Source organism: Protopterus annectens, chromosome 1.part2 (assembly GCF_019279795.1).
Source record: "Protopterus annectens isolate FY-2018-M chromosome 1.part2, PAN1.0, whole genome shotgun sequence".
NCBI classification, from domain to species: domain Eukaryota; kingdom Metazoa; phylum Chordata; order Ceratodontiformes; family Protopteridae; genus Protopterus; species Protopterus annectens.
Window position 1 is genome coordinate 1,027,204,000 of NC_056727.1, and position 72,089 is coordinate 1,027,276,088.

Sequence of the window (72,089 nt, forward strand, 5' to 3'; positions counted from 1 at the left end):
GTTCCAAGTCAGACTTTCCTGGTTAACAAATGTTAAATAAAAATGACAAGCATTTGAATTTTAGACTTCATATTCTTCAGAAAGTACATGGTAACACAAAACCTTTTATTCTAGCAATTTTCTAAGTTGATAAGATGGATATTTGAAATATGTCCCTATTTTTGGGATTGTATTCCTCCATTATTGGTTCCGTCCAGGTTTTTTGTGCTAAGGTTGAGTGCTATGGTGAGAACTGAATTCATTGAATATGTTTGGGGGCTGTATTCTCCCATTATTGGCTTTGTTCAGGTGTTTTGTGCTAAGAGGTTGACAGCTATGGTGAGAACTGAATTCACTAAATGGTAGCTATTTAAGTTTCAGTCCTCCTCTTTTTTCACAAAACAGATGATTTGGCATAGTGATATGTTGCTCTGACTGTTTTGCACAGGGTCCTGGGTTTAAGTCGTGGCAGTGAAATATATGGTGGTAACACAGCATTTTATTCTAGCAACTTTCCAACATTATACAAGCAATGCTTAAAATGTGCCCCCCCCCCAAAAAAATGTTGGCTTTTTCCAGATTCCTTGTGCTGCAAAGTTCAGAGATACAGCTGAGTGCTGAGTAGATATTACAAGGAGCTGAGAGCTGCGGGGGGGAGGGGCAAAAGTTTAGTGCTGCTTATGCTGTGGCTGCTTGCATTGTTAATAGCACAACAGGAAATGTACTTGCTTTTGATTCAGAAAGCTGTGGGTTCTACTCCCACAGTAGGTAGATGCATTGCTGATACTATACTGTGTTGCAAAGGGGGTGGATGCTGCACTCCTTTTTGGCAAAGATACCTAGCAACTATGAACCTATTATCAGTTTGCCATCCATTCCCTATTGCAAAATTACTAGTGTGTCTTTTTTTTTTAGTGAAGTATAGGCAATTTATTCCTCAAGGGCAACAGACACGTTATTTGTAGATGAAAAAATGAAATATAACGTTGTTTGTCAGCAACAACCTCTTCATTAGTTACAGATCTCTTTAATGTGGAATTATTTAAATGTCTTTTACTTCTTCAGAGATTGTGCATATTTACTGATACTGGAGCAATGTAGAAGTTTGAGTAGACTTTTATGATGACAATGTTCTGAATTGGGCAGTTTTGTCATTATTGGTGCATGCATTTTGTTTCATTGTTTACTGGAAAATTTTTCAAAACAATAAATTTAAAACGCCCTCTAAAACTGTACTGTATTGTACAAGGAATATAATTTAATACAATCAAGAAGGTGTATAAAAGAGTATGTGTATGTTTCGTGTGCAAGGGGCCTGTGATTTGAAAACAGCCCAAACCCAAAGTTAATCTTTATCTGCCACTGGCAAAATGTATTTTCTTTGAATGTGGGTTTCAATGCTGTTTCAATGAATGTGAGTTTCAAGGGCAGAGAAGTTTTAATGCTAAGTCTGTTTTCATTGTGAGACTGCATTGCTTTGTTTAGCAGATATCTATTAGTGTGTGCACTGTAAAATTCAAAATAAAACTTTCAAATGAAATCCAAATCATTGCAGAAGTAAAGCAGTATGCACATTAGTGTTTATGGCAAATGGGGTGGAATAGCCAAGTAATGGTTCATTGGAATGGCTGCAGGGGGGAGGCTCCATTCGACCATGATTTTGTGAGTGGGGGAAGGGCGGTAAACTCAAAGACAGCCTCGGCTGAACTATACCTCTCAACTGTCCAGATCTTTGCTTTTTATTTTTGGTTTGTTCCTCATAACATTTGTGGTTTTCTGGCAAATCTTTTAGGAATTAAGTCACTAAATAATGACAGACACTGAGTTTCAGACTTCATAGCCTTCAGAAAAATGCATGCTAAAGCAAGACCTGTTATTCTATCAACTGTCTCAGTTTACACAAGAGCAATTTTTAGTACTGCTTATATGTTCCCCCAATATATTTGGCGTTGTCCAGATTTCCTGCATTAACAGGTTGAGAGGTAAGTGCAAATAAATTGCTTTATAGAATTAGGCATATCCAAACCTCTCAACTGCCCCCAATTTTGGCTCAAAACGTTGCTCTTCCCCTAATAATCCCTCTGCAAAATGGCAATTTTGGAAGAAAACATGAATGGTTTACAATTAATGAATAACTGTAATAATCAGAGTTATAGATTACTTTTATTTCAGAAATGCATGTAGATTATTTTATTTTGTCAGCTGCTCAAGGTAGCAGTACTAATATTAAAAAAGTATCCCTTCTTTGACATGTTCCCAGCTGTATTGTGTGGCTATTTTATGTTTTTTGAATTTTAGACTTCATATTCTTCAGAAAGTACATGGTAACACAAAACCTTTTATTCTAGCAATTTTCTAAGTTGATAAGATGGATATTTGAAATATGTCCCTATTTTTGGGATTGTATTCCTCCATTATTGGTTCCGTCCAGGATTTTTGTGCTAAGGTTGAGTGCTATGGTGAGAACTGAATTCATTGAATATGTTTGGGGGCTGTATTCTCCCATTATTGGCTTTGTTCAGGTGTTTTGTGCTAAGAGGTTGACAGCTATGGTGAGAACTGAATTCACTAAATGGTAGCCATTTAAGTTTCAGTCCTCCTCTTTTTTCACAAAACAGATGATTTGGCATAGTGATATGTTGCTCTGACTGTTTTGCACAGGGTCCTGGGTTTAAGTCGTGGCAGTGAAATATATGGTGGTAACACAGCATTTTATTCTAGCAACTTTCCAACATTATACAAGCAATGCTTAAAATGTGCCCCCCCCCCAAGAAATGTTGGCTTTTTCCAGATTCCTTGTGCTGCAAAGTTCAGAGATACAGCTGAGTGTTGAGTAGATATTACAAGGAGCTGAGAGCTGCGGGGGGGAGGGGCAAAAGTTTAGTGCTGCTTATGCTGAGGCTGCTTGCATTTTTAATAGCACAACAGGAAATGTACTTGCTTTTGATTCAGAAAGCTGTGGGTTCTACTCCCACAGTAGGTAGATGCATTGCTGATACTATACTGTGTTGCAAAGGGGGTGGATGCTGCACTCCTTTTTGGCAAAGATACCTAGCAACTATGAACCTATTATCAGTTTGCCATCCATTCCCTATTGCAATATTACTAGTGTGTCTTTTTTTTTTAGTGAAGTATAGGCAATTTATTCCTCAAGGGCAACAGACACGTTATTTGTAGATGAAAAAATGAAATATAACGTTGTTTGTCAGCAACAACCTCTTCATTAGTTACAGATCTCTTTAATGTGGAATTATTTAAATGAATTTTACTTCTTCAGAGATTGTGCATATTTACTGATACTGGAGCAATGTAGAAGTTTGAGTAGACTTTTATGATGACAATGTTCTGAATTGGGCAGTTTTGTCATTATTGGTGCATGCATTTTGTTTCATTGTTTACTGGAAAATTTTTCAAAACAATAAATTTAAAACGCCCTCTAAAACTGTACTGTATTGTACAAGGAATATAATTTAATACAATCAAGAAGGTGTATAAAAGAGTATGTGTATGTTTCGTGTGCAAGGGGCCTGTGATTTGAAAACAGCCCAAACCCAAAGTTAATCTTTATCTGCCACTGGCAAAATGTATTTTCTTTGAATGTGGGTTTCAATGCTGTTTCAATGAATGTGAGTTTCAAGGGCAGAGAAGTTTTAATGCTAAGTCTGTTTTCATTGTGAGACTGCATTGCTTTGTTTAGCAGATATCTATTAGTGTGTGCGCTGTAAAATGCAAAATAAAACTTTCAAATGAAGTCCAAATCATTGCAGAAGTAAAGCAGTATGCACATTAATGTTTATGGCAAATGGGGTGGAATAGCCAAGTAATGGTTCATTGGAATGGCTGCAGGGGGGAGGCTCCATTCGACCATGATTTTGTGAGTGGGGGAAGGGCGGTAAACTCAAAGACAGCCTCGGCTGAACTATACCTCTCAACTGTCCAGATATTTGCTTTTTATTTTTGGTTTGTTCCTCATAACATTTGTGGTTTTCTGGCAAATCATTTAGGAATTAAGTCACTAAATAATGACAGACACTGAGTTTCAGACTTCATAGCCTTCAGAAAAATGCATGCTAAAGCAAGACCTGTTATTCTATCAACTGTCTCAGTTTACACAAGAGCAATTTTTAGTACTGCTTATATGTTCCCCCAATATATTTGGCGTTGTCCAGATTTCCTGCATTAACAGGTTGAGAGGTAAGTGCAAATAAATTACTTTATAGAATTAGGCATATCCAAACCTCTCAACTGCCCCCAATTTTGGCTCAAAACGTTGCTCTTCCCCTAATAATCCCTCTGCAAAATGGCAATTTTGGAAGAAAACATGAATGGTTTACAATTAATGAATAACTGTAATAATCAGAGTTATAGATTACTTTTATTTCAGAAATGCATGTAGATTATTTTATTTTGTCAGCTGCTCAAGGTAGCAGTACTAATATTAAAAAAGTATCCCTTCTTTGACATGTTCCCAGCTGTATTGTGTGGCTATTTTATATTTTTGCATCACATTTTTGGTCCGATTTTCATAAAATTGTGTTTTTTTTGGCAAATTAGTAGAAAATCATTAAAGACTGAAGTTCAAAAATAATGACAGACATTTGAGTTTCAGATTTCATACCCTTCAGAAAATTCATACTGATGCAAGACCTACTATTCTACTATCTTTCTAAGTTTATAAGAGCAGTATTTAAAATTGTCCTTATTTTTGGGCCTTTGTCCCACTTCTATGTATGGCTTTGTCCAAATTTCTTGCTCTGAGGTTGAGAGGTATGACAAATGTGTCAGGGCCATCACAGTCAGCCATAGGCATTTCAAATTGTGACATACTTGTTGTACCCCACTCCCCCATGTAGTGACTCTGGATGTGTCCAAGCAAGGCAAGGAGCAGTTATGCAGTGTAAATGTGCAGAGTATCCCCCCCATCCAAGGTAGACACAAGTACTACAGTGGCTTTTCATCTGTCCTTGATTTTGCAGAATGTTCTGGTTTCTGTCATATTTTTATACTGTTGATTTATGCTTATTATTCAGAAAGTGCCTGTTGCTCTGTGGTTAAGTAGCAATGCTTTAATGACCATGAGGTAAGCTTATCTGAGATTGTAAGATGCAAGTAGGCTTTAATAAACATACTGTTAAAGAACTGCCAACATTGAAAGCCTTTCTATTGTTGCCAGGCAGAAAATACTTAAATAACTAGATAACATATAAGCCTTGGGTATTGAAATGCATATGACAGTCTTTGTAATAAATGACAGGATTACAATATTTTAAGAAGCTCATTATCTTTGATGAAGACTTGCAGTCATCTTTGCAGGCTTTACCCGTAAACTGAACAGAATGCCAGTCTATCATGTGTGGTCCATAACCTGTGCAGTAATCCTTTAAGCAATTTTTCTTGAGCTTGTTTCTTGTTTGCTGTCCATTTTTTACTTTGATCATGTTTTCCCCATGAAACAAGTAGATCGTTTTTGTCAGGAAGCAGGTCTTTTTTGAATAAGAAACATTTTTACAAGTGGGGGTATCACAGAGATTTCTACTTTCAGCATGCTACTTGGTACTTTTATAAAGCTGAATATAAATTATAATTAGAACTGCAGTGCAAGGAGAAGTGGTTTGAGCTGAGTGCTGCTTGTTTTTCTTATACTTGATTTTGACTGACATTCCAGTAATGTATTTAAAAAGTAATTTATTTTTTCATGCCTCACAAACTTTTTGTTTCAATCTAGATATTAAGTAAGCTGTCATGCAGCAAATGCATTGAAATATTATTTTTTTCTTCTGCACTTCATTTTGCTTTGATTGGACTCTCATAATGACGGGTTGGAACCCAGGGCAGCATATTTAATTAAAGTTACAGTTTTTGTGGTTTTTAGCATAGCTCCTCCCCTTTCTAGTTGGCTGCACCCCTTCCCATTGACCCAACCCATTCAGCTGTCTGCTGCAGCCCCCCCTTTGATTTGAAGTCACCAGCCACCACTGGTTTTGTCACATATGGATGTCAATGCCAGACAAATCACGCACATTCTACTTAGGTACGTTTACAAGTAACAGTATGCTGGTATCTGCAATTCATTTATGTTCTTACACATTTTTTTCCTTTTATAGGTTCAACACTTACCTTGATAGTCCTGCAGCTACAACTGTTGTCATTCAGGGCTGACTCTGTCTGATGCTTGTAATACTTTATCATTACATAGACAGGAAAAGGTTGTGAGCATTCCCTGGCATTCATTTTACTGTATGTATATGCATAGGATGAAAGGCATACCCCACAGGTGGTGAGCATCTGCACTACTCATTGCTACTTGGCCAGGGCAAGGGCATATTGTAAATGCCTACATCTACCTACACCTATAGCAGTTGGGGGTTCCCCCTCTGACTCATCACCTGCATGTGGATGGGGTGACCTTGCCAGTGGTTGTGGAACATTTGCTGCTAGCACTTGATGTTCCTGTTGCATGTGTTTTCAGAAGATAATACTGTGCAGGATAGCACATACTGTGATAATTATAGCACAGGTACTGGAATCATACTGCAGAGACCCTCCTTGATGTATATATGCCCTGAAACCATGACTTAAACAGCCCAAACACATGCTCTATGATATTTATTGTTTGAGCATGTGCCTCATTATAGCATTTCTCTACGGGTGCATGCATTTCTGATGAGGGTCACAAGCCATGGTTCGAGTGCATACCCTGTATTCCCCATTAAATGCCCCAGTGGGACACCATCCCTGGAAAACCTGTGGTACAGCTGTGTGTTGTGCCAGATATGGGAATTGTGATAACTGGCAGGGTTGCCAGTACACACATTCAGGATGATTCTGTTAGCATTACATATGATCTGGCAGTTTATGGAGTGGAACCCTTTTATGTTGAAGTAGACCCTTCCCTGTTCCCCAGGTGGTGCTTTGATCTCAAGGTTCATGCAATTTATGGCACCCAAGAGTTCAGGAAAGTGTGCTATGTTGTATAAATCCTGCATACATCTAGCTGTCCTCCTGGGGGAGGACAGTGTATATAGTCACTGGTGTGCTGTAGCATAGCATTCAGGAACTGGCATAGGATCCTGGATGCTGATGCCTATGACACCCTCATCATGTCCAAAATGGGTCACTGAAAGGGTCCTATAGCGAAAATTCTAAGTGCTACACATACCTTGGTCTCCAAAGATAGTGGTTCCTCTCAGTTTCCCCTTGCTGTCAGGTGAGGACAACAGAGGTTGCAGAGTTCCTGGAGTGTGTCTCTATCCATTCTGTTGCACTCTACTCTTTCCACCTCATGCAGACCATGAAAAATTAAATGGGGACTAAATACCCTTCTCCTCCTTGCCTGAGGTCTATCAACAGCAGCAGCAGCTTAGAACTGAGCCTGTTGCACATACACATGCAGATGAACAGCAGCCACTAACATTCTTTCTTTGCTGTGTAGTCTCTGTGGCTGTATTCCAATAGGTTTTGGAGTAGAAGACAAAAGGTTACACTAAGTGTACATGATTGTTTTATAGCTTGTTCAATAGTTCTGCCATGTTGGATTGGTTAATTAGCATAAAGTTCAGTGACTTATGCAGCAATTAGCATGCCAAGATGTTTACTGTGTTTGTGCAGCTCTACTGATTCAAACTGGTACACTACTGTGTGCCCGTTGCACTACGACACTCAGTTGTAGTAAGCCATGTAGGGTTTACTGAATTCTGCCCATGTATCCACATGCACAGTCTTTACCTTTTCCTTTGTCTTAACCATTTGCGAGTTCTCTGAACAGAGCTGAGCCCTTATGCAAGGATGGTACCATAGCAAAAAACATTTAGTATCCTTACTGCTGACATAAAACACATGGCATGTAGCTAATTATACATATTCCTGCTTTTATTCCATGCGTGAGCTGAAAAACAGCTTTAAGTGAATGTAAACTTATACATTTTCTACTAGAGTTCTTAAGGAATAAAGAGTAGAGCTGTCAATATCACTTGCACTCTTTTATGATTGATGGGAATTTGATGCATTTGTGACTGTAAAATCACAAATGAAGGATTATAACTACTGACCTGTCAGACTGAAACCAGTTAAAATAGGGGAATCAATGCTGTAGAAAAAAAACTTTAGAAAACCAAGCAACCAACCGATATATACTGCATGGGGAGCAGTGAAGAATACATTCATAAGAGAACAGTTATATGAAATGAATCAAACACAGTAAAAAAAGAAAGAAAAAGAGATACAGAGAGAAAAAGAGAGAGATAGAGATTTAATGCAGTCAGTTGTTATCTGTTTTTTTTTCTAAATATCATCAGACATATTTTGGTACCTCAGCCATCTTGCCTTCAGAGCAGTTTAATACAAGAACTTTTCCTAATGTGTGTGCGCACATGCACGCGGGTGTGTGTGTGTGTGTGTGTGTGTGTGTGTGTGTGTGTGTGTGTGTGTGTGTGTGTGTGTGTGTGTGTGTGTGTGTATATATATATATATAGATATAGATTTTATATATATATATATATATATATATATATATATATATATATATATATATATAGTGATAACTAGGAGTACTGACTTTTGGGATTCTAGTATATATTTCATATTTTCTTCCCTTGCAGACGTCATGTATTGTGCAACCACAGCAAACCTGAAAATATTACAGGCACCAGTATTTCCAACATTAATATGTAGAAATAAAGCAACAATTTCACTTCCGGCCTGTATATTCATAAGATTTTCTTCAATTGTGAGTCTGACCTCTCTTTTTACATTTCCATTGTAACACTTTTCATATGTGCATTTTATGCCATAGATTCATAGGTTCATAGGTGTGTACTAGGCTAATGACCCTGGAGCCTTTACATGCCTAGCCCATAGAAGTGGCCTAGCATTGTGCTACCTGACGTTAGTTCCCAGTGCCTCTATCAAGTAGGGCCACTGGAGTGATCTCTGGGATGAACTTTCTATTTCCCATCCACTCATCCATATTTCTCTTGAAGAGGGCCAGTGAGGTGCTCTGCTTGACATGTATGGGAAATCTATTCCAGAGCATGAGCAGTCCCTGGGTTATGATCCTGTCCCTCCAGCATGCTCTGTTGATTGTGGTAATGAGGTTGAGATCTCTGGAACATGTGGTGCGGATGGACTGGGATTTCTTTAGATGTAGCATTTCTAACAGAGCTGGGCCACACATGGCTTTGTAAGTCAAGCAGATATCACCTCTTAGTAGACGATATGAGACAGAGAATAGCTGGAGTTTTTTGAGTCTGTCCATGTAGGACATGTGTTTAAGGCCCAGGATCCTCTTTGTGAGGTACTTTTGTGACCTTTCCAGCTGTTGCATATGTCCAGTGAGGTACATGCCAAATGGGGCATTATACTTGATGATTGGCCTAATGAGGGAAGAGTAAAGAGAGATGATGACCTCTTTGTTCCTGGATGCAAAACCCTTGGCAATGGGATATGCCACATAGCAGGATTTTTTGACCACAGTGGCAGTGTGGTGGTCGAATGAGAGGTTGCTGTCAACCTGTGTTCCCAGATTTCTTATAATGCCTTCAGTGTTCAGTGGGCTCCCATCAATGTGGTAATTAGTGGGAACTGAGTTTTTCCCAAAGAGGATGATGATGCATTTTTTGGCATTAAGCCTAAGGCCATGGTTTCAACACCAGTCATTAGTCTCAGTAAATCCTTTCTGTATGACACACTCATTAATCAAAGTAAATGATTTTTTCCATTAAATCATAACTGATGTTATTGTTAAGTATTCATCTTCCTACACATAAATAGCAATGTTTGCGATTGCCATTTGCTAGGCTGTCCAATCTTCTAAAGTTCACTAATGACAAATATTTTCTCTGAAATTAGAAATGCTTTAATGAATTAGAAATAATGAAACTTAATGCATAATAACAGGACAGGCATGCAATACTTCACAAAGTACCATTTAACAAAATCTTCAGTATTTGTTAATAATCTGAACCACCCTGTATATTACACGATAATAGTTATATGTAAAGTAAGCAACCTTATAAACATAAATATTCAAACATCTTTTTATCGTTTCTAAACATGACTCTGTCTACACATACTTATTGTAGTAGTTCTTGTTGATTTTTTGAAGGAGTTCTTCTGAAAGCTACTTCCAAAATCGGAAAGGTGTTATACCATCTCTGTAACCAGTCCGTAATATCAATACTTAAAGAAAAAAATATGTTCCTTATAGTTTTTGTCTGATTTTAGTTAAGAAACCACATTTATTACCTAGAAATGAGAGTACAGGTATGGTATCTAATGAAAAAACTAAGATTGCTTGTTTGAGAACCAAGAAAGAAAGGTAATTAATTATCTGACCATTTACCATAATTGAAATCTGCCTATATATAAAATAATGATAGTAATATAGTTGACTTTTAGATATACCTTAAGCAAAGTAATTTAATTCTACCCTTCTTTGTCATGCTATATATTTAATAAATATCTTAATAAATAGTTTCATAAACTGAAGTAAGATCAAAAACTTATAACCATAACAAATTCTGTAAATGAACATATAAATTGTCAAAAGATGAGTTGCAAGCTTAAGGGGACATAAAAAGTATTGAAAAGCAATTGGAAATTGGCTTTTTCCCAAATCAGTGTCCCCCCAATTCTTTTGACACCACTCATGTTTCTTAGAAAATATTATATATATCTCTCTAAAACATTAAATTAGCATTGCAACCAAAGTTTATAGAGCAATGGGCAATAGATATTATAAACCCTTTACCATATCTCCCGAATATCCCTTTGTGTTCATGCTCTGCTTTATCCATAGTCACTTTCCTATCTGGTAATCTGTTACTGTGCTTACCTACATTTCTCAGAGTGCTAGCAGAAATTCCAGTAATATACTACCTTTATTTGTACCTGACCTTCATTTTGGAGGTGTAGTGTATGTAGACAACTTTAGAAGAAGGTTGTAGCACAGATGATTGGTAACTCCGCTTTCTTCATCAGAATCAATATCTATCTTCTCATTTCAAGATCAGACATGGATGATCCTCCTTAAAAAGTCTTACCTATTTCTTTGAGAAGCTGAACAATCTATACATTTTGGGTTTCAGTAACTGTGCAATGCCTTGATTTGGACAAGAGTTTCAGCACTGATAGATGATAAAATATCGAGGTAATTTTGATTGATTGAGATATTTATTTTATCTCCTCCTGAATAATGTACTGTTTGACAAAGCCCCAAAAGAGTTTTACTACAGGTTCAGCAACCTTCCTTGAAGGTACATTTAGTGGCATTAAAACATGACTGGCAAATTTGTCAGATAGTTAGCATAGAGGATTAACAATATGAGCTTTCATCAAGTTGCTTCCTGTAGTCCAGGGATTGACTCCTTCAGAATCCATCTACCCAATGTGTGACTTTGTGCAAGTCATTTAACCAGACAGTGCTCTGGGGCTGGGTTTGAGAAAAGATCCATGTAGAACAGTGCTCTACCCTGGTTAACAAATACAAATATAAATAAAAAGTATGATAAATTAAGAATTATTGCATAGTTTAATCTTATTTGATTTTGTTAATCTCAATAATTCAGTCAGAGTTTTTGTGTCAGCTCTGATTTGCTGACAGTTGTAAGATGGCCATATTGCTGTCTACAAACAAATCATTTCTAGATATGCAGAGGTTTGTTATTCTATACAAATGTTTATCTAAAAAGATGTACAGAATAACATACAATGTAGAGTAGTTAATCTTCTTTCAAGCCCATAAATAATGTAAAGCAGAGTGTGTATCTCATGGTAATTAATGCTAGACCATAGGGTTGGGCCTAATACCATAGCCTATATGCAAAACTTCAGTTGGGGTAAAATGTTTTGTTCATAGGTGTTTACTAAGCTAACAACCACAAAAGCCTTTTTAAGCCTAGCCATGCATCCCAAATATCTGACAAGTTCTGGTACCCTTGATAAGTGTAAGCAGGGGCTTGGGAGATGAACCATTTACAAGCATGGGCATGGGAGATGACCCAAATTTCCTGTTCCCCATCCAATAGTCCAAGTTACACTTGAATTGGGTTAGAGAGGAACTCTGCTTCACATGGTTAGGGAGCCTGTTCCAGAGACATGATTGTCCCTGAGATACATGCCTGTCTCTCCAGCAGGTCCTATTTACATCATATGCATGATTTAAGTCTTTAGAATGGGTAATTCTGGTACTGTTTGTTTTGTGGATATGCAGGAGGTCCATCAGGGTGGGGTCTGACAATGCCCTGTGTCATACAAAACTGATACAGTATTTTACTTTTTTGGCTATACAGATGATATAGTACTTTTATAAATATTTTTGCTAACCGTTTATATAGAAAATATTACAACTGATTAGTACCAGTTAAAACATTACAATAATAATTACAGAATTTCCAGCCAATTTGGTTAATATCACCATTTAATATTTTGTGCTGTTGAAAGAATCCAAAATGCTGTATTTAATTACTCAAATTTATCTAAACTGCAAGTTCTCAGTAAGAATTAAAGTACTGATGTTATTTTCTGTAATATATATCAGAGATATACTTTTCCATATATATAAGTACTTGCATTGTAAACCACTGGCTGATAGATTCTAGGGCACATTATTAAATTCAGCATATAATAACACTATAGACATAAATATCCTCTTGATTCCATACCTGCCCTAAATAATTCCTCAATTTCCTGGAATCCGGGACACAAATAATACTTTTGTGCTGAGTCAGTTAACAAACTGTGAATCAACACCGCTTTCAATATGCTTAACCTGAATCAGCCTTTAGATGAATGCCACATGCACATACCTGCCTTCTGCTCTCTACCTTAGAGTGCACACTTTTGCAAATAGCTTTTCTATTCATTCTGGAATACTCTCAGACTGCACATTTATTCACTTTTTGATTGAAACATTAGTCCCAATCAATATTTTTAGCTTTAGCATTTTCTTGTTGTTGTTGTTGTTTATTGAGCGTCATCTTCTGCTAAACTGACCTTAAAGCCTATTCATTTACTCAGGCGACCTTGTTCCACCATGAAAAAGGAGCTTTATACAGACAAGTGTATCCTGACAAACGTGCAGTTGAACTGATTATGTTTTTTTTTACCTGACTCACAAGTCCATTGGTGGTTTTAAATGCAGTTGTGCATGCAGAGTACTGTAGCCAGGAATATGACTGCTACTCCATGCAAGGTGCATTCCTTGTTATTGCATAAATGTTGCATCATGAGCAAATGAAAATGACATCAGTCATTCTCCTATTACTACATATCCTAGTATCTACTGTGCAGTAATCACTCAGTGATTGAATCTGCCCCCATCTCTCCAAGAACATAAACTGATAAAAGGCTATTCATTCCCATCCTTTTCAGCCCAGTCTTTTATTACCCGCGAAGCTTGTGGAAAAAGAGTTGGATATAATGCCATTTGGGTTTTATATCTTTCTGCTAAGAAAATTAATAGCTTTTACCTAGCTTCCATAGTGTATCATGCGAGATGCTGTGGTCCAATCATTAATCATAACTCTATTCATGGTGCTGTCAGAGCACAAATTCCTCTCAACCCCTAATTCCATAACATAGTATAATGCTATAAAAAATGCATGAATAATATGCAGCAGTTCAAATACTGCATCCTATGACACGTCAGCTGTCACTGGATTCTTGTTTAACATAAAACCCACTAATATTAGAGGCTAAGGTATTTAATGTACTTTGGAATACTCTCTAGATGAAATCTAGACAAGAGCAGAGTATCATAATATTAATGAGTACAATTTAATGGACAGACAAGATCTGCTTATTTTCTGCTGTGTTTAAAAATGGCTCATCTAAAGTGACTAATTCCCTTCTCTAGTTACATAATTGCATGCCTTCTCTATAGAAATATTAGTGTGCCCTACCCTTCTTTATTATTATGTTAAACCTGTCCATAGTTCTTTGCAATTTATAACCCTGCAACCATTTATAAAAAGTTGTAGTAGTCAGCCATCATTGTTCTCTTGAGAATGTTCTACCTTATATTTCCAACAGAGTTAATTCTTTTGTTTTGAAAGTATATCTTATAGTTTTCAAACATCTTGTTTTCTCTAAAAAAAGTACAGTGAAGCTGGAATTGAATTGTGTATCAGTTATGTATAACTTTATAGTTTCTGAATAGGCAAATGTGGACAGATACATAGACAATCAGTGAATTTCAGGAAGCACTAACACTACATATATTGTTTATTCTCCTTCCAGCAGTGAAGGCCTCAGATCTTTGCTGAACAAGCTTATTGTTTTTTTGTAAGAATGGTGAGGCATATTTTGTGGATTTTATGGATATTTTTCACACTGCTGTAATTTCTGAACTATGATTTTTTTATATACAGCTGCACGAATCATCTGTGAGTCTTTTCCACAGAAAATACTCTAAGCGAGCTGCTTTGGACCTTACTGAAAAGTTATATCCCTCTATGGTAATTAACGCTTCCACATTATCCATACAACTCCTGTTTGCAAGAAGCTTAATACAAAATCTATACTTGTTATGCTAACTTCATGTCTTTTTATTTTAATTCATGTGGAGACATTAATGCCTTGCAAAGAAAACTGTAAACCTGTGCATAATGCAAGAAATGCAGTTACTTTTTCACACTGGTGATAATGTGCTTCTGTGCATACCAATACAGCAGCAGTCTTACTTATTTCTTGCACACATTGCTTTCTAACTTTACATCACACAATTTTGATATAGTTACTTCATTTCCTTTTAGTTTGCTTTAATAGTTATGTGCCTCTTCAGTATATATACTGGCTTACAGTTTTGTCTTTCCTTATCCTAAATATATCATTTAATTTTCAAAAGCACTTAAATTGTTAAACAGAAATATGTTCCAACTAATGTAATTAGGACATTTCAAATCAGTTGGCTTAGATGCTAATAACCATATTCAGGATATATGTTATTTCTCTGGCTTCCAGTTCCTTCTTTCCTCATCCCAAATGTATTCTTTAATTATGGAAAGCATTTACATTGTTAGGCAGAAATACATTGTAAATAATGGAATTAGGGAATTGCAGTTATATAACATATCAGTGTAAAAATGTTTGCAAATGTGTATATTAGTCTTGTATAATATCAGTATTACAGTATGTTGATACCATACCTGTAGTAAACTAAAGTTCTTAGAGAATTCAGTGCTATTTCAATAACAAGAGTTCAAAATTTGAAAAAAAATGTAAATACAAAAAAGGTCTGAAATTAGATTTAGCTTCCTCAAACCTACCTTACATTTCTGTATTGTACACTTTAATGGATTATATACAGTTATGGTTTTGAGCCTTAAAGTTTCACAGAATAGCTACTTGTTTAAGTATAATGGACATTCAATATAAGCAATAAGACTACATTAAGAAGTGGCAAAAAGTGTACAGAGACATTATATGACAAAGTATTGGGATGTAATGCTTTCCAGAGAGTGTCTGATTTATGGCGTAATCTACTTATGGAAGTCTAAAAATTCTATTCAGCCTGTATAATTTTAAGGCATAGAGACATACATTTATTGATTACAAGATAAGGCATAGAGACATACATTTATTGATTACATGATGTTAGATATGTAGTATAAGTTCAAAAAAATTTTGTATCTCCATCTCTTTGCCAATTTTAAGTACACAACAGAGTCAGAACTTCTATAAAAGTGAATCTTCTCCAGACATCATATACAGCCAAGCCAATTCCTTCACATCTTTTAAACTTTCTTATGAAAATCGCATTGTTTGTCTGAAAAAATGTATCTGTGATAAGAGGATTAGAACTGCTGTGATAAAATTAAATTAAAGAATCAAATGTATATCAATAATTGCTGTTGCCTAATGCTATAACCCTAACCTCTTGTTTAATTTCTACAAATATTCTGGGATTTTAAACTGATATAGGAATGGACCCCATTCCTGAGTAAAGGAACAATTAGGGATCATGAAATTTGTATTGCTTCATACTTTGTTGTTTTCCAAGACTGACTGTTTACTGCATAAACATATTCTTGTCAGCTCTGCAGTAATAACTGTTAAGTTTGCAGAAAATAATTGCTAGATCTAAGCACCCAAACATAACTATTCTATTGATAATGTCAAAATAATATCCCTTCCACTCAAGAGAACATTTCTTCAATATACACTTCTATATAAATACATTATATGTAATCAGAGAAGCTAACCTTAAAACATAGATATTATTACCAGGGTCTGTTGTTATAATAGAAGAGACCACCACCCCACTACCATATCAGATTTTGATCACCATTAATGATTTAGATGCATTCTACAGCTCTATAGACAAATGAATATTTTAAGGAACTATAGCACATTTTTACATTACAAAACAACATTGGAACATGGAAAATGGCCATCTGTTTATATACCGATAATATTATGACTTTCTTAGCAAGCTGATATGAGATCTGGACTACTATATTCCTATAAAGAAGAAGCAATCAACTATTGAGTGAATGATTAAATCCCTGCTTATAACCTTGTGAATCTTTTTTTGATCAGCATGAAAGAAATGGAAAAAAAAAATAAAACCAGTTTCAGGAAATGATACAAAGCTGTTTTATTATTTATTTATTTATTATTCGTTGTTCACGTTGCAGCAATTTTATCAATTAAAAATGTATGTATAACAATGTTTGTGGAGTTACACTATTTGTAGAACAATTAAAACACTTCTTGTTGTGAGCTTAGACTACTGGTGGTGTCATAAAATAAACAAGAGTCCCTGGAAATATATATTTTATTTATGCACTATTGCCTTCCTAGAGGAAATTAATCTGATTCTGTGGATTTTCCTTCTCTCTCTCTGTGAGAAATAAATGGACAGGCATTGAAGAAATCTAGCTACTTTATTCACTTCTGTTTCTTTCAGAAAAAGCAATTAATATGGAATGGAAAAAATAATTAATTATTGCTACAATTAATGATGTACACTCACTGTTTAAAGAACATAACTTACAGGAGAAATTTGTAGCCCAGATGGTACTAAAGGCTCTTGCTATTAGCAAATGGCTTCCTGACTTATAATAAAAATCTTCCCATTTCTTAATAACACTATATAGCTTAAGTTCTCCCTTGGAATTATTTCCAGAATCTTTTTACCTGCTTGTTGTTCATATAGTTCTATGTTCTACAGAATAAAAAGAACACTTTATTTACCCAGCATACTTATCATGATATGAAATTAGTTGTATCAACATTAGTATTCCATTCTGGATAGTATATATGTCATTGCATTTTTATAACACTGGCCATGATGCAATGCAGTTTACCTAAAACATTTTCATTTTTATCAAAACAATAGTATAGCAGTTATTTTTTTAATTGTAAGGCAAACATAATATATTTTACTGAAATACTGTATATTATATAGTCTGTATAAATGTAATGAAAAAAGCAATCTCATCCTTCTTTTCTCCTGTTTCAAGATTTAGTTTCCATCTTTTCAGAATCCTAGAACTGTTTTCAATAACATTTAAAAGATATTTTTTAAAAAAAGTTATCTGAAATGCTGGAAGGAATATCGGAGATAACTCAGTAGAATGATTTATAAAAATCATGTTAATGCCGTTCTGGCACTTGGTTACAAATTATACCACATTACACCATCTGGAGTTGATTAAATTGAGTATTATCATAATCCATAGGAATACCTTCTGTTTAAATGTCACTTCTGCTTCATTTTGTACTGAGGACTGCACCCAGCAGATCCTACTGCAGCACTATCAAACTGAATATTCCTGCTAACCTGAACAAAACAGGCAACTGCAGTGATTCATATTTGTCAGCTTTTAATTTGAATCATTAGGTATAATTAATGTGCCTACCTGCCTAATTGCCTCATTTTGTAATGTACCCACATACTGCCTTAGGTAAATAAAATATGTCATAAAAGAAAGAAAAAAAAAAACATAGATACTAGTCCTCATGTAATGAAGTACATAAGGTACATGGTTTGATTCTCACATGGGATAATTGGCTAGGCTTAAAATGCACCACAAGGGCAGCTAGCCTAGTACTATGAACCTATGAACCTACAGTTAGCCTTAAAGCTTACATATCTTTGACTTAATGTTGGTAAGGCCCATGAAGCCAGTGGAGATTTAGCTTTACAAATGTCATCGGTAATCCAAAGGTTGCCTGCTGTACTGTAATGTACATACCCACACACACACACACACACACACACACACACACACTCACACATAATATATATACATATATATATATATATATATATATATATATATATATATATATATATATATATATATATATATATATATATATATATGGCTTACTTTTCATTGAATGGACACTAGATTGATGACTGCTGTTTGGTCAGCTGAAACAGATAGTCAACATGTGTGTGAGACTTTCAGTCCTGAGGTAGAGGAATATTCCCTTTCCCCGGGGATTGTTTGATCTTTGAGTTAGTATGAGGGCATGGGATGTGTAGAGGAGCTTGTGCCACTACAAAAACATTTACTTTTGGTTTTGCCTTCTCTAGGGTCAATTTTCAGAGCATGTGCAGTACATATTGGCATTCTGTTTTTTGATGTTTTTACACAGTTATGGATGTCACTCTAGTCACCACAACGCAGATGGCCTGTGTAGCACTCAAAGTTGAGCAAATGAACCAGAAACTATGAGTTTTAATCTGGGAAGGAGTGCAATGAATCATGCTGTGGCAGTTTTTGCCAAGTGATAAGTAACAATGAAGTTAAGCTGACATAAAGAATTGAGTCGTGGTGAATGTATTATAGTAAGTTCTCAATGGAATGTTGGTTAATGAAGTGTTCTAAAAAAAGGAGGGATGAAGTCCGTTTACTGTTACTTCAGGGCAATTCTGTGCCTGAAGCAGTGGTTCTTGATGAACCAATACAGGATTAAGAGAGACCTGGAAGATGACACCTGATAGAACCTGAACATCATTCTTGCCAAAGAAAGTAGGATGAAAGAGAGTTCCTATGGGGCTCAGACAGTCCTTCTAAAATAGTCTGTTTCCCTTTTGTATGGGGCTCTACCTGAAGGCATGTTAAGCTATTTTTTATTCCATGTGATTTTGGCAAATGGAAAGAATCTGCTATTTTTATTTATTTATTTATTTATTTTGCATTCAATAATGCCACCTTATTTTACATGCTGGTGGCATTTGCCGTATGTTTTATTACATATGCATATGTGTATATATATATATATATATATATATATATATATATACATGCACACAAACACACATGCAAGAGCAGCATATTTGATACCACAGGCTGCTCTGTTTAATTTTATTTACCCAGTCTGGCATTGGTGCAGACTCAGTCCCAGATGGCAGTAGAGAGAACACTTGAGACAGTCATCTCATGGTAAGGCAAGGATGGGGGCATGTTAATGGTAGAAAAAAAAACATTGAGCTTCTTATGTAGACTACATCAAATATCACCACATAGGGTAACTGTTTCCTGTTATTTGGTCTATGTCTTACACTTACAGTGTTTGTTAATAAATAAATAGGTTTGAGAGAAAACAAAGATATAACAGATAAATAGATAGATAGACTGATTGATAGATTGATGTACATTGTATGGTTATTTAATAGGACACTCAACTTCTTGCTAGTGTGTAGCAATATCTGATACATACTGTGAACTGGTTATACATGGTCTGCATAACCATAAATGTCAGAAAAAGTTACCTCCATAAACTGATCACCATGCTTCTTTGTTGGACCTGGATTAATTTATAATGTAACCATACATACTTCCATGAAAAATTTAACAATATGTTTGAGCTAGTGTGTATTTTGTCTTTGGACCTGTTGCTACTGGCTGTGGCTTTTCACTATCTCACTGGCCACCATGGGCAGTGTCATTCTCGGATGAGTTTGATGATATGGCTGTAGGGCTCCATGCCTCATCTGTCCTGCTGGTTTTAGTGCCAGAATGTTAAACTGCATGGCAGATGCCACTGATACCATTCTGATCATTTTAGTATCTAATGCTGGGCATCACAAGTGGTGCCACTACTATGGGAATTTGTTTTGGTGTGGTCAAGTACATGGCACTTTTCTGGCAATGTGTGGCCTTATACTTTGTCATTCTTCTGTATCCATGAGACTCTGTAAATAAGATTTCATCAGCTCAATCATGTTAGAGTAAAATAAGTGGCCACCTGTTTTGTGGAGTTTCTCTCTTCCTTAACGTTATACATTCATGAAACTGGTACACATAAGTTCAGGGATATGGAGGACAGGGGCAGTAATGAATATAACACACAATTATAATCAGGCAGCATGTGCCCAAAGCATACCTCTCAAATTCTACATGCAAGAAATCTGCACAAAGTCAAAAATGATGAGTGGACAAAGACCCACAATCAGGGACACATTTCACATATTGCTATTATAAACATAGAAAGTTGATAGAATAACAAGTTTTCCATTGGCGTACATTTTCTGAAGGATATGAAGTCTGAATGTCAAATGTATGACATAATTTAGTGACTTCAAGACTCAGTGATTTACCCGAAAATCACAGATTTTATGAGTCATAAACCTAAACTTTGAAGCAGAAATCTGTACATCCTGCAAAAATCTGCTCTGTTGAATAGTATGGACCTAAGAACCATTATTTGCCATGCTAACTTCTATGGCATGGAATATTTGTGAATGGCGTCTTTTGAAATTGATTTACTGTAATGTGATATGCTCAAGTATGTCACATAATGACAAACAACAAAACAATATAACATGATTGCTGTCAGTATTTTGAGAAACAAATGGCAAGAATATGGTTGAGCTCTTAACCTGGAATTCAGAAACATGTTTCTCACAACTGTAGTGAGGTTTTGGTGGGTATGCCTTGTAGTGTGATACAGCCCAAAGCCAATCACCAACTAACTAGATGGAATTTCATGGCTCAAGCCAGCACTAATTTAAAAGCCTGCATGCAGAGATGCTGTGTGTGTGTGTGTGTGTGTGTGTGTGTGTGTGTGTGTGTGTGTGTGTGTGTGTGTGTGTGTGTGTGTATGTGTGTCTGTGTGTGTCTGTGTGTCTACTTTGAAACATCTAAAACCCATAACATCTAATTTCATAACATTGAGACCAGAACATCTAAAACACAAAACATTTAAAACCCATAACATTGAATTTCATAACAATTAAAACTACAAATCACAAGAAATTAACATCCCCTTCACATATAACAACACCAAACTACCAAACACACTTTTTACTACATTTCTGCAAGGGGGCAAGCCCCCTTGCACCCTCACGTGGGGGGCTCCCCCCCTCACACCCTCTGTAAATTAAATATACCAACTCCAAGATCGCACTACAGTGGGAAAAAGTTAATTTCCTAACCCCACTGTATCAAGCTCCCCTGCAGAAAAGTAGTAAAAAGTGCGTTTAGTAGTTTGGTGTCATTATATGTCGTTATATGTGGAGGGGATGTTATTTTCATGTGATTTGTACTATCAGATGTTATGAAATTCAATGTTATGGGTTTTAAATGTTTTGGGTTTTAGATGTTCTGGTCTTAATGTTATGAAATTAGATGTTATGAGTTTTAGATGTTTTGAAGGGGACTCGTGTGTGTGTGTGTGTGTGTGTGTGTGTGTGTGTGTGTGTGTGTGTGTGTGTGTGTGTGTGTGTGTGTGTGTGTGTGTGTGTGTGTGTGTGTGTGTGTGTGTGTGTGTGTGTGTGTGTGTGTGTGTGTGTGTGTGTGTGTGTTGTGGGGCAAATGAGCCACTGTATAAGATGGCTGCCTATCTCAGCAACTCCATGCCTAATGAATATTCAAAGCTTATTTTTAATCAAGTTTGGAAGCTTAAAAGACCCATACTTAGAGGACATTACATTTCAAGTAGATTACAAGGTAAAACAATTTGTCTGGAGTTTCTAAATCACCAAAATGGAAGGAAAAGTTGACAAGATCTTATAGCATCTTGGGATGACTCAAGATTTCATGGCCCTGCAACTGGTGGCAGAGGAAGTTAAGGAAAGTTATAAAATACAGCAGCAAATGCTTGAATATATGCAACAAATGGTTGATTGGGTGGAACGTACAGCAAAGTGGTCTGAAAATGAGAGTAAAACACAAATAGAAACTTCACTAGAGAAGCAGCAGGAATTAGAATGCAGGACACGGGCGCAAAACATCAAAGTCGTGGAACTTATGAAATAGCTAGAGGGAAAAAATGGGAAGAATATGCAGAACAATGCATACAGCAAGTAACTAAAGGAAATGACTGGTTAGATAAACAAATGGACAGAACAGAAAGGGTTGACAGATTTTCTAGAGATGCTGACAGACCAGAAATTTAAATGGAAAATTCTGTATTTGCAGTTCAAAGGAATGGATTGGTAAGACTGCAGCACTCAGGAAAAGAGTTCTGATGGGTGGCTATAGAATTAAAATAGTCAGTTTGTACCACGGATTTATTTGAAGTGAAAAGATCTGCTAACGGCAGCCTGGCATTTAAGACAAGCAGCAGCAGCATCGCCATTCTTAATATATCCTGCAATGTTCAGCGTTATTTAGAAAGGAAATGTGTTGTGGACTACGAATGAAGCAGTAGCAATTCACATATACAAAGATGTGGTAGCAGGGATACATCTTTGGTGGATGGGGAGAGGACAGGATCCCCTGCAAGTGTTGCAAATGCATGAAATGCTTTAACTAGTGCAGTGGATAAATTGCCTGTTGTTCTTAACAGACCATGAGAAAGAAGGAGGGGGACAAGGCATGATATCACTGAAAGAAAGGGACAAAAGACCAGAAAAGTCAAAGCAACAAAGGGTGCAGGTGGTTAACCAGAGCAAGTGTATGAATATGCCTAAAACCATGAGGCAGCAGTTTGGAGAGGAACATAGCTATACTGACAGCTCTCGCCCCAAACAGATGTTTAGGGGTGTTAAAGTAAATGAGTCTATTAGGGAGAGATCTTCTTTGAAGGATAGCTACTGGCAGAGAGAAGGCAGGGGAGTGACTGCTTTCAGAAGACTGTAAGAGGGGAGAAGAAAGAAAACAGAATGAGAACTAGAAGGAATCATCATAAATACATCATAAAGACCAGTGGGAAGAAGAGAAGTCAGGCATTCTTACAGAATGGCTGATGTCAGAGGTCCCATAGGTGTCTCGGTTAGGAGGACACTAGCTTGGGGTGGTAGAAATAAAATCAGAAAAGAGCAGCATGTGAGTGGCTGATGAGCCATTTTTCAAAGGAATGTTAAAAGGTGCAAAGAAATACTACACTTAATGTATTCTTTTTCTGCTTTTTTGTTTATATCTTTATGCTAACATGATTAGCATTTAAATGCTGCAGGATGAAAAAGGGATACCCAGACTTCATGGATGATTTTCATACAATTTAAAGTACAAAGAATGATAATGAGGTGGTGATTGCCAATTCATCTACAAATAATGAGTGAAAAAGAGAGTTGTATTTTGTCAGGTACTCAACACACATTTTAGTCATTTTAGGTAGCTACAAACATAACATATATAATCATAGTAATCACAATATATTCTGTTGAGAAGAGCTAAATGATAACCATTTGAAATGCCAGGACTAAGACTGCTGAGTCCTAAATGTGCAGACTAAAAGAGCAAAAATACAGACTTACATATATTAGGTCAGAGATTGCCATTTCTTGGAATATTCCCTTTTTTCTGAGGCATGGTAATCTCAAGAGTTGGTATATCTACATAACTACATACTAAGTTCCAGGATGTTGAGGGAATCTGCTCAAAACTTTGGTGGGGGGGTGCAGGGAGGCTTGTCCCTACCCTTCAGAAAGGTAGGTTTAAAGGAAAAGAGTGATGCTCGATATTCACACGTCTCCTGTACTTTCAATCTTTTGTGTGTGGTATTTCAGGACTTGGCAATCTATGTTCGGATATTTCAATAGGGAGTTGAGCCAATATGTGCAGGACTATTTCTAGGAATAAAGAATGTTACAGCCATATTTGTGCACCAGTGAGTTGGCTGTTCCATAGTTCTGTTTTCAAATCTATTATTAAGCATGTGTGCATAGCTTGCAAAACAGTGGACCAGTGATACCAAGCTAGTCTTTTGCGATACCAAGCATGTTTATTTGAAAAGGTGCAGAAGAATCTGCTATGTAAACAAAAAGTAGTAAATATAAGAAGACCTGATTGACTTTATAGGTATTTGTGGAAACATTATGGGATATTCACTTCTATATAAAATGTTTTGCTAAACCAACAAAATATTTGGTTCACCAATATTCAGTATAACTAATTGCTGGACTTGTACTGTGAGAGTAAGTTTGTAAGGAGCACGTGCAACACTTTATTATTTCATGCAGACTAATCTCAGAGAAATTAGTAGGGAACAGCATGGCATATATCATCCTGAATGGGGACATTAACATAAAGGTGTTTTTGGTTAAACACAATAAGTTCCTAAATCATAAGTTGAGGAGAGCTTTGAGCACTTCAGCCATAAAATCTGGTGGTATTTGTGGTGGGTACATTAACCTGTTGGGGGGGAGTCTTGGTCAGCATCTTAACAACCCTAATGTCCTTGGGACCCAGCTCTACAGGGGTGGAAGGTGAGAGCATCACGAGAGTGGGTCGAGAGGGGCAACTGTCCCGGGAACAAAGTGTTGGGGGTGGCATCAGCTGTCAGCTGATCCCAATCTCTCTTTAACTCTTTACATCCATTACAGTTGTTTTGACTGTGTACCTTTAAGTTCCAGTGGGTGTGGATTAAGCCTTAAAAAAAAAAAAAAAACTGAAGTTATCACCTTACAGTTCAAACAAATATTAATATCTTTGGAACCCTAATCTTTACCTGAAAACTGTATAAGGCAAACTATTCAGGATAGATTAATCTTTACATCGGTGGCATTCACTCAGTTCAATGCTTTAACCTGGATTTTATAAGTCAAAAAAGGCAGTGAATATTAATTTTGTAATGTATAAACAGCATATGATATCTCAGTAACTAGTAAAGCAGGACAGATACTGACAGCAGGATTTTATGCATACAGCTGAGAGCTTCCATATGAGGCTATGCAGCTTTGTCTGTGTTATCTGAACATTGAGATATTTAGAGACATATGAAAATTATTACAGTACAAATAAACAGTATGCAAATAATATTCAATATCTCTTTAGCAGCATTAGACAGAGGTCATATGTCAATGCAATTTTGTTTCCCATCACATATACTTTAAGATGAAATATTCTGGTACCTTGTATGTAGCATGGTTTTGGAATTATTAATGCAAATATGAACAAGCAGCATTTGATGCCTAGAGCATCAATAGAAGTTAACTGCAGAAACACCTGAGGTGTACTTGGTTGTAATCAGTTATTGAAATTCCAGTGTTTAAAAGCCAGTATTGCATTTATGGTCAAACTTGAGCACTGTTTGTCTGGTCTATAATAGAGAGCTGTAGCACTCCATATGTGGTCTAACACCTGAGGGCTATTGTGCTCTGTGTATGGTCTAAAACCTGAGCACTGTAGAACTCCGTGCAGGTAGGGTATACCAACTGTCTGCTACATTTGTAGTGAGCAATTTGCCATGGTTTAAAAATATATATATTTTTTAAGTAAACATGAATGCCATAGAGGTCTGTGCAGGCAGGGCATAAAGTGTGCAAATTCCTAGATATTGGAGATGTTAAGCAATTTTGTTAGTGTGTTAGGGTTTCATTGCCATCCCCAAAATACTCTGATGATCAGAATCAGAAATAAAATGAAGGAGATACCTTTTGCTTTACCTGAAAATATGGATGGAAAATTACTTGTGGTTTAATGTGCATACAGTAGCTAAGATTACATGCAAGAACCAAATGGAAATGAAAGAAAGGAAATGACACATTAAATGCATACACTCGGGGTAGAATAGAAAGTGTTCACGCAATGATTCTCTCAGATGCACTTTATTTCAAGTGGCTACCTACATCAGCCCTCTAAATAAGATTGCAGCAGTTATGAATTAGTTTTGTGACAGGTCTGTGTGGAAATCAAAAGAAGGATTTCAAAGGATATATTTAGATCTCACAGAAAGCCGGAGGATGTGGCATGACTGACTTCATGCAATATGTGACTACTATAAGTATTGTACAAAAGCTGAAAGGCATAAAAAAATGAAAATTTTACATGGGTTGCCAGGAAAAGGCAGGAAAAATTGAAGTGGAAAGAGAATGAACAAGGTAGAGGATGGTACACTTATGATAATTTATAGGCTGCCAGGGTAACAATTGAAGTTTGCACACAAAGATGACAGACATATCGGGGTCCTGTGTTGCAGCTGAATTAATGAGTTAAGGGAAAAGGCTTTTAATATGGCAAAAAAGCCATTAGAAAGGTGAAGAATCTATGGGATGATCAGTTAAATGAATGGCCATATTCCTCATTTCTCAAAGACGGATTTAATTTACAGAAAAGAGACTGGCTTTAGAGCTAGTAAACAGAGGACACAAAAGAATAAAAATAAGAGCATAAGCAAGTGAAAAGATGCAGGAGGAGAAACACTAAATTATGGGATAAGCTTAGTTATAGAAAATAATGGAGCCAGGCAAAAAAAGGGAAGAATTGGAATAATCTACAGGCAGCTAGGAAGCATGTACTTGAGCGCACATTTTGTAAGCTTAGGAAAGAGTGAAGGAAAGAAGATGAGATATGGTTAGAAGAATGGTTTTGGAAAGGAATATTAGCATCAATGGAAATTTTAAAAGCAGATGGCTTGTTTGGGAAAAGTATAATGCAGAGGTGGCAGAGAACTTCTGTAAGGATTCACTGCAGACTCTCTGTAAGGATTCTCCACAAAGGATAGCATCCATTCACATAGTATTGGATATATGGAAAGGAAAATGAGGATCAGATGCACATGGGCCAGACAGGGAGAGAGGTCATTATGGGTGGAGATAAGAAAACACTTGTGCAAACTATTGGGGAAGAAGATACAATTTCAGTGTGGCATGCTAGAATGGTCACCAGATAAGTGAAGCAATTATTGCTTTAGCTTGGAAAGGAAAAGGTGCGAAAGTTTATACAAATTGAGAAACAAGGATCTGGATGAGGAAATTATGGATGGTGTCATTCACAATTAATGACATGAAGGTGTTAGGAGCTTGCTATACTCCCTAGGTACATGTCTCTCAAGTGCAGCTCATTATGAGGAACATACCTCATTTGGGGGCTTGAAAAGTTCATGTTCCTCAAAGCTCCACATTGAAAGGGTCTGTAACATATTCAGTGTTAGGAATTTTTAAAGTGAAATCCATGGTAAATAGAAATAAATCATCTCAATTCATTAAAAGATCTTTATAAGTAAAACCAGCATGTTTTAACCATCCTATGACCTTTCAAGCTGAAGTTGCTAGTAAGCCATTAATACGTGTTTCACATTTTGTCCATTTGTTCCACATTAAGAGGGCTAGTGTTCCTCATTTTGGAGATGGAAGGTTGAGAACTATGCCTAGGTATCCATTGGCATTATCCTGGTATAAGTAGCTGATCAGTTGACAGTGCTTGTAGTTAATAAATGATGTGCCCAGTTTTGCTAATAGATAAGTGAAGTTTAAAGCAGGATGGTATGTCAATAGTCAGACATTGTAAAACTTAAAAAAATGGATGCAAATCAAAATAATTTTGTTTTATCTGACTTCATCAGAACTTTATTGGAATTATTTAAAGCAAATGACTTGAATAGGGAGAACTGTTCAAAAAATACAAATGAAGAAAAGTTAAAATTATTAATTCCAGTAAGTTACCAGGAAAATAAGTGAATAAGAATGTTGGGGAAAGGTAAGTGAGTCATGAGGGGAATGTGATTGTTTATTTATTGTCAAATCCAAACAAAATTGAATGATGTTGAAAGCAGAGTAAGAGACACAACATGCACGCATGCTCATCTGTGTGTTTGTGTGTATGTGAGAGTGAGTGAGTGAGTATGCGAGTGAGTGATTTCTCTGTCCAGATGCTTGCACCCATTCTTGTTCTGGGGATAAATAATACATGGCTGTGTCTTGTATGTGATATTAGTCAACAGGGATTAGCTATCTAAGATTTAGCTATAAATTAGTCTACCCTATTTCTGAGGAAGGCTTTTAGCCAAAAGTGCTTATCATATACAAATTAAAAAGGGCTTTGTTTTAATGTTTTATGTCTTATTTTAAGTCTTAATAATTGAAGTTTTTATTTTATTCTGAAGAGCACAATTTCTTGTAGCCTGTGGTGGTGTGTTTCAGTTTTCATATAGTTTCAAAATACAGTTAATAGAACACCTTTCATTCAACCATGGGAATTTTGTTGCATTGAGAAACAACTGTAACCACAATTCAGGACTCTCAATAAGTTCTTCAATAAACCCTGCCCTTGGATCTAGAATGCTTTGTTCCAGTATAAAAAATACAAATCTGTGGCCAGAGTTTATTTCAATATCTTTGTATAAGGAGTTAGCATTCTTCCTTTTCTTTATATCTTAATTATGCTCGTAGAGCCATTCTTCAATTTCCAATTGGTCTTACCAATATAAAATGCATGACATGCTTTACAGATAGCTTGGTATACCACCCATTTCAAATCACAGGAATAATGGTCCCTAGCATGTATGATTTTCCCAAAAACCAACACATATTTTGCTTTTAAAATGAAAGGGTACTGAGAACAGCATCCACATTTAGACATTCCAACCCCCTTGGTTGGAACTATCCCTCACAGGGAAAAATACATTCCCCCTCTCCAAATAATTTTTAAAACACTTATCTTACCTGTAGGTTATCAGGGTCCCGCCCCCAGTTTTTTACATCTTTCCAAATCTGCCATAAGCAAACTCAAATTTTATGTAAAATATCAGAAACAGGACCACTGTGTGAGGTGTAGGTGTTAATAAAGGACCTTCCCAACTCTTTATCTTGGGGGTTTGAGATCACCTCATCATCCCTTTTTGTCCCCAGGATTAATGGGTTGTAAAAAAAATTTCTCCTTTTAGTAACTACCTCTTCCATAATAGAGTTGACAAAACTGGGTGGGTTTCCTCTTTTGTGAAACATGCTAATAAGTATGCCATATTCCCATATGAATACATCAAAGTTTGACACCATCTGTGCCAAACGGACACGTTGGCCTGTCACCACTGCTTTTTTTCTGGTGTCTGGGATGCCAACTGTTGAACTGTAAAAAAGACCTGGAAAATGTTGGTTTCCTGTAAATATTAGTGCTAAAACAACATAGTTGTAAGTCATTTTTAATCTGCATAGCCAAGTAGGTTATAACATACTTATCAGTGCTAAATGTCATCCAAGAACCTAGTATACATTTGCATGGACTTTGAAAATTCACACTTAAACAAAAAACAGGATTCCCAGTGTGCCATAACAAAATTAGCAAAAATAGGGGCACAGGCTGACCCTTTGCTTCTTATTTGCCTAAACAATTGTCCCTCAAAGAAGATGAAACTATTTTCGAATACTGTCTCCATTAATGTCATTAGAGAGTTTAACCTCGAAGAAGAAAATTCAAAATATTACTAATTAACTCAAGCTCAAGAAACCCATGTAGACTAATAACTTGAGGAATTACTAAAGAAAGGTCCTTAACATCTATGGTTAAAAATAAAACTGCTCATAAAAGGGATCCCACTAATCTTGTTAAGAAAATCTGAAGAATCTTTACAAATCTGTGGTAAACAGCTCAACCTTTTCTTCAATGTCATATCTAAAGCTTTGGCTATAAAATGTGTTTTGATCTAGCTGTTATCAACTATGGGTCATAATGGTGGATTATTGATGGATTTGAGGATCTTGGGAATGGTGAAACTGCTACTGGTCTGTCATTAAACATAAATGTAAACTCTTCTTTGGTAGTAAGTCCCTGTAACAATAAAAGGCTATTTTACTGTACAAACTGTTGATATCATTTTGTGAAACTTCTTCATAGGTGTCCTCCATAAGTAAAGAATTCATACAGTTGGAATAATCTTTTTTTCCCATAACCACCAGAACACCCTCTTTATCTGGTTTTATGATTCTAACACAATCATTATTACAAATTTCATTAAAAAGTCTACATTTGTGGATGGTAATCTTATAGAATTTGAAAGCACTGGGTTTGTCTAACAGGTGCCTAATGTCCGATTCACAAACATTTTCAAAATTCTGAAAAATGTGATAAAAGGTCAGAATGCATTGAATGGCTATCTGAATTGAATCCTAATGCCAATTTCAATTTCCTTACATACAGTTTCCAATCAGTCAAAGTCAAAGTAAAAGTAAATGTTGCAGACTCCAAGTCGGACCTCAAAGCAGTGACAAGTGGAGTACCACAGGGTTCCATCCTGGGATCTCTCCTGTTTGGTATCTACTTCTCTGAAGTACAGGCTAACACAGAAGGCCTCTAGCTAACAAAGTTTGCAGATGACTGCAAACTAGGAGCCATAGGCAAGTCCCCAAATGATGTGGACATCCTACAGAAGGGCCTCACTGAGACAGATGACTGGTGTCAGAGCCATGGCCTCAAGCTCAATGCCAAAAACTGCAGTGTCATCCCCTTTGGTAAAAACTCTGTACCCGTGAACTACCACATAGGCAGCAATCTACTTAACACTGTACTTAACACCGAATGCGTGATAGGAGACCTTGGGACCCAGGTGGACAGTAGTCTCTCCTTTGATAGTCACATCGCCACAGTAGTCAGGAAGTCCTTCTATGTGGCACACCTCATCATAAAAAGGTTCTCATCCAGGAAAAAAATAGGCCATTGTTCCCCTCTACTCATCACTCATTAGACCCATTATAGAGTACAATGCCCCTTTTGGAATGTACCTCACAAGACATCTGCAGCAGCTGGAAAGGCCACAGAAGTACCTCACAAAGAGGATTACTAGCCTCACACAAATGCCCTACACTGATTGCCTCAAAAAACTCCAGCTTTAGTCCGTAGCATATCGCCTACTTCGAAGTGATCTCTGCCTAAAATATAAAGCTATGTCAGACCCAGAGCTGTTGGACATGCTATACCTAAAGAAATCCCAATCCCTCCGAGCTACATGCTCTAGGGACCTAAACCTTGTCACCACAATAAACAGGACACACTGGAGGGATAGATTCCTGTCCCAGAGACTTCCTATACTCTGGAACAAGCTACCCATCTATGTCAAGCAAAGTTCTTCATTAGCACTCTTCAAGAAAAATCTTGATGAGTGGATGGGAAATAGGAAATACACCCCTGGGATCACTTATGTGTCTCTGCTGGACAATGGCATAGGAAAATAACTTTCTTGGGTGGCATAAGCTATGGAACCTTGCTGGCTAGGCTTATGTAGGCCCTTGGGCCGATAGCCTAGTACCTACCTATGAAACTATGAACCTATTGGTAATATTAGATCTTTTAGCTGGAACAAAATTCATACCTTCTGCCAGAATATCAGCATGTAAATGATCTAGTCAATCTGGGGAATAATTGTAAATGTTAAAGTCTCTTGAACTGTTAAAAATAATGCCAACTAGATCAAAATCAGGAGTCTCAGATGTGGAGACCTCCATTAATTAATTTTCTTGCGGTTCCTTCTCTTTGGTTTTGCCCTTTGTTTCACATGCAGTTGGTCGTGTATCTGATTGTCCTGCCTTTCCTGTGGAACACTGGGGTTCTTCTTCATATTTCTCTCCAACCTCTTCAGCAGCGGATTCTCTAAAGGGGCTAATTCATTGAAGTCAGAGGCATCATGTTCAATACCTTGTAAATTGGCCTCCAAAAGCCTACCTCCAGGTAATCCATTGTTCCATCTATAGGGTCCAGTACCTAATGGTGTTGGGTAAGCCATCCCCTTGGAATAATCTTTAGCATCACTGCTAAGTTTACTGTTCTTTCATTTCAAAAAATAATTATATTTCAGCAATTTGTTCTCAAAAACAGCCAACTGTGAGAGCACAGTACTTTGTTTATCTCTAGTAAAACCAGATGTGAAAAGTAAACATTTCCATATTCAGTTATTTAAATGTAAGCCATTAGTTGTAATATCACTACTGTTTCTTCCAGGAGCTGCCATCAATAAATTAGGTGTACATCAGAGGCATACTAAGAGAATTGTTTATAGTTTCCACTCCACTGACAGCCAAACAGTCTATATTAGCATTTGAATAAAATTGGGAAGCTGTTAGTTGTTGACTAACCTGTTGTAGTACCAAAGTGAGCTCTCCCAAGGGTAAATTGGCATTCTGTGTGTCTGGGGCAATGTTAACTGGGCTTCCACAATTCTCTTAGTTTGCTTCTGACTCAGCATACACCTAATTTATTGACAGCAGCCACTGGAGGAAATAGTAGAGATATTACAACTAATGGCTTACATTTAAACAACTGGATATGGAAACATTTTGTTTTCTCATCTGTTTTTTCCAGAGATAAGCCAAGTAATGTACTTTCACAGTTGGTTGTTTTTTGAGGACAAATTGCTAAAATATAAAAAGTAACACCAGGAGAATGCATATTTATCTAAATGACTAGAGTTAAATCAAGTTCCAAATGGTTTGAGAATATGGAAGTATCCCAACAGACTTGTTAAGGGGTCTGAACTACATTTCGATCTTTCCAGATTATTCGATCAAACTGGTTTTGAACTGATGAGGTTATTAATTAAGCACAGCATTATACAAATGGACCAGTTACTGAGTGATAGCAAAACGTTGGACCATACTATTTGCAGTGACTTATTGTTTGAAAGTCACTTTTCAAAATATCATACAATTTTTAGGGACATCAACAACATTTGTGATTCTATTTTGAAACAAAAATACAGTAAACTTAGCAGAGATGCTGAATATTAATCCAAGGGGATGGCTTACCCAACACCTCTGGGTACTAGACCCAATAGATGGAGCAATGGATTACTTGGGGGTAGGCGTATGGATGCCAATTTACATCTTATCGAACATAATGCCCCCAATATTGATGAACTAACCAATTTAAACAATCAATTACCGAGAAGGTCAGAGAAAATTATGAAGAGGAACCCCAGTGTTCAGGAGGGAAGGCAGGACTGTCAGATACATGATCAACTGTATGTGAAACAGGGTGCAAAACTGAAGAGGAGAAACCACAAGAAATGGATTTAATGGAGGTCTCCACCTCTGACACTCCTGACTTTGACCTGGTCGACATTATTTTTAACAGTTTAAAGGACTTTAAAATTTAGAACCATTCCACAAAATGAGTAAATCATTCACATGCTGACATTCTTGCAAAATTCATGACTTTTGTAGTGGATAAAAGAGCCAATATTACCAATGTTTTCACTGATTTTAAGCTGTATATAGGGAAAATGAATTTGGCATTATGGTTCAGTTCAGATAGCCGGTCAATGCATTCTGACCTTCCACACAGGCCAAGTATTTTTAATCCCCCAGCTTATCACATTTTGCAGAATTTTGAAAATGTTTGTGAATTGGACGTTAGGCACTTGTTAGACAAACCTGGTGCTTTTAGATTCTATAACACTACCAGACATGAATGTAGGGTTTTTATTGAAATTTGTGATAATGATTATGTTAGAATTATGAAACCATATAAAGGGGATGGTCTGGTGGTTATGGGAAAAACAAATTATTCCAACCATATGAATTCTTTACTTATGGTGGACACCTATGAAGAAGTTTCACAAATGAGATCAACACTGTGTACAGTAAGATAGACTTTTCGCTGAATGACATGTTGTTACAAGGACTTATTACCAAAGAATAGTTTGCATTTATGTTTAATGACAGATCAGAATGGCCTAGTATTTTCAGCATTCTCAAGAGCCACAAATCCATCAACAATCCACTGTTATATCTTATAGTAGAGGCAGCTAGATAAAAACCCATTTTATAGCCAATTTTTTAGATATGACATTAAAGAAAGGATTGACATGTTTACCACAGATTTGTGAAGATTCTTTGGATTTTCTTAACAAGATTAGTGGAATACCTTTTATGAGAAATGTTTTTTTAACCATAGATGTGAAGGAAATTTATTCAATAATTCTTCATGCTATTGGTCTACAATGGTTCCCAAACTTTATTAATAATATTTCTGACTATTCTTTTTCCAGGTTAAAATCTCTAATGGCATTAATGGAGACAGTATTAGAAAATTCTTGGATGACATTTGTATTTTTAAGACTGATACCAAGAGTAAGTTACACACATTTTTCTAGTATATTAACAACAATGTGGATTTTTTAAGTTCACATTTGGTACTTATATGGATGTTATAACCTACTTGGATAAAGAGGATAGGACTACTAATAAGGTTTTCTTAACACTAATATTTACATGTCAAAAGTTGGCATCGCAATCACCAGAAAAAAGCAGTGGTGAAGGGACAACTTGTCCTTTTGGCATGGATGCTGTCAAGCTCTGTGGTATTCCTATAGGAATGTGATGTACTTATTAATTTGCTCCTCAAAAGAGGATACCCACCCAATTTTGTCAACTCTATTATGGAATAGGAGGTTTCTAAAAGGAGAAATGTTTTTTATACCCCCATTAATCCTGGTGACAAAAAGGGATGATGAGGTGATCTCAAACTCCTCAGATAAAAAGTTGGTAAGGTCCTTTATTAGCAACTACACCTTAGACAGTGATTCCATTTTTGATATTTTACGTAGAAATTTGAATTTATGGAAGATTTGGAAACATGTAGAAAATTGTTGGAGGGACCCTGAAAACCTACAGGAAAGATAAGTGTTTTAAAAATTATTTGGAGAGGGGAATGTATTTTTCCTAGTCAGGGGTAGTTCCAACCAGGGGGGTTGGAATGTTTAAATGTGGATGATGTTTTCAGTATCCTTTAATTTTAAAAGCAAAATATGTGTCAGTTCATGGGAAAATAATACATGCTAGGGGCAATTATTCCTGTGATTCGAAATGGGTGGTATACCAAGCTATGTGTAAATTATGTCATACATTTTATATTGGTAAGACCAAGAGGAAATTTAGAGAATGGATCTACGAACATAATTACGACATAAAGAAAAGGAAGAATACTAACTCCTTATAGAAACATATTGAAATAAATGCAGGTTACGAATTTGTATTTTTTATACAGATACAAATCAGTTTAGACCAAAGGGGTGGGTTTATGGAAGAATTTATTGAAAGTCACAAATGGTGGTGGCAATTGTTTCTCAATGCAACAAAATTCACAGGGTTGAATGAAACTGTTCTGTTAACTGTATTTTGAGACTAAGACATTATGTGACTTAAGTTTTTCTATGTTGATTACTTAAAGTGTTTTTTAACATTGACAGCAGAGGATGAATGTTAAGTAGTGGTGTTATTTTTCATGCTTTCATTGCTTTAATATGACTTAAAATATTTAAACTAAAAGAACAATTGTGATAGGCTGTAATGATGCATATGGTTTTGTGCACAAATTTTAAACTGAATAGTTTTTTTACTGTTTTGATTAAGTCTCTTCAAAGTGGGAATGAAAGAGCTTCCCCAGGATTCATGAATCCTCCATGTAATACTAGAGTAGTCTTACACAGAAATGCCAGTGTAAGAGTAAGATGGCAGTGCACCATGCATATTAATGAGGGTGCGCTGCCTCAACTCTAAGGCTAGCACAGAGCATGCACGAGTGCAGGGGGCTTGTCGGACTGCCGAGCAGTCCAAAAATCTATGCCCCTGCAAGTCTGTCAATCAGGAAATGTTAATTTACATGAGCGAGTCGAATCAAATATGGACATAGCCAACACTACACTCCCCCACATTCTAAACCCCAGTACAATTATAAAATGTAAAACTTTAAAATTTTTTTTTTCATTCCCGATATAGCTGCCCGTATTTGCGTGGGTTTGCCCATTGCTTAGCTACAGTTAGCAGTCAAGACATCGAAGAGGATAATAAGAAACCTATATGCAAATTAAGGAAAACAGCAATAGCATAGTGGTAGAACCTTCGCACAAAGAGGAGGCATTCCCGGTTCGAGTCCCACCACTCCCCTTTTTATTTTCTGTTGGGAAATCTGTATATGAAAAGAATCCCTGAGATTTATTACTGAAATTATAGTAAAAAACATTGAAATGGCCTATGTAGTAGGGAACGAATTTTATATATATATATATATATATATATATATATATATATATATATAAGAAAGTGAAATGTCTCTGCATACTGATGAATGCATAAGTAATGTATCTTAAGCAATGTGAAGCACTGCTAAGCAAAGTTTACCAGTATTAAGCACATTACAGTATAATTGCCCATAGCTTAGCACTGCTTTAACTAGCACAATAACTTTGTGCGAAGCTGTGCACCGCTCCAACCAGCGCAACATAGAGCAACGTCGGGCAACATTGGGCAATGTAGAGCAACGTCGGGCAACGTAGAACAACGTAGAACAATTATCACTGAAATTATAGTATAAAGCATTGAAATGGCCTATGTAGTAGTGAATGAATTTTAAATATATATAAGAAAGTGAAATGGTTCTGCATACTGATGAATGCATAAGTAATGTATCTTAAGCAATGTGAAGCACTGCTAAGCAAAGTTTACCAATATTAAGCACATTACAGTATAATTGCCCATAGCTTAGCACTGCTTTAACTAGCGCAATAGCTTTGCGTGGAGCTGTGCATCACGCCAACTAGCGCAAACAGAACATGTTTGCGCGTAGCTGTGCACCGCGCCAACTATTGCAACATAGAGCAACATCGGGCAAAGTAGAGCAACATCGGGCAAAGCTGAACAAAGTCAGTAAAACATAGCCACACCTCATTGCCAGTCTGGCCAGTAGTGAAATAAAAAGCAATGGCAGGCCTCGAACCCGGGATACTGTGCACCATAATCACAGTACTGAACCACTAAGCCATGACAGCTTTTCATAAGTATGCACTGTCAACACACACATACATATCAATGGAAGTTTACCCATTGCTAAGCAGGTGTACCCTTAGCTGTGTTCTTTCAAAACTGGCCAATCACAAATAAGTGTGGGAAATGATGCATATTTAAGCTCCATAGGCAGGAATACTTGCCATAACTGGTTGTAGCTCCCATCTGCAGGCAGCAATGGCCGGTGCTGGAGAGGGCTCTCATTTTCGAGTGCAACGTTGGGGCATTGAGAAGTCAAAAGTAATGGTTCGGGTCCTTGTCCATAATCATGAGGATAGACTCCTGCGGGGCCAGTACCAGGGCACCCAATACAAAGCAGAAGCCTGGGACAGTCTAGCTCATGAACTCACCAGTGCCACAGGTGTCCCCCGGACTGGTGAGCAGGTCAGACACTACCATGCAGACCTGAAGAGACGCAAGGTGGATCAACTGGACCAGTGGATCCAGGAGGCCCGTGAGATGGCAAATGCCCCACTACTGAGTAAGTAGCCATGGAATTAAGTATGTAAGAATTGCTATTCTAGTGTATACTATGGATAGGTATGTCTCAATATCACTTCATCTACTTCAAAGCTGCAGGTGTCCCTGTTGTGAATCAGCAAGCCTATGCAGATAGGCTGCTAAGGCTGTGCCACCAGACAGGTTAGTAATTATTCTGCTTGTACTGTTATGTAAAATAAATTTGAGAGCCTGAAAAAGTGTTTGAACACAATAAATAAATGTATAATAAATCTCTAATAAATGTTCTGCATGTACTGTTATATAAAATAAATGAGAGAGCCTCTAGAAAACTGTTTTAAGTCTTTAATAAAGGTATAATTCCTGGAGTGTGTCTGTGTCATTTTCTTTGGTATGTTGTTGTACTCTTGCATTATAGAAATAGTACTGTTGTATTAAGCGCTGTTAACACACAGTTGGGTAGGCCCATATAAAGTGGATGAAGGGAGTGCCAGTAGCTTTTAAGCATAGTCACAGTCCTCAACTGTTGGTTCATGGCCAGCATGTACAGGTTAATCTGGCACATGAGTAGCTTGGTATTGTGTTCCCCAGAAATGTCATTGTGCTCCCAGAAATGTAGGGAGCTGTTAACATATAACTGATAATTCCACCTAAACATATCTAGATAAGTATAGGAAAGTAGAGCTGTCAGTGTACCATCTCAGCAGTAGTGTGTCTGAGCAACTCACAAAATATGTAGCAGTAACTGCTGCATCCCAGACAGTTTGTATGTCAGATACAGCCCATGTATATAAAGATCTAGCAAAACCCATTTCACGATTTAAGGATAATTGGGTAGTGTAATAATACATGTAAGGGACATATAACTGCAGTTAATAGGAATGTAGTGTAAACTAGAAGGATATATAAGTTGTTAATGGAGCTATCATTTTCCACCCTACTGTATGTGCGTGAAAAATGCAATTCCACACTTCAATGGTTATGTCTAATCTCAAAACATTTGTTGGGACATATGTCCTATTGTTTTATAAATATCTGCATTTATTTTGATGCATGTGCCCTGTTCAAATACCACAATATTGGTGGACTGCTGCCATCAATTAAACCTGCATGCTGTTGTAATGCCCACTGTTGTTACATATATGCATGTGTCATGCTTGCTGTTCAACTGTTGGAACTCTGGTGTGTTGGGTTAATGGGAATACTTCTGCATGCTGTTATAACTAATTAGGAATGCTGTTGACTGTTACTAACCCATATTTCAATTAAATACTCACTAACATAGAATGTATGGGAAGGCCGGTCCCAGTGGACCCACCTGTCCCACCTCAGCTGGTGATGGCACCTGGCACAAGCAAGTCCGGTACCCAGCCTGGGACCTCCTCCTCCATTGGCCCTGTGCCACCTTTGGGAGGAAGCTGTGCAGGGGATGGGGCTCATCCCCCCATGCAAGCGTGGGCGGATGAGGGCCACCTATCACCCTCCGCACTGTCCAGGCTGTGGTGCATAGGGAGATCGAGCATTCTGGCTCTGATCCTCTATGCCAGCTTGAGGCACAAGTGACGCGACTCACGGGTGAGCCTGCCCCTCCTACACAGCCCCCAGCACAGCCACCCTATGGGCTGTGAAGGTGCAGTGGTGACTGCCCATGGGTGGGGATCTCAGTTCCACTGTTACCATCTGTGGGCTCATGGGCTTGAGATTTCCAAACATCCTTCCCCATCAATAGTGTTCACCCACCACATGTGTCATATTCCACCCATGTATGCATCTTGTTTGTCTTGTCTGTTTACCTCCCCGACCTACCTCCCCAAATATAGCTACTTCCTCTACCCCACATTCCACTCACATGAAAAAAAAAGAAAAAAAGGGCAATCTACTCAAAAACAAAAATACGCCCCATACATACTGCCCATTTTGCACACATGTCTGCTGGACACATAAACTGATATTTAATTTGCAGTACAACATACTTTGTTGTCCTCAACCCTCTCACAGGGGTTGAAGGTTTCAAATTCCCCTCCAAATTGATTACATATGCACAGCTGTTGCTGTTAAAGAAATGGGCAGCTATGGGCCTTCCCTACACCCATCCTGCACATCCCGAGCGTTTTTTCCTACTGTCTTTCCCCCTTTGTGCCCCTTTTTCACCACTTTCCTATCTCCCCATTTTCTTTTCTTTCAAAGAAATGAGTGCAGGGGTTAGCGGGAGTAAGCACTTTTAAGCAGTAGTTAGCAGGTTTGCGCGAGTGTGCGCTTGTGTGCGCTTAGCTAAGCATCGCGCAAACCCACGCAAACCCGCTTAAAAGTGCCTTAGTCACCCTGTATGTCAGGGCCCATGTTCTGCTCAGCAGCAAAATAAAACACCTCTGTCAGTCTCGAACACCGTACCTTGTACACACTAGACTGCATGAAGTGCCACTAAGCAATGGTAGACATACAACAAATTGGTGCTGAAATAAATATATCATGCATCAGAATGAGGAATGTAAAGGAAAAATAGGAATGCCATAACACAAATCTTGTTCTGTGGATCTTTACCAACAGTTGTGGAATTGCGTTACATGACTGTGAAAAGAGAACCAGCCATTCTAGCAGAAAATAATGTTATAGCAGCACTTTACAACCCCCACACAGTATCATAGCAGGACAAACACTAGCATATCTGAATAGGGCAGAGGCCATACTTCCCAACTGTGACTAATTTTCAGGCATGTCACTGATTTTGAAACAAGTTTTAGCTGTGTCCCTCTGAATCTCTCTGAAATGTACTGATTTTAGGCAGAAAGGTGGGGAATTACACTTAATGAATAATGACAATAAGTAAGAGTTAGACACTGCTTGTTCTTCAGAAAAGGTGCATTAATCCATATGCTCTGGTTCTATCAAAGTCTCAACTTAATGTCTCTAATATTTTAAAGGTGTACCTCACTCTTACCTACTTTTCCCTGAGTCTGTTCAAATATGTACCTGAGTGTTTGATAGGCCTGGCTGAGGCAGAAACACACAGGCATATCAGCTTTTCTGCTGTTACACACTGTACAAATAGCTTTGGAAGGAGTTCCACAAGCATACCCTTATGTAGAAGTACAACACTGAAATACCAAAGGATGTAGCCATGTACTGGTAGCAAACAACTGTAACAATGTCATTGTACCAGTGCTGGAAAGACCTGTGCATTGCACAGACAGAGAATAACAGCCTAACGTCTGGCTACCATCTGGATAGGTCCACAGTTGGGAGCTATGCAGACAGGCTACCTGCCTTGCTATACTAACAGGTACACAGCAACCATTAATTCCAGCAAGATAACATTCACACAATAAGACATAATGCTCTCTGTATGTCTGCATCCCCATCCAAATGTAAAATATACCTGTGTGTTCAGGGTCTACCAAGGTTGTAGGCAGGCATACTCAGTACTGGAAATGTCCAGTTTCCGTGAGCATCCTGTGCTAATGTCAACAGTAAAAAAGCATAAACTGTGCAGAAGTGAGCACATTAATATTCACAGTATAGCAGTTCACAAACAGTTCATGTGCCAAATGAATACATCTCAATAACTACATTTGTATGGCAGTTAATTGTATAAGTAGAAAAGGAAATACATACTCCCATGTATCTTGTGTTAGCATTTGTACGTGTGAGTACAATTCTACACTGACAACTGTGTACTGGAAGTGGCACCATTCAGGTTTGAGTACAACATTTAAATCACTGGCTACAACCCTAGCTTCATATATAAGAACTATACCAACCTTCTGACTTACACAATGGTGTCCACAGCAAACAAGCATGGGCCCCACTTTGGAAAGCTGAAAGGGCTATGCCTATCTGACATACAATTTATAGCATTGGGTTACTATAACAGTGAGTACTGCAATTACCACACAGCAGGCTGCATGCAATTACCAAATGGTGGCCACCAATTGGTGCAGAGGCCATCACATGCACATATGCAGATACCTATAAAAGCAGGCTGTATTTGCTGGCCACACATGCAATCATTTCATTGCAGATACTGAGAGAGAGAGAGAGAGAGAGAGAGACAGAGACAGAGACAGAGAGAGAGAGACACACACACCCACCCACCCACACCAGCCGGAAAAATAAAAAAGGCGAAGACACGGAACTGAATACTACCAACATATACAAAGGAAAGGTATGTAGCAGATATGTATTTACTGGCATGTAGTAGATGTATTTGAAGACTACTCTACATACTTTGAAACATCAATATGTGGCAGCAGTAGGTATCTATGCACAGATGCCCTGCATAACTACTGCCATGGACAAATCAGTGTATAGCTGTGTGCAGTGGGACATAACTGTGATATATGTAGCTCAGCATTAAATGCCAAACATCTGATTCATGTTATCTGTGTTCTATACAGTAGTGTGGACAATGGCTGTTTGGGGAGTAGCGCATACAGCTATATAAACATGGATGTAATAGAGTAACACATACATGATAGTCATATCAAAGTGTAGCTTAGCATTGGCAACTGCTGTACCAGGCTAGTATGCTAATCTAGCATTCGCAGCTATGTATACACCCTCTAATATTACTGTGTGCTCACACGTGACACCTGTTCATGTTGCAGCAAGGCCCAACAGGTCATCCATGAAATCCAGGGACTCCCAACAGTCTGGACCTTGTGTGTGTATGGCACGCACATACGGAGAGATATATCTGTGTCAGATATATTAGCATATGTACATGTGCATAGAGCAAGGGACATACTGCAACTGTTTGTGAAGGGAGGTCATATATATGTTGGTGAAGGTTGTTATGTGCATATTTGTATGTAGGTAGTAGTGTGTGGTAAACAAGACAGCATACAGTGTTGGTATATGACATGTGGTGGTTAAATGCTCTGGGTATGATTTGTTAGGTTTGCACTGTTGCAGTCAGTGAGGCCTGCTAAAGCCACATGGGCTGAGAATACCTTCAATGCATTTCGCACAAGACTGTGCAATATCATTACATAATTGTATACCTCACATACTTTGCATAATTGATATTCCCACCATGAAAGGTGGACTGTATATGTGCGTATATGTATATCTATATGTACACCAATGGATGTTGATATGTATGTGTGTATATATATATATATATATATATATATATATAGAGAGAGAGAGAGAGAGAGAGAGTCATATTTACTGTGACAGATGCCTGGTGACAAAGCCATGGCCTCAAGCTCAATGTCAAAAATGCATTGGCACCCGTTTAGCTAAAAGCTCTGTACCCATGAGCTACCACATAGGTGGTAGTCGACTTAACACCGAAAGTGTGATAAGAGACCATGGGACACAGGTGGCAGTAGTCTCCCCTTTGATAATCACAGTGCCACACTAGTCATGTAATCTGTCTACATGGCACACCTCATCACAATAGCTGTGTCATCCAGGGAAAAAGAGGTCATTGTTCCCCTCTACTCATCACTCACAAAACCCATTATAGAGTACAATGCCCCTTCTGGTATGTACCTCACAAGATATCTACAGCAACTGGAAAGGCCACAGACATACCTCACAAAGAGTATTACTGTCCGTAAACAGATGACCTATGCAGACCGTCTCGCAAAACCACAGCTAGACTGTGTCGCATACCACCAACCCAGAGGTGACCTCTGCCTAACATACAAAGCTATGTCAAACCCAGAGCTGTTGGACATGCTCCACGTAAACAGATCACAATCCCTATGAGCTACATGCTCTAGGGACCTAAACCTTGTCACCCCAATAAACAGAACATGTTGAAGGGATAGATTCTTTTCCCAGAGACATCCCATACTCTGGAACAAACTACCTATCAATAGCAAACAAAGCGCCTCAGTAGCACTCATCATGAATAGTCTTGATGATTGGATGGGAGATAGGAAATACACCCCAGGAATCACCTCTGTGGCTCTGCTTGATAGGGGCACATGAAATTGAATTACTTGGGTGTCAAAGGCCAGGGTACTGCCTGGCTAGGCTTCTATAGGCCCTAGGGCCAATAGCCTATTACCTACCTATGAACCAATACACACCCACATGTACTTGTTGCAATAATTGCTATGTGAGGTTGACTGAGTGTGATGGTGAATGTGTTGGTGAATGTGTCACAGTTGTGTATATGTGGGATAGCTTAGTGGGAAACTGTTTCTGTCATGGTATTATGTGTCCTAGCTCTGATCCAAGCAAAAGATGTGTATGCTATTGGTAGCCAGAAAAAGCAGTATGGCATACGTCTGATGTAGTCTCTCAGTGTTAACTGGGGTGTGCCACTGGAGGCTAAAGCAGTACATGTATACTCATTGATTGATACTGCTGGTGAATCCAAATCCGGTATGAACTGTAGTACTACCTGAAGCTGTAGGCCAAAACAGCACAGTATGATGTATGTCCACATTGCTTGGAAACACTGTTTTGTGTGTTCCCTGTAGTCCTCACAGATTACATACCTCAGGCATAAGGGTTTGTAAGTACTGACACACAGTACTGTATGGTTCACATGTAAAGCTCATCTGGGTTGCCATACCTCTGTGTCCTGTATATATGTCTGATGTGTGCGTGGGTATGCCTGTAACATGCCCTCGGTCATATGTGTGTTACAGGATATAAGTGCGTATCTAGCAACATGTATAGTCTAGTACAGCAGTATGCCACCTATATTCATGAATGTGCACAAATATTAGGCAGGGGGTTTCCATCAACAACTAGTGTGGTATACTGGTAATACTGTAAATGGACTTTACAATCATTGCAATGGATGACATACTTCTTTATGCATTAGCTTGATATATACCTCCTGTGGCTAGGTGGTGACTTGTGTTGCATACAGTGTGCCATGTACTGTTGCATAGTGTTACATAGTGGTTTCTCTTTGTTGCTGTGCAGAAAATAGTTTAATATATAGATCGTGGCAGGCACTGCCAGGCAGTTGTGGGCTGAGCACTGATATGTGGTATTGAAAGTGTGTGTCCTCTGACAGACAATAGTTTGCTATTTATATCAGTTCAGTGATACCTGTACTGTAGAATGTTAAGTGCACCACATGACTTGCTCACACATATTGTTTGCCTTCCAGGGTCATGTCCCACCATTGCAACCCGACCTATAGTCATGCAGAGGATGACATCATAACAACCAGTCTCATCCAACACTACACCCTGCTATTCTCAAGAACCAGCCAGTACCAGCATGAGCGGACTGCACTGTGATGTTGTCCGTAGGATAAATGCATAGGCATGCATAACTGGACATATCAGCAGATACGCCATCACTGCAGTGATTTACTTAGACATGTCTGGCAATGTGCATCTGATGTCCGTAGGCAACAGCTTGCCACAGGTGGTGGGGTTACCACCCATCCCCCCCTCACCAGAGTGGAGGAGCTGTTCCTGAGCCTGGTGGCTCCCGGTCAACAACAACAACAACAGCACACATGTGTCATCATGGAGGCCGGAGCCCGCCAGCAAGTTCACATGGAGCGTGCAGGTAACATGGCATATCTGTAGACTACTGTTACCTCTATTGTTAGATCATGCATATGTGAGATGTGTATTGTGTAGTTAGAAGATGTGGAGCCTGGTGTTGTGCAATACTGATAATTTGGAACATGATGTGTAGGCCTGTGACTGTCAACCATTGTACTACTGTAAGATTGCAAACCCACAGTAGCAATGCCACAGTTGCTGCCACTGACAAACTGTCTCATATCCTTGCAGGTCCCTCTGGTGTGACAGCAAGGCAGCAGACCCATGCTGGTGAGTGTGTTCTACATTTAATATTGCAAATAAAATGTGCATGTCATAGGTGAGGTGTAGGCCATGTACACATGTAACATACCTTCGCAAAATGCATGCTGTTCATGTTTGCTGTGAGACTATGCACATTTCAGCAACGTGAGTAGCTGCCTCAAACACATGCAATACACAGAGCATCCCAAACAATTGTGGCTACACTGTAGTGGACATTGGATAGGCAGTCGATAAACAAGCACACAACATACACAACGTCGTCATACGCAGTACATGTTAATATGCTACACATGGCGTATTCAGACACATGCTGTAAGGTCACACTCCAGTATCCCATATGTCATCCACACAGCTTACATAATATACCTGAGGGATAGAGGCCTATCATGGGGCAGTGCGACACTCTTCAACACACAACATATTCATGTTAGGCAATGCTCCCTATTGGACACCTGACAAACCCATGTAACAACTGGATGTGAAATGGTGAATGTAGCCATGGTACTGCAGTTCAGGTACAGCATGATAGGTGCCGGTCTGGCACACATTAGTAGCCATGAGTGACAACATGATGCTGCATGATGATGGCTCATGGTACGGCACCCCATCCAGTTACAGTAACCACAGTACTATACATAGCTTTCATTGCTATACACCTCAATGTCGTGTGTGTGCAAACATATGCACCTATACACAATATGCATAGCAATCACCATTTGCACAAAGTGACACATATATGTCTTGTAATGCAATTGAGTGTATAGGTCAAATGACACACATTGGGTATGTGTGATGTTTAATGTTGCAGTTATGTTGTAGCATGCCATGTCATGGCTGGAACTGGCATGTCCACAATATGTTCTACACTCACCATAACTACTGTACAATGGCTATGTTGAGCAATGGTATTCCATCAGGTATACACGCACCACTCATCCTGTGTGTATACATAGCATGCATGAGCTAAACCTGTGACCACATTTATCTGCTAAAGACACAGACGCTCTAATCAGAAATGGATATCTCTGTGACACACAGAGAAACATCCAGCCATGGTATGTATACCTGTGAGTGATGGTGCACAGCATATTGCAGAGCTTGTAATACTTGCGCAGCAATGTTGTGTCCATGTACACATTGCGTTCCAGGGTGAGGCCAATCACTGAACAACAACACACATGCATATGCCATGTATACTGTTATTAGCAAGGACTGTCTACACTTGCACTGCATGCTGTTGAGCAACACACGTCCTGCATGCTGACATGTGTGATATGACTGTTTGTCTTCTGATACTGTACCCCACCGTCAACCGCTATTGAATATGTTCTGGATTGGTGGTGGTGTGTGTGTGTGTGTCTCTGATGTAGTGAGGAGTGTAATTGTGTGCATGTGTGCATGTGTACATGTGCGCATGTGTTCATGTGTGCATGTTTGCATGCGTGCATGTGTTCATGTGTGCATGTGTGCATGTGTGCATATGTGCATGTGTGCATGTGTTCATTTGTGCATGTGTGCGTATGTTCTGACATCATGTACAGGTTGTAAAGTGTGTTTTCTATCTTAATCTCACAGGTGCTGAAGTTGGGCTGGTTCATTGCAGCAGGGAACCTGATGTCACTGACTCAAATAGTGATAATGAGGATAGATGTGTTGAGGAACAGGCATGTTTGCCGGGGTCTGTCATTGGGCCACCAATCGACAGTACACAGGTGTCCACCCCATCCATGCACACAGTCATACTGTCAATACATCTATTGTCACCAATGCCCTTAGCTGAGGGACAGTCTACAGTCAGCAAAGACCAGGACAGTGTGGTATCTATGGCACATGCATCCGGACAAAGCAGCCATACCCAGAGGTCTGGAACCATGCCACATAGGCGGATGTCCAGGGGTTCTCATCAGAGCACTGCTGGTCATCATGCCCCTGGCAGATGTGCCATAGGTCTTACAACCTCACGCATGTTCCAGGCTGTCATGGAGGCACAGGCACATATGGAATGGTACACCAGGCAGGGACTAAGGGCACATAACACCACTTTAAATGACAGCATCTGTGACCTAGCAAGTGCCATCCATCATTACACTGAGGTCACTGATAGACGTTGGGTTGAGACATTAGATGTTCTCCGCAATGTCATGTCCATGTGTCAGGACAGTGTGGGATGGTTGAGAAGTCAAAGTGGACATATGCCAGCAACATCAGCAGCTGCCAGTCATTGCGGACATCCCTCAAGTCACAGCCACTCCCGTAGTGCCAGTACCAGCCCCAGCAATGTTGGGGGTGGGCTGTCCATAGACCATCCTAGAAGACCCCGTGCACGTTGCTCTGGCCAGTCCCAGCAGGGACCTGGGTCCAGTGTACATCTGTCTATCTCTGAGGATAGTACCCAGTCTGGCTCAGTACCTGATACTGTCAGTAGCACCCCTGCCAGGCACAGGTACCATATCAGTGGCCAGAGATGGTGATCTGTAAAGCCTGGCAGGTACAGTCTGTGGCTGTCCCACAAATCCCCATATATGGCAGCCACATGGTGGAACTGTGTGCATGCAGACACACACACACATAAAGCAGACACCTAGGGCTAACACATACCCGCACACATTACATCAACATTGGCCCATACCAGTACTCCTGGCCCTCACACACACACAGACATACATGTCAATTGTATGGCTCAATGTAGGCCTCTGGCAAACCAACAACACACCCTGTGCATATGATGAAACCTGTGCCACCTCCTGTCATCTGTAACATTGATGCAGGAATAGGCTAACATGGTGCTGATGCACAGGGTGACTTTATAGCAGTATAGCAATGTTAGCATGTTGTCAGCGGTAACATGTGATGATATCCTTGAAGGTGTAGCTGAGCAGGCAGGATGCATTAAAGCTATGATTGTCAATGTAGTATTGTGTCCACCAGTGTTATTCCCAATAGTGTATTGTCCACCCACGTGCAACTTGACTGATGTGTGTAGTATTGGCAGCATGTGTTAGAGAGTGGACAGTACGTGTGGGATGTGTGCAGCACAGGTTTGCAGGTGTACATTTGTGAACATGGTGGGGGTGCACTGTCTGCATGTATGTGCATAGTGGACACATGGGCAGGGTGACATGCCCTGTATTACAGTGTTAACACTCCAAAGTTTCTATTGGTGGCCAGTATGCATTGTACTACACACATTTTGGAACCTGGGTACACATGTGTGTATGACATGGTTTGACAGTGTGCTGTGGGTGATACTGTTACTATCTGTCATTGGTTTGCATTCTGGTAGTATACATAACCTCAAAAGCCTGACCATAAACCATCGTTAGATGATGTCTTGACAACTGACACATAGATGTAGGACACACAGTAACATTTGTATCCTTCAGGAACTATACTATGCCAGTAACCAGTAGTGTTCACCTGCACCCATTCCTGGGTCCATTCCTGATTGGCATATAGCTCACTTAGGTACAAGCAAACATAGTAGGGATATGTCCGTCCACGTCTGGAAATGCATACTGTGGCCTATAATGTATTCTCCAGATGACACACACATCCACCACAAGGGTATCATACAGATAGATACCTGTTGTCAAACCCATGCTGTAAAGCTATAAGCCATCTAAAGCATAGTCATCCACCTTTACAAAACATAGTAGCCCAACAGTACCACATAGGTAGTAGCCCTCAACATGTTGACAGGTACTGATGTGTACATACAGCCAAGTGTTACATCATCTATCCTTTGGTAATCACATTTCCAAAGGTATTTTGAAATCCCTCAGTGAATCACATAAGCAATAAGGGGTCTGCATGCGTATCCACAAAGGTTGTTGTACACCTATAATGAAGAGCCATCACTGACAGACTTTGCTGCATTTGAACTGGTCTGGAATATACCTCAGGAGAAAGCAGGGTTACCACCTATGAAATGATTGAGGTCACATGTATGTATATGTATTTGCCACACAGCTACCTGACGTGCAATGCACATACTGTTGTCATTGGGATATGTCATACAGTAGAAAAAGCAAAACCCACAACACAGTGACCAACTGTATCGCACACATACACACTCACCAAGTGCAGGATTCAAACCCCTACCTAACTACTTTATAATACTAGAGTGGTACGCATTTACACAATGCACTATACACATTACTGGGAGTTCCTCTTTCCACAGGTATAATTGTAGGATGGCGACATCAGCGGACTTGACAAAGATAAGTATACCACTTTTAAGGTGTTGTAGTTGTCTCCAAAAAGGAGATACTCACACTCACACTCACACTCACACTCACACTCACACTCACACTCACACTCACACTCACACTTGTCAAGTGCAGGATTCAAACCCCTACCTAACTACCTTATGATACTAGAGCAGTATGCATTTACACGACACGCTATACACATTACTGTGAGTTCACACTCACACTCACACTCACACTCACACTTGTCAAGTGCATGATTCAAACCCCTACCTAACTACCTTATGATACTAGAGCAGTATGCATTTACACGACACGCTATACACATTACTGTGAGTTCTCCGTTCCACAGGTATATTTGTAGGGTGGAGACATCATCAGACTAGACAATGTCGGTTACACTCACACTCACACTCACACTCACACTTGTCAAGTGCAGGATTCAAACCCCTACCTAACTACCTTATGATACTAGAGCAGTATGCATTTACACGACACGCTATACACATTACTGTGAGTTCTCCGTTCCACAGGTATATTTGTAGGGTGGAGACATCATCAGACTAGACAATGTCGGTTACATTCGGTGACATTAGGTGGGCTACATAGAAGGAATACTCACACTCACACTCACACTCACACTCACACTCACACTTGTCAAGTGCAGGATTCAAACCCCTACCTAACTACCTTATGATACTAGAGCAGTATGCATTTACACGACACGCTATACACATTACTGTGAGTTCTCCTTTCCACAGGTATATTTGTAGGGTGGAGACATCATCAGACTAGACAATGTCAGTTACATTCGGTGACATTAGGTGGGCTACATAGAAGGAATACTCACACTCACACTCACACTCACACTCACACTTGTCAAGTGCAGGATTCAAACCCCTACCTAACTACCTTATGATACTAGAGCAGTATGCATTTACATGACACGCTATACACATTACTGTGAGTTCTCCTTTCCACAGGTATATTTGTAGGGTGGAGACATCATCAGACTAGACAATGTCGGTTACATTAGGTGACATTAGGTGGGCTACATAGAAGGAATATGTAAACACTTTGGCAATGTGATCTTCAATGGAGAGTTTACTATCTACCTGGGTCCCCAGGGCCATAATTACATTCTCCGTACATACTGGATTACCACCTATGTGGTAATTTGTGTGCACTTTGTTTTATCCAAAGGGGATGACTATGCAATCTTTGGCATTCTGCTTGAGGGCATTGTTTTGACACCAGGTATCTGTCTCTGTAAGACCCTTCTGTAGGATGTCTGTGTCAGCCGTGGAGTCGATTATGGACCACATTTAACAGTCATCTGCAAACATGTTCAGCCATACTCCTCCCATGCTTGCCTGTACCTCTGAGCAGTATCTACTGAACAGGTGGGGTCCCAGGACCAATACCTGTGGGATGCCATTTTTGACTGGTTTAGAGTCGGACATGGCACCCGCAAATCTGAACATGTGTGTTTGCTCTGTGAGCCAGTTGGCCACCCATCCTGTGACATAGTTGTTAATGTTCAAGCTGGTAAACTTGTCCATGATGCCAGAGTGGGGAATGGTGTTGAAAGGCCTTAGTGAGGTCCAGGTGGTCTGTGTAGACTACTTTCATCTCCATCTATGTCCTTGGTAACTGTTTCAAATAAGTTGACTAGGTTTAGTAGCCAGGATCTACATTTAACAATGCCAAGTTGGGTAGAGTCCAGTGTCTGGAGGTCCCCAATGTCTCTGTTTGTGGGTTCCATGATTATTTTCACCATAGCTTTGCAGACCAGGCTGAGTAGGCCTATAGAGCAATGGTTTCTTGGTTCTGTTGTGGCATCCCCTTTGTGGAGCTGGATGACTGTTGTTGTATGCCATTCTCTGGGTACATAACCTGTGGTAAAGTTGAGTCTGGACAGTGAATGTAGGAGAGGGTGTAGTTCCTTTTGGAGCTGGTGTAAGTCGCAGCCTGGGACACCATCCAGTCCCATTGATGGTTTGTTCTTATCTTTGGGGAGGGCTATTTTGACCTGCATGTGCATGACGTCTGGTGCTCTGCATTCTTCTGGGATGGACACATGCCCTTTTGGGGGTGATGGGGGGAGTTTGCAATGAACTCGTCCCTCAGGATGTGGGCAATGTAAGTTGGTTCAGTGTATCTTTTATCCATTTTGCAGTAGCTTATTTGAGAGTTGCCACCTAAATGTTTGGTATAGCTAATGAAGGCTTTGTGGTTGTTATTCTTACATTCCTTGGCAATTTGTCTTTAGAAACTGGCATTGGATTATTTTATGAGTGATCATTGTTTCTTCCTAATAATGATCAGTAATGCCTTTCCTTTTGTGAAATTTGCTTTATCATGTGTTTGTTCCCTCCTTCTGTTGTCTAGCATATTTATGTGCGATGACCACCAGATTGGTTTCCTTGACTGTGGGGGAGGGGGGGTGTGATGTGGATGTTCAGTGTGATTACTTTATGATCTGGTATTACCAGCGAGGGGTTTATCTCTGTTGTGGAACACTGGTACCCCATGTTGGTGATGATCAGGTCCAGTATGTTGTCACCTCTAGTAGGCGTGGTGGCCAGCTGTTCCAGAGCATTTGAGTTTTTAAACTCTAGGAAGCATTGGGCAAAGGACGTTGTACATGAGTGATTCTCCCAGTCAGTGTTTTGGTAGTTGTAATCTCCTCATATAATGGTGTTTGGTAGGACTTTATATTTTCCACTGTTCTCAGGAATACTGAGTGAGGTTCCTGAGACAAGGTAGGTGATCTGTAGCAGGCTACAATCTGATAAGCAGCTTTGCCCAATGTTAGTTGCACTTGCATGGTCTCCAAGGCCTCATGCTGTGCCACTAACCTGAAGGTGTGGGTATCCATAAGGTAAATGGATACAGCACTTCCTTTTGTATTTCACTCTGGGTTTTGGGGCTGAAGATCAGAGGGATTGTGAGTGTTTTACATGGAGCATGTCCAACAGATCTGTGTTTGACATAGCTTTGTATGTCAGGCAGGGATCACCTCTGAGTAGGCAATATGCGAGAGAGTACAGCTGTAGCATTTTGAGATGGTCTGTGTATGGCATGTATTTCAGGCCACTAATGCTATTTGTGAGGTATTTCTGCAGGCTTTCCAGTTGTTGTAGATGTCTTGCGAGGTACATAGCAAAAGGGGCATTGTACTCTATTATGGATCTAGTGAGTGGTGAGTAGAGGGGAACAATGTCCTCATCTATTCTGCATGATACACCTTTTAGGATGAGGTGTGCCACATAGAAAGATTTCCTGACTACTGTGGGGATGTGATTATCACAGGTGTGTCCACTGTAAACCTGTTATCCAAGGTCTCCTATTACTCTTTCAGTGTTACGTATACTACCGCCTATGTCGTAGTTCATGGCTACAGAATTTTTACCAAAGGGGATAACAAGGCACATTTTGGCATTGAGCTTGAGGCCATGGCTTTGACACCAGGCATCTGTCTCAGTGAGGCCCTTTTGTAGGATGTCCACATCTTCAGTAGTTTCGATTATGGCTCCTAGTTTGCAGTCATCTGGAAACTTCATTAGCCACAGACCTTCCATGACAAAGTTTACTTCAGGGAAGTAGATACCAGACAGGACAGGACCCAGGACTGAACCCTGTGGTACTTCACTTGTCTCTGGTCCAAAGTCGTATTTGGTGTCTGCTACTTTCACAGTATGTGTTCCATCAGTTAGCCAGTTGGCAACCCATGTTGTGACATAGCGGTTTATACCTAGTTTAGGGGGGTTTATCTATGATTCCAAAGTGGGGGATGGTGTTGAAAGCCATGGCAAGATCTACATAGGCTGTGTGAACCACCTTACCCTTGTCTACGGTTCTGGTGACTGCTTCAATGATGTCTATCAGGCTTAGGAGACATGCTCTGCCTTTTTTCAAACCCAACATGGTTGTGGTCCAGAGTTTGGAGACTACCAATGTCTTTTTTTATAAGTTATATGATGATACATTCCATGGCCTTGCAGAACCAGCTCATCAGGCTAATGTGGCACTAGTTCCTGGGGTCCATGGTGGCTCCCCCCTTGTGTAGTGGGATAACCATCACTGTGCGCCATTCAGCAGGCACAAAGCCTGAGTTGAGGCTATGACTTAACATGGTACGTAGGTGTGGTGCCTGTTTGTTCTGTAGTTTGTGTAGAACACAGCCTGGGATGTTATCTGGTCCCATGGATGCTGTGTTCCTGGCTTTGGAGAGTGTGGTTTACCTGTGCAGCCGTGATGACAGCAACTTTGCAGTCTTCCATTATAGAGATGTGCTCTATCATGGGTGAGAGGGGGAGGGTAAAGTTAGCACTGATCCTATCTGCCAGGATGTTGGCAATATCAGTTGGGTCTGTATATTCAGTGCCTTTTTGCTGTAACTCAGAGCAGATCTGAGTGTTGCCATTGAGATTCTTGACATAGTTATAGAATGCTTTGTGGTTGATTTTATAAAGTGACAATTTTGTTTTCAGAACCAGATTTGGAGGATTTCATCATGAATCACAGCTTCTTACTGATGCTGACCATGGAGCTCCTTCCCTCATGGGATTTTACCCTCATTTGCAACAGTATTTTCCTTCTGTTGTGCAGTTTGTTCATGGCAGGGGAAACACCAGATTGGCTTGCTTTTCTTGGAGGATAGTGTCTTGGTTCTGTTTGGGATAGCACAATGCATGCAGGCATGTAAGTGCTTATAAAGTGCAATTGTGAAGGATTCAGTAGTTGTAACTGTATTGTCCATCTGCATGGGTGTCCTGCAGTTCAGCACTTCTGTCTTAAGGAGCATGAAGTTGACTTTGGAGACATTGTTTAACATGGTTTCCTTAATGGGGGTGTGGGTCCAGGATGTGATTATGTAGGGTAATTAGCTTATGGTCAGATGGGACCAATGAGACACTGACGTCAGGTGTGGAACACCGGTCACGCAGGACAAACCAAACCCCGTAACCAACACAAATAACCACAAAGTGAGCTAAATGCTACTCATTGCCAGTGGTCTCAGCCTCAAGATGCACACACTCGAGGCACTTCTCATTATGGAGAATATTGATATCTGTGCAGTATCAGTAACCTAGTTCAAGGCTCCAGACAGCACACCAGCACTACCAGGATACTACTCATTCCATACCTTCCAGCACCAGATCCTGAATCATAGCACATAGGGTGAGGATGTATCCATATTCATCAGGGATACCTACACCTCTCTCTACATGCACTCTACAGGATATGTGCCCATAGAATGTTGCACAGCAATGTTCTTCACACTCCACATGTGTGGGGCCACAAAATGCCCTTGGCATTCATGCTCTTTGAGCCTGACAAGTGTGTTCTGCAAAGCAATGGAACCAATCATAATGGAAGTCAACAATACAGCTATTGGGAACCTTCTCATGGTTGAGCACACCAAGTTTGGCTTTGTCAAATGCAGACCACACCTCCTGAACTGGGAAGATTTGTTTGACAGTTACCCAGGCTACAGATGATTGAAATGAGCTCCACACAGCCTACCTATACCTCGTTAAGGCCTTTGACACCATTCTCTAATCAGGTATCATAGATGAACCCACCAACCTGGCCATGAATCCATACATCACAAGATGGATTGCAAACTGGCTCACAGATAGATCCTGCACATTACGAATTGCTGGCTACATGTCAGACTCTACACCGGTAATGATTGGTGTCCCCCAGGGTTCAGTCCTGGGGTCCCTTCTGTTTGGTATAGACTTCTCAAATGTACATGCCAACACAGGAGAGTTGTGGTTGACTAAGTTTGCTGGGAACTGTAAAGTGTTTGCCATAATAGATTCCCCGGAAGACAGACATATTTTCCAGAAGGGACTCTATGGGTGTCAGGATCATAGCCTCAAGCTCACTGTGGAGGAATGCATAGTGATCCTCTTTGTTGAAAACAAAATACCCACAAACCACCACATGGGTGTTACCCCCTTGAAAATGACAAGGTGATAAGGGAATCTGGGGACACATGTACATAGTCATCTTTCCTTTGACAACTATGTTGCCAAAGTGATTGGGAGATCCTATGTGGCCCACCGAATCAACACAGGGTTTGCATCAGGATCCAAAGAGGTAGTGTTGGCACTCTACTCTTACATCATCAGACCCTATCATTGAGTACAGTGCACCATTATGGATGTACTCGATTTAGCATATCCAGCAGCTGTAGAGACCACATATGTACCTCACCAAGAGGATTACTGGCCTCGGACAGTTGTATTATGCAACACAACTAGTAAAACTAAATCTGTTCTTCGTTGCGTACTGCCTACTCAGAGGCACACTTTGCCTAACATAGAGAGCCATGTACAACACATAACTGTTGAACATGCTCCATCTACACATAACAACATTGAGTCACCCTACACATTCCAGGGATATGAACATCATCCGGACAATGAATACAATATGCTGGTGGGATAGAGTACCATCCAAGACACTTGCCTTACTGTGGAAAAGAGTCCCAATGTACATCAGACAGAACTCCTCGCTGACACTCTTCAATTGGAACCTTGATGAGTGGAAGGGAAACAGACAATCCATGCCAGGCATCACATCAGCAGCCCCAGTAGAAAGGGGCTTAGGGTACTAACTGTTAGAACTTGGCCTTGGGAGACTACCCAATGGTGTTGTGGAAGCTGCACAACTTGTGTAGGATGATATATGCCTTTGTGGAGATAGTCTACTACATACCTATGAACCTCTGTGACAGGTACATGTCTACAGATAGTAGATGTGTACTTCACTGTACAGTCATGATGTACAGCAGGCACATGGACCGCATGCACTGTAATGCTTACAGATACTGGTGGCTGTTATGTACAGTGGGAGAGATGTGCACCTCATGTCTTTCATGCAATTGGGATGTGTGCTAGGTGGGACATTCCTGGATGGTTCCCTGTCATGGTCACCCTCTTACACACATCTCTGCCCATCCATCTTTGGCTCATTATACTGTGTTCCCGCTACATATATATAGAGGTACATAGGTAGGTAATAGGCTATCTGCTTGAAGGCATATCTTAGTATGGCCAGAGTGTGCGGCTATCACCACCCATGGAGTGAGTTCCCTAGGCCTCTGTGTAGTAGAGCTGATGAAGTGATCAATGGTGTGACAGTTCAGTTTCACATGCACTCATCAAGGCTCCTCTGGAAGTGTGTCAGTGAGGGTCTCAGCTTAATGTCGGTTGGGAGCATGTTCCAAAGCAAGAGAAGTCTGGGAGTTAGTAATGTATCCCTCCAACATGTTCTATTTAATGTTGTGATGATGATATACCTAGAGCATGTGGTACAGTGAGCTTGGGTTTACTTCAGATAGTGCATGTACATCAGTTCTGCATTGGACATGGACCTGTCTGTTGGGCAGAGATCTCCTGAGTAGACAGTATGCAACAGAGTACAGATTGAGTTAAATTCAGTCTTGTTGCATGGGGCAACTGTTTGAGGCCAGTAATCCTCTTGTTGAGGTACTTCAGTGGTCCTTCCAGTTGCTGAGGGTGCATAGTCAGATTCATTGCAAGTGTGTTGTGGTACTCTCTGATGGGTCTGATGACTGATGTGTGGAGGGAACCTCCTTTGACCTACATGCAAAGACTTTGGCAGTTTGTGGGAACACATAGCATGATTTTCTAACCACTTTGTGAATATGTTTCTGGAAGTGGAGATGACTATCCACATGTGTCCATAGATCCCTTATTATCACCTACATATTTAGGGTGTTGGCACCTATGTGGTAATTGTATGACTGTAGCTCGAGGCCATGAATTTTACTCCACATATGTCTGACTAAGACCCTTTTTAAGGATGTCTTTGTTGTCCCAAACATTAATTATGACAACTTTTTTGCAGTCATCCACAAACTTTGCTAAACATGGCCCTCGTGTGTTTGACTGTATTTCTGAAGAGTATACACCAGACAGGAGGGGTCCTGGGATTGAGCCACGGGGGACAGCAGTTGTTACCAGCTTGAACAGGAGACCACAATTGTTACCTTGTGGTATCTATCTGTGCCCCAGTTGGCAATCCATCAGATGACATACATATTTATGCACTGGTCATTGATTTTGTGGATACGACATGTGTCTGAGATGTTGCAAAAGGGCTTTTCAAGGTCTATGTGGGACATGTGTAGCTCATTTCATTGATGTATGTCCTGGGTGACTGCCTTGAAAACAGTCTAGCAGGTTTAGGAAATATGATCCGCCCATGACCAAACCAAAATGGGTAGGGTTGGGTGTTTGAAGGCTCACAATAGCTCTGTTTATGAGTTCCATCATGATGGACTCCATGGCCTTGTAGATCAGGCTTAATAGGCTTATAAGACAATAGTTCATATGGTCTGTTGTGCAACAACACTTGTGGTCTGTGCCAAATTTTGCTGTAATGCATCCAACAGTTTCATATCCTGTACAGAGGGTGAGTCTCAACAGACTGTTCAGGTGCAGGGTCTGTTTGTTTTGGAGTTCACATATGACACAGCTAGGGAAACCATGTCATCCCATTTTTAGTTTTTTTTTTTTTTAGGTTTGGAAAGTGCTGTTTAACCATTGTATATGTGATTTCTGGGTTTTCACAATCTCCAGGTATGATAATGGGCCCTTTTGTCAGTGAGAGGGGGGTAAATATGTATAAACCTGTCTGACAAGATGGTGGCAGTGTCAGTCATGTACATGTATTCCTTTACAGTTTGCACTGACTCAAAACATATATGTGTTTACATTGATATATATGACATTGCGAAAGAAAGCTTCATGGTTCTCTATGGACTCTTTGACAATATTTTTGCCAGAACATGGATTGGATAATGTTAGGAATGCTCATTGTTTATTGATGATACTGATCGGAGATTTGTTGATTTTCTTTGAATTTCCACCTTTTTGAACAACTTAAGTGCTTGTAGTACATAATTTGATTATGACAGGAGTCCAATATATTATGTGGGTCTGTTTTCATATAACTGTGTGCGCAATGCAGGATTGGTAAATAGTGACAAGTTCCTGGGGTATGAACTGCAACTGCCAGATATGTGTGGCCCACTGCTGTACTCAGACATGGCCTAAGTGTGTGATCATGCCCAGTATGACCTTTCAGTATGTTGTTGACTGACATTTGCTTCATTTTTTTAAGTGTGTGAGCATGCCCAGTATGGACATATAGACTATATGTGTGTGAAAAATCAAGTGGGTTTTTACTTCAGGGCTCACCTTTGTGTTGTACATCGACAGGAAGCACACTGTGCCTGCAGGGCTTCCATGAGTCACTTTGCATAGACTTATCAACATTTCTACATACAGGGGGACAGACAGCTATTATTTGTACATTTCTACCCAAGGGGCACACCTGATTGTTACTTTGGGTGTACATAGGATGAGGGGTTCACCTGACATTTCTACACATTTGCTAGGCCTGCACTGCTCCGTCAGGTGCTCCATTTCAGTCTGTATGGTGGCCTATCGTACTGGCCTGAGACATACTACTGTACTACAGAACTTAGCTTCCCATTTCATGTATATTAGTTTTTGACTTCATAGCCTACCCAACCAACATCCCACTGACTGGCCTGCTGTTATCTGTCTGCATAGGCCTGGGGGAAGTTCAGAGGGCATGATACAGCATTTGTTTGTGTTTGTGTTAGTCCACAATTGCCCTACTGTGTCTGTGCCAGTGAAATGCTGTCATGGCTTAGTGGTTCAGTACTGTGACTATAGTGAACAGTATTTTGGGTTCGAGCCCTGTCACTGCTTTTTATTTTCCTGCTGGGCAGACCTGATTGGTTAAGGAACAGTAAAGCAGGTGTGAGTGTGTTTACCTGGCTTTGCTCGACTTTGCCCAACATTGCCCAACGTTGCCCAATGTTGCCCAATGTTGCCCAACGTTGTGCTGGTTTGCGCTGCGAGCGGCTCCACGCAATTGTGCTTAAATATGCTAAATAGTGGTAAAATGTGCTTAGCACTGCTTTATATTGCTTAAAATAGGGCAATCATGCCTCAGGTGGTGCTGCAGGGTTGCTTATGTTGGATGCACATGGTACACTCCCTATACATGTTTGATAACAGGTAGTGTCAAGTTAGGCATCCCTTTTATTGTATGTGCGAGTCAGAGAGAGGTATCATTTCCAGGGTTCCTACTGAGTCAGTGTATGTGCTATGCATTGCCTCTTTGCCAAGGCCAGGGAATACTGGGCACACCTTCTTCTGCCTACTGGGGCAGGCTCAGGTTGTTCCCCTTCCGAGTCACGCTGTGCCTGTGCAGGCCTTTGCAATGGTGGGGGGGGCTGTTTGGCCCTGGCCCATGCTGTTCCTGCTGCAGCTGTTTTCGCAGGATCATATTGTGTAGCATGGCACATACCATAACAATTTGGGTACATATAGTTGGTGAGTACTGCAAGGCTCCACCAGATGCGTCCAGGCACTGGAACTGTGACTTGAGCATCCCAAACACACGCTCAATAATGTTTCTTGTTTGTGCGTGTGCCTCATTATGGAGTTCTTGTTCGGGTGTGTGTGCATTTCTGATGGGTGTCATCAGCCACGGCCCCAGTGCGTATACAGCATCCCCCACTAGGTGACTGTCAGGGACATCCCCATTGGCAAATCTCTGGTACAGCTGCGTCAGATGCCAGATGTGGGAATCGTGAAAGCTTCCAGGGCAGCCAGCACACACATTCATTTTTATGCCCTGGGAATCGCACACGACCTGGCAGTTGATGGAGGGGAAGCCCTTGCGGTTGATGTAGACACTACCCCACTCACCGGCTGGTGCTTTGATGTGTATGTGCGTGCAGTCTATTGCACCCACCACCTCAAGGTATTCTGCTATTTGGTGGAAAAGACGCATATTGCTGGCCAATGCCTCACTGGAATTAGGGAAATATACATGCTCACCGACATGTGCTGACATGGCATCCAGGAACTGGTGCAGTATCCTGGATGCTGATGCCTGTGAAACCCCCATCATATCACCTGTCGGTCTCTGGAAGGTACCTGTAGCTAGTATTCGTAGGCTAACACATACCTTGGTATCCAATGGGATGGGTTCCCCTCTGTTGGTTCTGTGTGTGAAGCGTGGCTGGCACAGATCAACAATTTGCTGCAGGAGGTCTCTGTCCACTCTATAGTGCTCCACTATCTCCAGCTCATGTAGCCCCTGGCAGGTTACCCTGGGTCTGTACACTCTTCTCCATCTCCTCACTCTGGGTTGCTCAGCAGCATTCACAGCATCACCACCCTCAGCACCTTGCTCATGTTCATTTATGATAGCTATAGCAGCCCCTAACATTTTGTCAGCCTTAAGCTTTTTTTAAGTTTTCACTCTTTGTATACTGCAGTGTTGCAGAGTTCTTGTGAAAAAACAGGGTAGACTGCTGTTAGCAGAGTTTAAAGTGCTGGGTTGGGCTGGGCTAGTCTACTGCCTGTGTAATTGGCTGATTCTGATATATTTCACTTGGCAGCTCTGCTAGTTCTCCTTGGTTAACTTCCTACTAATTCTTTTCCTTCCTTTTTCCCTTTCTGTTTCCACAAGGGGCAGCAGCGCGCAAACAAGCACACACCAGCGCACACGCGCGCACACCCGTGCACACGTGCGCACATGTGCACACGCCGTGTTCCCAATTTGCAAGTAATTTCAGATATATCCACGATGTACACCTTTGGTTTCTTGCTTTCAGCTAGTAGCACTGTACACACGCCTCTTGCAATCCTGAGCAACTCAGGGCAAACACAAGCCACTGTACTCCAGTGTTACAGTTTTTCAGACATACCCCCTCATGATGTCACCTATCTTCTACTCTACTACTACCCTACTCCTACACTTCACTCTAGGGATATGGCTCACATGCCGGGAAAAATTGGGATTCACTATCCTTATCCTCATTTGCATAGGATTGCCTACTAATGCTTGGTTACATCTCTCACACTAAGCTTCCCCCCTTCGCAACCACTACTCAGTGATCATGTTGTTTTCAGCCTGCCATTCACCTGCATGGTAGAAAAAGGTTTTTATTAAAAATGCACATTTGTGGCTATTTTTCACTTATTTTCATTTTATTTAAAGCGCAGCATGTTTGCGCTCCGCTGCACTACGCTTAAACATTGGCGATCAGGGAAAAAAAATAAAAACGGGATTTTAAGGATTTACAACATTTGCAAATGCCAATGGCCTTATATTTGGCAATTGGCATGCATCCTCAACTAGATGCATCCTTTATCTGTCATAGCTCCATTTAGCTATTTGCAGAATGGTACTCCATTACCAACGGAGTACATTTCTGCAGATAACACTACTCTTACACGGACAGGTTAGTGTTTCCTGGATCACAAATTTACCTCATTTGCATAGCTTTCAGCAGCAAATGAGGTAATTTGCATACGATAACACTGTCCATGCAAGAGTAGCTTTAGAAGCTCTCATGCACACCCCAGCCGGCTATTGCTGAATCACTCGGCAGACATATTGCCTGTCTGCCGTCTTACACTAGTCTTACACTCCGTGCAAGCCTTCGTGAATCCAGCCCCTTATCTTTTATTAAACTTTTTTGTTTGCTATTGGTGTGGATCCATGGGTCTGGTTCTTCTTACCACAACAAGATGGATTTTACTAAAGCTTCTCTATTCCCTTTTGAAAAGGAGGGCACTTTTTATATTTCCTTAACTGCAAAAGAATGACAACACGTAAAGAAATCATAAAACAGAAGTCCAATACAAACATATAGAAACTAAAAGACAAATCAAAAAGCAGCCAAGTTTTAAAACTATATACAGTGCAGCTTAGTGGACCATACTCTGAAAGTACAAGAATGGATGATGAGGCATGGTGGTGTTAGAGGTATGAAAATTGGCATGGAAAGTGTTGACTCACTTTATGAAGCCTAAATAAGATTGTAGATTTAGTGCTTAGTACCTTTGCATGATACAAAAGTGAAGTACATTTCTCCAGTTCTCAGCAGGAGTCATTGACCCACTGACACATTTCAGTGCTCTTCAAAATACTTATGTGGGTGTATATATGTCAATGAGCCTTTTAGTGAAGCATTAGTCAATGCAGCAAAGAGAAAAAATGTGTGGTTTGGGGACATTCATCATCTTCTGCCCCATTAGCATAACTGCAACAAAAGAAGCTTAGAGCTAGTATGCAACAAGTTCCTGTGTCTGCAGTGGGTCTCTTCATGCTGCAGAAGATTTCAGAGGAGTAACAAACTGAGAAGGCATGAAACTAGAAGAGCAGGAATTATAAGGGCAGTATCTGCTTTGGAAAGATACATATATGATTTGGAGTATGATTTGGAGAACTGCTGACATGACTTGATACTAACATCTTCTTCTTGTGTCTTAGGATCTCTTGACACTATGCACTTGTGAAGTTTGTTGATGGTGCTGTATAAAGGGGAAGGAATGCTGATGTTTTGAAGGTATATGTTACCTTGACTCTTTGTATACTGCCACTGCAGGGCAAGCTTTGGGTTATTATGGAGTGACATCGACTTACAATGCAGCTATTGTTTCTGTGTTATGTTAGTGCAGTGCATGTATATCTGTAGGTCAAACACTGTTCACTTTTTAATGATGACAGTTATCTGTGAGCAGTAGCTACAATACTGAACTATGTGACATTTAAGTGTGCGCGTGTGTGTGTGTGTGTGTGTGTGTGTGTGTGTGTGTGTGTGTGTGTGTGTGTGTGTGTGTGTGTGTGTGTGATGGAAATATTATTAAGTTTGACCCTAGGAACCTAGTACTTGCCAATAAGAAAAGATTGTCTTGCAACTCAGTATGACTGTTTAGTAATGTGGATTGTAGGCTTGTTGGTTGGAGAAAGGTGGTGAAACAAATACCATATGTGAGGAACACTATGTACTGTGGAACATTAAGCAGCACATATGTGTGTTCCAAACAGTTATGGCTAATTCTATACATAGCCCACTTCCTACCACACAAGTCAGCCTGTTCCTAGCTCTGCGACCAATCACCCCAGATATTAAGGAACTAGTTTCAGCCTTGGTAGGGTACACTTTATGTTATTGGTGCACTATACTGACAGTGTACAAACAGTACCTCCATGATCACCCCAGTGTGGGGTGATAAATGTATGGCTCTTGGGTGTGTTCTATCACTGGCCTGTCCAATAGTTATGCTCTTCAGCTGTGAAATGCCAGGAGAGTACATTATATGTTGGCTCCATGTGATTTTCCCCTATTTTGAGATGGGTGGGAGTTGATAAGAGCTGATCAAATACATCCTCCCATGTATACCCCATGCATATGTAAGTTGCATCTCACGTACAGTTCAGTGCCACATGGATCTCAGCAAACCTCTGCCCTAGATTTTGAAGTTGTGTTGGTATATGCATATGGTAGGATTGTAAATGTTGTCACATAAGGATTTAATTTACATTTCAGACTAGCATGCCACATGATGGAAAACAAAGAAAAAGCAAGATCTCTCATGTTTCCATGTTTAGTGAATGATCAGCCATGTGAAACTGACCAGTCCATTCATAACCATGCCATCAGTGTTGCTGATGTCCAGAGTAGGACATAAGACTACATCAGGTCAGATGGCAGGGCACTAACATGATAAATGCAGACAAAGGTCAGGTAATCCAACTGGCATAGGAAAAGAGGGAGACAGAAGACGGGCCAGTGACTGAACCAGCACTACAGTGATATGGGGGGGGGGGGGTCCTTTCATTTCTGCATGCAGTTCCAGATAGTTACATAATCTGTGGTGGACATATTAGTGCAGAGCTGAGCAGACCACCACAAATATGTTTTGTTGATTCTCCAGGAGGGTGTTTCTTAACATTAATAAGTATCTGCCATAGTATCTAAATGTTTGGTTCAGTAGAACTTACAGTCATGACAACTTCATTGTATGGGATCATGTAAGAATCAGATGCAGAAGCCCCTATCACAAAGTCTGCTTCCTATTATTTTTCTGTGCCACTATATGAAGTTGTAGTTTATCCCTGGTCTGCAGCTATTGGAGGAGGGTCCTAGTTAGACTAGATGACTTCTTTTGGTGTGTTCACAGGTGCTATGCTATACTGTTTAAACACAGCAATCTGTTATTGGGTAACTGTCCTGCTCTGATGCCAAATTCCAGCATGGTCAGGAGTCATGATGTTAGGTCTAGACACAGGCAATGTGACGTCCCCATCCTCACTTCACACCATAGCCAAAATTTCAATGTCTGTCCAGCCATCTCCACAAACACAGGATGGCATGCAAGGACAGGAAATCACAGACAGATCTACCTATAAATGGATGTCATCACCTGCTGCAAACTCATCATTGTTTGCTGTTATCTTCAAAGAATGAAAGAAGAATGTTAGTGGATGTCATACTAGTGACCAAGTGCACCATGTTTGCTGTCCAACACCTGAGCTAGGAGTGTCTGTGGCCAGAAAGCAGTATTTCTGCAGGACAATAATACAGTAATTGTCAGACATAAAAACAAACATTGCTGCAGTGGTATGGGTAGAAAGCTATTTGTGTTATGAGCTGTGGGAGTGTGTGGACAATGTATGCAACATCACAGTCATATGGCATAGGGTATTTGCTCACAGAAGGTGCTCAGTGATGAGTGGAATGTGTTGCAATGTGGCTGTCTGTATGGGCATGGTGTTGGGCCAAGTCCAACTACTGCATGGATCATCATTCACTGACATGGAGCACTGTTTTATCTCAAAATGGTATGGATCTTGCATGTGACCAAACCATAGAACTGGGTGCTTCTATGGATGAGTACATTTATGGCTTGTGCATATATTTCTTGTACACACACTGGATCTGTACAACTGATCCTGGCATCTGCTGCAATTGTGTCCCATCACACACTCATTCAGACTTTTGTACTGCCCACTATCACACACTTGTAGAACAGAGCAGCCCATCCCTGGCCAGTCTAACCCAGTATCCCAAACCACCTATACATGTCTGACACACACACAGCAAAACATATTGTTCAAACACCCACAGATACAGCTGACTGCTGATTTATTTATTTTTTTATTTATTTATTTTCAGTTTGATTACCGGGGAAGTCCACTGGGCCTAAAAGTGCCCATTTTCAGTGGAGGCCCGGGGAGAAAAGCTCCGTAAGCAATACAAATACAATGAAGGTTACATTATGTTAAAGTAAAATACAAGAATAGAATTCATACATTCAGAAATGCAGATGCATAAGATGTAAATCAAACAACACAGCTAATAGATAATAGAGAACACCCATTACTGGAATATCAATTCAATACAATATGATATAAATATCTGTAAGAATAGGAACATTTTTTTTTACATTGGTGGTACTGCTATATATAGTATTTACAGTTTGTAGTGTTAAGGAAGAAATTCATTAGTCAGAGAAAGACTGCTGAGTCTATTTTAGGAGAGTAAAAGTAAATGCAAGCAATGTAGAATAGTCAATGGGGGCATTCAGTAGAATTTATGTAGGGTGGAAGCAAGAGCATTTCCATTTGGATGATAGATATAGGAATAGTTGGGTCTTGAATGATTCTATGTTGGGCATATTCCTGAGAGAAGGGGGAAGAGAGTTCCATTTCTTACCTAGTGAGAAGGAGAGAAGTAGTTGGCCAGCGGGACGTTTTGGTTTGTAGATGGAGATGAAGTTTTGGTGTTTGGATCTCAGAGATCTATTCGGGATGTATGGAGGAAGGACGTTTGTTATGGCTGGGCATTTTTCAGGGTAGCATATTAATTTGTGAGTTGTGGTTAGTTGGAGATAGTCTAGGTGGTTAGTTCTAGCCAGTTTAGAGATTGTAGGGAAAGGCAGTGGTGAGTTGAGGTTTTGGAATTAGTGGCAAATTTAGAGACCTTATTATAGCAAGTTTCAAGTTTAGAGATGATAGAAGAAGACAGATTAGTTAAGAGAGGGGAGCCACAGAGTAGTGTAGGTAGAAGGTAGGTAGTTGCCAGGGTATGTCTAGAGGAGTTGGTAAGAAAGCAGTTGTTCCAGCACTAGTTAAGAGGCAGCTTCAATTTCATAACTATGTGACAGAATAAAGCTTTATGCAGATCAGTAAAAATGATGCATTCAGGCTGTCTTATACCAGCATAGCCTGGCTATGCTGTGCATCAAACATAGGCTACATATGTTTACGTATACGTATACATATATGCTGATGATACTAGACATTGTAGTCCTGCTGAACTGTGCATGTGATGATATCTATGCACAGCCCTCTGTACTCAGTTAGTTGTGTAGCCTATGTTTGATGCACAGCATAGCCAGGCTATGCTGGTATAAGACAGCCTGAATGCATCATTTTTACTTATCTGCATAAAGCTTTATTCTGTCCCATAGTTATGAAATTGAAGCTGCCTCTTAACTTGTGCATGGCATATTGGCCCACCATTGTCTGGAATAGCCCTCCCCTTTATCCATTTCCTCCAAAGGTTGCTTATCCAGCAGCTCCTCCAGTTCAGAGCCATAGACAACCTCCTCCTGAATATGACTATACGCCTGTGAATGTTGATCTATAACAATGTTATGTAACATTGCACAGACTGCTAAGGTGTTACTACACGTGCCAGGTTGATACTGCCAGGCACCTCCAGATGCACTCAGAAAGCAGATGTGGGACTTCAGAAGGCTAATCCAAAGTTTGATAATGACACTGATCTGAGCTAGGGCATTGCTGTAGCCATTTTCTGGCATGGTCTGGGAATTTCAAATAGGTGCCAGTAATCATGTGCCACTGTCTATCTGACATCAGCAATAAGACATCCCTAGGTAAAATCTCCCCACACAAAATATTGATCTTGATCGTATATGTGCATAGGTGGGGGTCATGGGCACTGTCTGAGTGCCCTGCAGACACATTACATATTATACCATATGCATTACATAACACCTGTCAGTTGACAGAGTGGAACCCCATTTGTGTCCTTTACTGCAATGTGAGTACAGTCTATAGCCCTCATTACCTTAGGGAAATATACTATCTGCATGGTGCTGGCAGTCTCCCCTGTGTCACATAGAAACTATGTATGCTTCCCACACATGCTGCAGCATGAAACTGAGGAACTAGTGAAGTATCCTTAAGGAAGCTGTCTGGAATGCACACAGTGTGTCCTCATCAGTTATTGAAAGGTCCCTGTAGATGGGTACACTATCCTTTTCAAAGTTGTGCTCACTGTCTGAAGATGAACGGTACATCCTAGACTTTTTAGTTATATGATGGTCATTGTTACTTATATTGGCAAAAGCTTCATCTTCCACATTGCTATGGCCCTGGTTTCATTTGAATAGAAACACTAAGTGATGAGTCACATCATGTCTTCTTTTATAGCCAGCTTGTAAGGTTTCAAACACACTGCTGATCAGTTTATGATATAGGATAACCTTCCAGTTTTGTTTTCTTAACCATTATGGACGAGATGATCCTTAGGTCCAATAGGCCATTTAGTTCTCCTTCCAAGGATTGTAGAACTCCTTAACAGTGTAAGGTGGTTCAGAAGTTTCCAAATATCAGAACATGACTACACAGATGGCATGGGTGAGAAATGTGGGTAGTATGAAATAACTTAGTTTAATTTTTTCTGCAGGAATAAAATTTCCCTTGAAAGCAGATGTCTAAACCAAGGCTTAAATGAATAATTTTAATTTAAATGTACAAGTTCAGCTCTCCAACTGAGGATGAATGTAAATAAAGCCTTTCAATAACAGTTACTCATCTGTGGAAGAAAGATGATGCTGGATATGTTTAACATCTTTACTTTGACCTTGTGTTTCATATGTCTCTTCCGACATCTCTTATTTGTTTCTTTGTGATTGGTTTGGAGGAAGTTTCATACCATCTTCAATGAAGTGCATGTGAATATTTAGGACTCCCATCCACAGTTACTCATTGTTGAGTTTAATATGGGTCCTTATTTCCTCTATGTTTTTTCATCAAGGGGTTCTAGGGGTTCTAATATGGGTTTTATTGTGACAGTCTCCTGTATTTTTTCAAATGTATTTCTTTTTTTAATGGCTAGTCAATTACTTATTAAATAACACACTCTCATTTTCTGCAAGATACAACTATTCTCTTTTTTATAAATACTTTCTGTGTTGTTAAATGGACCTGATAAAATATATCAAGCTAATATGGATAAAAACACTTATCCTGCTTGAAAATATTTGTTTGGAAAATTGATATAAGAGGAAAGCACAACTTCATGCTTTAATTCTTTTGAAATTAGTAGGAATTTGCATTTAAAAATACATTATTTAGGTAGCAATTGACTTTTGTGAATTTAGATTCATAATTTTCAAGTGAGTTTTTAACTATATTTATTATATTACAGTTATATTATAGTGAGAATAAATCAAAGAAAAAGTGAGGCAAACAATTTGGAGTGTGCAATTTGCTCTTGATTATGCTGTTACTGCAGTCCAAAATACTTTTCAATAATTAGCCTGCATTCTTCTGCCAATAGTTAACCGGACAATATGGTAGCACAGTAGTAGAAGCTCTGCTTCATAGCTCCAAAGTCTATGATTCATTCCTGACTTTTAGTTACTTCTTTTGAAGAGTTTCCATATTGTTCCTATTACTACATGGATTTTCTCTGACTATTCTGGTTTCTTCCTTCCTTTCATAAACATGCCGTCCCTATTATACACCCCTTGACCTTGTAGCCAGGATGATGGCTATAGATGGTCTATGGATTAGCACACTCAATTACCCACTTAACAAATATTAAATAAGCAGATTAATAAAATGCTTGTGCATGTTTCATTGCTGCATTTCATGAGCATGCAATAGGTATAGGAAGAGAAGTTATGAAGAGTCATCAAGACTGTCAAAGGGCAGAGGCTTCTCTTGTCCATATCTTAGTGCTTTCCTGGGACTATTTTTTTTTTAGGTAGGTAGTACTGAGGGTTATGGAATATAATGGAGTCTGTGCCAGACATAGCTGATATTTTAATCACATTAGTTTTTTCTGTATGCCAAGTATTTTTTTTTATTAATATGCTTGTTATCAAGCATATTGTCTTGCTGTTTTTTTATAGTTTGTTTGTTTGTTTTGGGTGTTATCATTCTGAATGTGGTTTATTTATATTTACTTTTACAGGTTTAAATTGTGTCTTAGAATACTGAAGCATTACTTTACTATTACTATTAATTGTTTCCAGTATAATCACTTATAAGGCATGGTTCCAGCTACTTCTAATTAGATTAAACCTGGCATAAAATAAGAACTCAAATATATCTAAAATATTTAATTTAACTACATTTGTATTCCATCATCTCAAACAGCGTTCACTACCTAATGTAATTATTTTCTATCTGTCACGCTAACTATAAAGTAACTCAATTAAACAGGTACTGCCATATACAAGGAGTACTATTTCTGTTTCGTGTCATGTCCAAACCTTACAAAAAGGTACAGGTTACATTTTATAGGTATCCAGTATGAATCAATGAAACTAAATGGTCAAAATTTCAAACAGAAGAATCAGAAAAAAAAACTTTTTTTTTTTAACAAGGGAACTAGCACCCGCTGTATTTCTGCTTACATATATTACCACTACAGCCTCATAACTATGGGGAAAAATAAGAAAATAACACTTTGAATCATTGTTACTTCAGAAACAGAAACCATATCAGCAGTGGCTCCCTATGAAGATCTCTCATCAATGAGCTGGATATAAGGGAAATATACTTGATGGATTTAAATATTAACCAGTTTACACTTGAACACCAGTAAGGAAGCCCTTCGAGAGTTACACCGATTAAGCTCCTTGGGTTTCGGATGCGACTATCTACATATTTGATCACTGCATATCTTTGAAAATATATCAGCTAATCAATTTACAACATATAAGGTTTAGGCTAGAAGACTACAAGCTGCACCTTTGTGAAACGCAACTTATTATGTGGAAGACAACCTCCAGTAACCCATGTGAAGACTGTTCTCCCTACAGCTTAATAACAGCTTAATATGAATACTTTCCTCCAAGGGTGTCATTTGCTCAGAGGAAAGGCAGATATTTGTTTTTGAACAAACAATTCCGAGAAAGAAGCATTTTCTGACAGTGCTGAGATTAATATTTGCATTTTGGCAGAATAAATGACATCTCATACTTGCTTATTTGGGATTTTTAAATTGCCACACATCAAAATATGAAACAAGATGCTTCCAAGGAATTTAGCTGAAAAATATGAATACATCACATAATTTAATAATTTTAATTTGCAATTTTGGAGTAGTTTGCTTTTTGCTAATTAGAAAGAAAGGAATTAAGCTTAACATGGGCATCATCTTCTTTCAAAGTATAACGCTGAATATACTATTTCTTAAATATATTTTACGTTTGATACAGTAGCATTAAACTGAGCTATGGAAATACTTCTTATTGTTCAATTAGTGATGAGAAAGATTTCATAAATTAACTTTTTCATTAACTTTGCTCTAGAATTTCCCATGAAACCTCCCTAATTGCTTAGTGGGGGGTTGCTGCTGTAGAGGTATTGCTGTGCAAGTATGGTTTAAATGAATGCACAGGCATTAGCAGTTTATAACATTTGTTTTTTTTTGTTGTATTTTGTTTTGTACTACTCAGTAAGAAAACATACACACACACACACACACACACACACACACATATATATATATATATATATATATATATATATATATATATATATATATATTTAAAAGCTTTAGCATCAGATATGTGCAGAATGCATTACATCTACCAAGTCTGAAGATATTTGTAGTTAAAACAGAAATGTGCTAATTTTGATTCAATATAGATCTCTGCATCAGTATTGAAAATATTATTGCTGATTGCAACACACTAATGTGTTAATAAACTAATAAAATTTGTTGAAGCTGTATGATATGAAATGATTCAAATGTGACTTCACATTTCAGAAAAGGTCATACAATATATTCCACCATCATCAAAAACCCCCTTTTAATCATTTTCCTCTTGGGGTCAGGGTGTTGTTTCAGATGTCACCATTTCTCTCAAATCAATGCCCAACTCCTGCCTTGTTCAACACTCATGCCTGATTGTAGCAGATCTTCTGTTACACAATCCATCTGCCTCTTTGCTGGATGCCGTCTTTTCCTCTTACCTTCTTCCTCTGTGTCCCAAATCTTCTCCACTGGATTGTCTTCTGCTTTTCTGCAGATGTGCTCAGACCACTGCAATCTGTTCTCTTTGATCCTTTCTGCAACTTAAGCTACTTTGGCTTCTGTTCTTATGTTTTCATTTCTTTGTCTGTCCCACAGTGTGCATCCTACCACCCTTCTCAGGCACTTCATTTCCATCACCTCTAGCTTCTTCAACTGTTCTGCTTTTACTGCTCATGTTTCTGTACCATACAGTAGTACTGGTCACACCACTGTCTTGTACACCTTACATTTCAGCTTCTTTGGCATTCTTCTGTCATAGACTACACATGAGACTCTATGCCAGTTGGCTGCAGCCCCTCTGATTCTAGCTTTGACCTCTTAATTCAGACTTCTCTTCTCTTCTTCTCAACCAACCCTCCCAGGTACTTGAAGCTGTTAACCTGTTCCACTAACTTCCCTTCTATCTCAGTTCACAGTTTCTTCTGATTTCCACTGTTTGCTGCCATTACCCCTGTCTTATCTGTGCTCAGTTTTATCCCATATGCTTTCATTTTTTGCATTCCATTCCCCTATCCTTTGCTGAAGGTCTTGCTTAGACTCTCCCTCTGATGCCACATTGTCTGCCTACAGCAACTTTGTTGATCCATTCCCTCCAACCTGTTTGCTAATGT